Consider the following 60,948-nt stretch of genomic DNA (forward strand, 5'->3'; position numbering starts at 1 on the left):
ACACTTTTTGGGTGACTTGGTACACCCCAAATCTATACCAAGTGGCGACTCCGTTTTCATATTTAAAAAACCCTTTTTAAAATTTCATTTGGCCAAATCGTCGCTTTCCAAAGTCCCATGGCCTTTTACTTTTCATTTTGCACACGTTCACACTACACTTCACACACACATCACTCACACACCACACCACACACAACATCATCATTCAAAAAGTGGGGCGCGACAGTTGGCGACTCCACTGGGGACTTCCTAAGTGGGTCCAAGCATTTGACTTAGCCATTCGTTTCCTTTTTCTACCCTTTTTATGCATTGCATTTGGATATTAGGGTTGCATTTTCCATTTTTAGGGCCTTTTTGCCTCGCGCGCATATCCAACTATTCCCTCACTCACGTACGTGTGATTGGTTGATTGGATGTATGTTTATTTAGTTATCTCGCGCTTGCATTGCATTTGGGAGGGGGCGTGTCACCTTTAGAGTCTCACGTTGGTTCTCAACCCCTTCCCTCAAAATAGGGGAGCACTTCATACGTGCACGTTTACTTGCTTTTATCCCATTTTATTTTGTTTTTCGTGGGCGTTTCCCACACCGCCTTGTAGGATTAGGATCGATTGCCTTGGGTAGGCGGCTGGTGTGCTCTGCGCCCATAGCGCTACCTAAGGGATCACTCGAGCCACCGATCGAAGGCCCTGGGAGTGATGACCCTTCGCCTTTAGGTCTGAAGGCTTGGGAGCCGAAGCTTTATCGAGTCTAGGCATTAGTGAACCCCAACCTCATGCATCCATGTTAGAATTTTCCTAGGTTAGAGTCAGCCTCACCCTATTTTAAGCACATTAGGCACGAGGGAAGGGGTTCCACCCCTTTTACTTGTTTTTATTGTATTTCTTTTCTTAATTGCTCCCAATGTGCTATGTGTACTATCAACTGCACTAACCATTTCATTGTTTCTTGGCTTGCATTCATATGCCTTAGCGATAAGAGGCCCTTTTTGGCACTCTTTTAGTAACTCACCCACTAGATAGCTCACATGTCTAGATTTCAGTCTTTGCACTTACTTTTCAATAAGTACATTTCATTTTAGACCTTTTCCCCCCGTTGTATTATTTATGTCCTTTAGGCCATGTTTGTCACATGTTTATACCGCTTTAATAAAATGGCATCATGCATAAGCCATAGAAAGGGAATGCCACATAGGGAATCCCGTGTTTAGGAATAAGCCACCATGTCTCGGATATATAATCCAAATGAGACTTACACGTTTACCTTTCTCGTACCATCCGAAGGGGTAGTGCACAAGGTAAGGTAGGAGCCGATCATTTTCATGGAGTGATCTTTGGAATATGAGCATCTAATAATCACTTTTTGGCCATTTTATCAAAAATTGGTAAAAATCCCTTACGTAAAAGGACATTAATTCGAAGAAAATTCACAAATGATTTCTCATTGTTGAGACGATAAATATAGAGGCCAAATTTTGTTTTTAGAGGCTCATAGACCAAGGCTTTGTAATGATTTCTTGAAACCACCCAGTGGGCGAATAATTCAATCGATTTTTGAACAAATCATCCATCTTATCCAATCCATTTTTTTCAATTCATTCAATTTTAGTACAATCTAATCATTTTTGAATAAATTCATTTCATTTGGCCAATTTACCCTTTTTAGGGTCATTCGGTCGCTTTTGAATAAACTAACAATTCAATTGACCAAATTACCCTTTTTAGGGTCTTTTCACCAATTTACCCTTTTTAGGGTCATTCGGTCGCTTTTGAATAAATTAACAATTCAATTGACCAAATTACCCCTTTTAGAGTCTTTTAACCAATTTACCCTTTTTAGGGTCATTCGGCCGATCTTTGAATAAATCCCTAATTCAATTTCATTCATTTGGCCAATTTACCCATTTTTAGGGCAGCCGAGCCGATTTTGAATAAATCAAGTTTCGTTCAATCTGTTTGATCAATTTACCCTTTTTAGGGAAATCTGATTAATTTTGGATAAATTTCATTCAATTCATTTGACCTGTTTCCCTTTTAGGGTAATTCGGTCGATTTTAAATAAATTGTCAATTTCATTCAACCCACTTGCCCTATTAGGGTTTCATTGTCAAATTCCAAATTGGGAAATCTAGTCAATTTTGAAGAAAACCGTCCATTGCATCCAATCACTTGATCAATTAGGGTTTTGACCCGTAATTCACTGAGAAATTTTATCAACGAATTCCAATCTCTTTGATAGGAGTTCGTCAAGGTCAAACCCATGCGTTTGCAAGTCAAAGGTGATCAATCTATTCGGACGTTGTCCTCATTTTGACAAATCTCTCGTCACTCCAATGGCCAAATTTTTCAAATTATTTTTCACTCAATGAGTTGATCAGATCCGTCAGGTATAGTATAGTGCTTACCCTAGAGGATTGCATTTTCATGCTAGGCCTACCCTTGGCATAAAAAGGGTTCCCCCCATAGGACATGCATACCGATTTTGCAGTTTTGCCTACTAACTCGGGGTATTTTTCTTTTGTTTCCCCCTCCCCTGCATTCATTGTAGACACCAAATTTTTGGTGTAATTTCTTTTACTTTTTATTCTCATTTGTCGTGGTTGCTTTTAGTTTTTTTAGTTTCTAGTTTCTATTTTAATTTTTAAGTTTTAACGTAGAAAAATCATGGAAAAAGAGAAAAAAAGGAAAATTGTTCACAAAAATACGTTCAAATTTAATTTTTTGGCATTTTGGTTTATTTTTGTTAATTTATTTTGAAAAAAAAAAAAAGAAAAAAAAATGATGAGAAATGATGAAAAATGAAAGAAAAGATCGAAAATGGTAATTTTGTTATTTTTAGTTTGTTTATTTCGATGTGTTTGTAATTAAAATTGTTGTTTTTATTATTATTTAGTTTTACTATTATTTTTGTTAAATAATTAAGGTGAAAAAAAAATAAAATAAAATAAAACATCTCCATAACCACGGCACCACTTCATTCATTCCACTTCACATATCAAACCACAGCTGCACCTCACCTTCATTGTAGCGTCCGAGAGCAAGTGAGTGAGAGCTGCTCCTCGTGAGTATCGACCAAAGGAAGCCGCGCGAGCTGCAACCTTTATATTCTGTCCGAGCAAGTTAAGTGAGAGAGATAGAGAGAGAGAGAGAGAGAAAGCAAAAGGCAGTTGCGGGAGCTGCTGATCATCACCACCTTCATGAGCTCCAGCCATCAAAACCACAGCTGCAACCATCCGCAACCAGGACCAACACCTGCAGTCCTTGCGCGAGCCGAGAGGAGGAGAAGTTGACAGCTTTCTTGTCGCGTGTATAAGCTTCAATTTAAGGTAATTTCCGAGCTAAGATAACTTGATCAGAGGTAGATTAAATTGTTTATGGCCATGCATGTGAAGTTTAGGCGTTCGGATGATGAATTGAATAAGAGGGAAAATCTGATTTTGAAGGAAATGGGTTTGCTGAGAAGCTGAAATGGAACTGCCGCTTAATCTTGTTTCTCTGAAGTAATCTAAGCTCATAAATGTGATTAGTTAACTAAAAAACTAAATGATTAAGTCTTGCATGAGGTTAGTTAGCTCGGATTAAGCCAGAAAAATAAGAATGAAATGGATTCTGTTGCATGCAAGATTAGCCGAGAAGAGCTGGACAAATTTCTGGAATTTTGGATGAATGTGGCTGTTGTCCGAATCTGATTTTTGAACTAGAAACGTTAATTAATTAGTTAAGGAGTTGCATGCTGGATTTGAGTGCCAAATACAAGGCTTTGGCCGAAAAAAAAGCTGGATTATGACCAACTAAGTGCTGGAAAAATTTCTGTTGTGCCGAGGGAGTGAAGCTGGAATTGCAGCTTGTTTTTGGAAATTTTCTTTGGAAATGATGTTTAGAAATGCCTGAAATATGTGTGTCTTAAGTCTTGTAAGCTATATAGATGTGAAACTCTTGATATGCTGGGAGATTGAACTGGAAATAGTTAAATGAAACTGCTGGAATTTTTCCAGTATAGCCGAGTGAAGAAGAAAAGATTTTTCCAGTTTTCTTTAGGAATTTTGGGATTCCAAATTGTTCCATTTAAAGTTTGACAAGCTGTAAAATATTCCACACTTGTTGATTTCACTCTAGAATATTTTAAGAGGGTCATGCATGCGATTACTGTTAAGATGATATCCGGAAGTCTTGTCTGAAATAAGAAAAGCTGCGCTTCATTGCTCCTGTTTTGTTCATTGGCTTTGCTTGCGTCTATAAGAAATTTCATGTTTGGGGACATTCGATGGTAATGGAGGGCAAATTCCTTGCATTTGGTCTGTAAATGACATATTGGTAGAGCTTGTTGGAGTGTTTGCACGCAAATAAAAATTGCTGCATCTTTCTTCTTACTGTTTCTTTCCATGGTTGTTTTCTGAGCTTGCATGCTTAATTCTGTGTGGAAGGGAAGAAGTGGAAAGTTTAGTGTTGAGTTCATGTCTTTGGGTCAAAAAAGTATTTGAATCATGCCTAAGCACTTGCTGGAAAATGCATTTCAATTTGCCAAATCAGTTTTATATGTTCCAGATTTTTCAACTTGCTGAACGTATTTTATTTTTGTTTGCACTGGATTTTGCTCAGTTTTTTTTTTTTCTATTTGTTTGGATGATGGCTTGCTGCCTAGTTTAAAGCCTTGTGCTTGGGTTTGAAATCTGAACTGGAAAACAAGTTGTGTGTTGGGCTTTGTTTAGTTGCTGAAGGCTGAATAAGAAAATTGCAGAAACGTTTCTCACATCATTTTTGCTGCATTAGTTTAATGTTCCATTCGGCAACAGCTTACAAGTCGGTTTCATCACTTTGTTTGTACATTTAAATCTTGGGTTTGATTTAGTTGATAATTGATAGTTAAAATCTGGGTTTGGTGAACTCGTTTGCATGATGAAATCTCGACTGAAATGGTGTAGAAATCGCAAAGAGATTGCAGCAGCCTTTTGTTTTGTTTTGTTTTTTTTTTTTTTTTTCCCTTGACATGTTTTGCATGATTTTCCAGAGTTTGGCATGAAATATTTCTAAATTTTCTACCTGATTGGATGGTGGTGAGTATGAAGTTTGGGTCTAGATTAAAGTTGTGTGTTTGGGTTTGAAATCCGAGCTTGAACAATAAGCTGTGCGTTTGGTTTTGTCTTGGAAGCAAAAGAGAGCATGTTGCATTTTAGTTGCAGTAGTTTAAGTCTCACGTAGCTTGCATGAATTTGCATGGAAAAATTGTTTCAAAATTGCCTCTTAACCCCCTCAAGTTTCCCCTTATGCCAGTATGACCCAAAAAATTGGGAAAATCAATCAAATTGACCCCTCAAATTTCTTTAGTTTTTGCAATCAAGTCACTACTTGTTTTAAATTTTACATGGGCTGTTCACCTTCCTTTAAATGCCTTGGATTGATTCAATTTCATGTTTACTTTTATCTTTTGTGATTATTTCTTGATTAAAGTGATGCTTTGACTCTTTTATTATTTTTGAGGGTAAATAAGTGGTTCCATTCCATTTGGGCCCAACTCAAGGGAGGTACACCCTAATCCTTCATTTCTTACTTGATTTTGACTCTACGTGCTCCTATGTGTTATGTGTGAATATGCATGCTTTAATTCGCTTTTCATTTCATGTTTAATTGCCTATTTCGCTTTCTTTTTATTTCATTTTTCTTAATTTGCAAGTGATTTGAAGGCACTTGAATGCCAAGTTGTAATAGCTAGGTTATTATTTTTATTTTTATTCCGTTCCCCCTCCTAGATTGTATAGGCCTTCTTCCCCTAAAAATGTGATAGTTAGGGCCTTAGTTGCCTTATGTGTCTTGCATGTCTATGTGCTATATGTTTCATCGCCTTCTTAGGTTTTGGCATCTAGATATGCATGCTAAATGTTATGTGCTACGTGTTTATAAGTGTTTGGCATGTCTACTCGCTTTCCATGGTCATGAATGAATGTGATGGACGAATGTACGTTTCCACTAGTCCAACGCTAGTCGGAATTCATAGAATGGGCTAGTCCAACGCTAGACCCTTAGGGGTTTCCCCTCGTTAGTACATGTTTGTATGTTCATTACATGTCATGCATTCTTTTTAGTTTTGTCATTTTTTGCATGCCCCCGATTCCCTTTCCCTTCATTTTAGGCCTTTGCATTTCATGCTAGTTATAGGGTCCATTTGCCTGAGAAACCCCCTTGGGTAAGGGAAACGAGCGAGTGTGGCTTCAAAATAGCCTTAGCACGCTAGTTTTTCCTTCTAATCAAAGGGAAAATTAAAATCACAAAAACTAGAGGTCATTCCCGTACCCGACCTGATGCATTCCTCTAAGTTCATGCATTTTCATATCATTTTCTCACTATTTTCCTCACTAATTATATATTTTAAATCCACATGTCATATTCACACACTTATTCACTTTCTTTACTTTTCACTTCACACATTGCACCTATTTTACTTATATATTTACTATTTTCATTCACTTGCACACGAGCATTTATATTTCATTCATTTGCACACAAACACTTTCAAATTGCACACATGCACTTTTTTCTACACTTTGCACACTTACACTCTCATTTGAGTCCTCATTTGCATCATTCATGATTTTCTATGAGGACTTTCCTTATTGGCCGTCACGACTCGTGTGAATGGGACCAAAAGCCTCATAAGAAACATTTCTTAGACTTAGGATTGCATTTCTCATTCATTAGTCAAATCCAATTTGCAATACATACTTTGGGTAGAAAATATAGGAAAATAAGGGTTAAATCACGCAACTAGCCTTGGTTAGGTCGAAGGGGTGCCTTGGATTTTTATCCTTGCCTTCCCCTTCGTCAAATGTGACTCCCGAACCTTTTTCTTTGTTTTACGTGGACTAGGAGTCGTTTAAAAAGGGTTTTCTTACTTTTTTCTTTAAAAAATTCATTTTTTGGGTGACTTGGTACACCCTAACTCTATACCAAGTGGCGACTCCATTTTTCATATAAAAACCCTTTTTGAATTATTTTTCTTGGGTCAAATCGTCGCATTTTCAAAAGTCCCATTTAGACCCATTTTTGTTTTTATCAACAAAATTCATTTTTCCCAAATCAATAAAATTCAACAAAAAAACAATTATTTTATTTTTTCCAAAAAAAGTGGGGCGCGACAGTTGGCGACTCCACTGGGGACTTCCTAAGTGGGTCCAAGCATTTGACTTAGCCATTCGTTTCCTTTTTCTACCCTTTTTATGCATTGCATTTGGATATTAGGCTTGCATTTTCCATTTTTAGGGCCTTTTTGCCTCGCGCGCGTATCCAACTATTCCCTCACTCACGTATGTGTGATTGGTTGATTGGATGTGTGTTTACTTGTTATCTCGCGCTTGCATTGCATTTTGGGAGGTATGGGTCACCCTAGAGCCTCGCGCTGGTTCTTGACCCTTCCCCTCCAAACGAGCACTAGCATACGAGCATACGCTTTACTTCTTTTATCCCTTTTATTTTTCTTTAGTGGCTTGTCACGCCACTCCACCCTATTAGGATTAGGTGACTCACTTGGGCATGTGATCACGACACGATGTGTGTGTAGCATGTTCCAATGGGTCACTCAATCTTCCGCTTAAAGCTATTGGTTGATAGCCTTTAGCTTTTGGTCGAAGATTGAGGTTTTGATAGATTCACTCAAACACGTAGCCGTGACACGATGTGTGCGTAGCGGTGTTTGGGGAATCGCTCGAGCCACCGACAAAGAACCTTGGGATTGGTGACCCTTGGTTTCTAAGTCTGAAGGCTCGGGGACCTGAGCTCATCGAGTCTAGATGCATTAGTGAACCCCAACCTCATGCATCCATGATAGCTTGCCTAGGGTAGAGTCGGCCTTATCCTAAGCTAGGGACACTATTCACGAGGGGAGGGGTCCAACCTTTTTTTCCTTTTTATTGCTTTGATTGCTTTATCTTGTTGTTACAATGTGTTATGTGTACTATCAACTGCACTAACCATTTTTTTTGTTTTCTTGGCCTGCATTCATGTGCCATAGCAATAAGGGGCCTCTTTGGCACTCTTTTAGTGACTCATCCACTAGATAGCTCACATGTCTAAATTTCAGTCTTTGCACTTACCTTTCAGTAAATACATTTCATGTTTAGACCTTTTCCCCCGTTGCATTATTTATATCCTTTAGGCCATATTTGTCACATATTTATATCGCTTTAATAAACTGGCATCACGCATAAACCCTAGGAAGGGAATGCCATTTAGGGGATCCCGTGTTAGGAATAAACCACCCCATGTCTCGGATATATAATCCAAATGAGACTTGCACGTTTACCTTTCTCGTACCATCCGAAGGGGTAGTGCACAAGGTAAGGTAAGATCCGATCATTTTCATGAAGCAATTTTTGGAATATGAGCATCTAATAATCACTTTTTGGCCATTTTCTCAAAATTGGTAAAATTCCCTTGCGTAAAAGGACATTAATTCGAAGAAAATTCACAAATGATTCCTCATTGTTGAGACGATAAATATAGAGGCCAAATTTTGATTTTAGAGGCTCATAGACCAAGGCATTGTAATGATTTCTTGAAACCACCCAGTGGGCGAATAATTCAATCGATTTTTGAACAAATCATCCATCTTATCCAATCCATTTTTTTCAATTCATTCAATTTTAGTACAATCTAATCATTTTTGAATAAATTCATTTCATCCAATTCATTTGACCAATTTACCCTTTTTAGGGTCTTTTGACCAATTTACCCTTTTTTAGGGTCATTCGGTCGATTTTGAATAAATCGTCAATTCATTTGACCAAATTACCCTTTTTAGGGTCTTTTGACCAATTTACCCTTTTTAGGGTCATTCGGTCGCTTTTGAATAAATTATCAATTCATTTGACCAAATTACCCTTTTTAGGGTCTTTTGGCCAATTTACCCATTTTTAGGGCAACCGAGCCGATTTTTGAATAGATCAAGTTTCGTTCAATCTATTTGATCGATTTACCCTTGTTAGGGTGATTTGATTAATTTTGGATAAATTAAATTTCATTTAATTCATTTGACATGTTTCCCTTTTAGGGTAATCCAGTCAATTTTTAATAAATTGTCAATTGACCAATTAGGGTTTCGATATCAAATTCCAAATTGGGAAATCTAGTCAATTTTTGAGAAAACCATCCATTATATCCAACTATTTAATCAGTTGGGTTTTTGACTCATGCTTCACTGAGGAAATTTGTCGACAAATTCCAATCTCTTCGATAGGAGTTCGTCAAGGTCAAACCCATGCGTTTTGCAAATCAAAGGTGATCAATCTATTCAGACTTGTCCTCATTTTGACAAATCCCTCGTCACTCCAATGGTCAAATTTTTCAAATTATTTTTCACTCAATGAATTGATCAGATCCGTCAGGTATGGTATAGTGCTTACCCTAGAGGATTGCATTTTCATGCTAGGCCTACCCTTGGCATAAAAAGGGCTCCCCAATAGGACATGCATCCGAATTTTTTGGATAGTTACTAACTCTTGCCTTTTTCTTTTCCTTTTCTTTATTTTTATTGGAATAACTAAGCAAGGGTTGAATCTAAAGACAATTCCTTTCAAAATTCTCAGGTAATATTTAAATATAGCTTCTCGTCGAAGCCCCATCATAACGCGGTCCCGTAGTCAAGCCCAGAGGAGTCGTGTAAACATGAGTTCACAACCGGAACAGTCAGATAGGTCTGCTACTACCGCTCAACCCGAGACTGCAAGTTCGGGGATTCAGTTGACTGAGATGCTTACCAAGTTTGGAGAGATGGCGTCTGAGATGGCCGCCCAAAGGAAGTTGAATGATGAGCTAATTAGCAGCGGAGTTCAACCCGAACCTGTACCCGCCAGACAGCCTGAGCAAGAGCCGTTTGTCCTACCTTCGGCCCATGCCACTGTTACTCCATCATTTCCTATTGCACCCGAAGAAACTTTCACCTATCCCACCACAAATTTGCCATACACTTACCCTCCTCATCCTTCATTTTTTCTTACTCACACGCGAGGTCCACCACCCCAAATCACTTCAAATGTACCACCTGAGCCACATACCTTTTATTACCCTGTTGCTGAGCCATTCCTACCAGACCATATTGTTCAAACCAAGGCAGAAATGGGGGAATCTTCTGCTCCCGTTGATATAAAGCTGCTCAAACGCCTTGATCGTTTCGATGAGTTTATGAGGAAGAGTCAGGGGTTGAACAAGCAAGGAGTCCTGGATTACGATGAGCTTTGCCTTTTTCCCAATGTGAAATTGCCTGAAGGGTTCAAAACCCCTAAATTTAACAAGTATGATGGGACGGGTAATCCCAAGACACACCTCCGACTATTTGTTAACAAGTTGGGAAAGCCTGTAGACGACGAGAACCTGCCTCTAAGGTTGTTCCCGGAAAGTCTGGAGGGGGATGCCCTCGACTGGTACTCAAATTTGAAGTCCGAAGAAATAAAAACCTGGATTGACTTGTCCAATGCTTTTGTAAGGCAATATGAGTATAACTGCGAGCTGGCTCCGACACGAACCACGTTGGAAGGAACAAAAAGAAAACCCTCCGAGGATCACAAGACTTATGCCAAGAGGTGGAGGAAAATAGCTGCCAAAGTCGAGCCACCGATGACTGAGGACGAAATCATACACACTTTCATTAAAGCACATGATCCCCCGTATTTTGAAGAAATTTTCCGCATGACTGGATGCTCGTTCGCCGCCATTGTCAATAAACTTGAGGAGTACGATGACTTCGTGAAAGCTGGGAAGATTGTTAATGTCTCTGCCCTCAAATCCCAGTTGGATGCTTTGCAAGGACAGGGGACTAGTGAGAAGAACCCGCAATTTAAAAAGAAAGAGGGGGAAACTGCCTTCACCTGGAATCAAAACCCTGTCCCAAGATCCAGACCTCGACAATACCCTACCTACTCAAACCCTTACCCCTACTACTCAAATCCTCATCCTGTTTACCACACCAATATCACTCATCCTCGACCTCGCCCAAATTATGCCAACCCGCCTACAACCCCTTTCCAAATATCTCAACCAAGCTTTCAACAAGCTCGTCCTCGGCCTCCTTACCACCAAAGATTTCCCCCACCAAATAGACCCACCTACAACTATCCCCGACCCACTGAAACCTACAATCAAAGCCGTACTCGAACCTTCACCAACCTAGGCAGGCCTTTGGACCAATTGTATGAGCAATTGAAGGTTGCCAACAAAATAGGCGTGATTCCCCCTCCAACTTACCTTCATGGCATGCCTGCTGGGTACAATCCACATGCTATTTGTGCCTATCATTCGGGAGTACCTGGCCACTCAACCGCCGATTGCAGGGCACTTAAGCACAAAGTCCAAGACATGATCGAGGCAGGAGAAATAGTGCTAAGGAAAAGAGGTGAACAAGGGCCGATCATAAGTACAAATCCTTTTCCTGAACACCAGGACACCTTCGAGGCATCCACCTCCAACGACGAAATTTGAAAATCCTGAAGGAGCTTTGCACAATTTGGATGGCCGAGTATCTTCTCTCACGAAGGGAATTTCGGTAAATCTAGGGGTTGTTATTTACTAAAGTTCACAAAAACCATTTCTTGCATATGTGAATAGCTTCATGAAAACATCTTTCGCAATTAAGTTTTTGTCTTGTTTTCGCTTTGATTAGTTTTTCCATTAAATGCACAATTTGTTTATTTGATTATTGTCCTGAATTTTAATTCTTTTAAATGGCCAAAGATGAAATTATTTGACCCTTTGAATATCACTGTTCTGGATTCCGATAATACCATTCATCTAAAAATCCCTTCATTAAGAAATCCTTTCATTGAAAAATCCCTTCTTTGAGAAGGTCAGAAATCCCTTCGTTGAAAAATCCCTTCTTTGAGAAGGTCAGAAATCCCTTCGTTGAAAAATTCCTTCTTTGAGAAGGTCAGAAATCCCTTCGTTGAAAAATCCCTTCTTTGAGAAGGCCAAAAATCCCTTCATTAAAAATCCTTCATTGAAAAATCCCTTCATTAAGAAAGCTCTTCATTGAAAATCTTTTCGTTAAGAAAGCCTTTCATCAAGAAATCCCTCCTCTGCCAAGTTCTAAGCTGATTGGTTAAAGCAGCGTCACCGACGATTGATTTTGATGGATGAAAAGCAGTTGAATGTCGTATGGCCTGTATTCATAACAAAAAGGTCCGCCACCGGTCCTTTAGAGAAGAAGGACAATGAGTTAAAGCGAGATTTGCCAATGCAAGATGAAATCAAAGACGAATTTGGCCTAAACTGGTAAGGCCATTTGTCATTCAAAAAGGTGCTACCGAGTGAAGCACTTATCCTTGAAGAGATGGACGGACAAACAGTCTCTCAACCTATCAACTCAGACATGTGTAAGAAGTTTTATTTTTGATTATGCAAATTTCTTTTGGAAATCATGCAAGGGACGAGGCAAAGGTCAGGCCATCTTCCTTTCCAATCAAAACATTTCATCCCTAGTCATCCCTTTTGAGCTATCAGAACAATAATTTTCGTTTGGCAGCCCCTGAGAATTGCAAACCCCACACTGGGGCAAATTCATTTTGAAACGAGATTATCAGAGAGGGAAAAGGAAAAATCCCCATACTGGGGCAAATTCATTTTGAAAAAAAAGGAAAAAGGAAAAAGAGGAAAAGAGAAAAGAAAGAACCCCACACTGGGGCAAATTTAGCTTTGAAGAAAAATGCAAAAAGTGAGGAAAATGCAATGAAAATGCAAGGAGAGAGGATTCAATCGAACTAGGGCAAATTTCCCTCAGTTTCGTTCGAAATTGAAGATGATTTCAAATGATGCAATCTCAGGTTATTTCACCTCTCATAAGAGCAAATTGTTTTCAAGCCTTAACTTTTCTTGACATACCCCACCTGACCCCATTACAAAAGCCCAAAGTCCTGGCTTTCGTCACTTGCAGTATTTCTATTGGAAAGTTTGCTAATCAACTGACAAGTGATGTCCATAATGCCTTCGCCTAAACTTCTAAGGGAAGTGCATTTTACTGATGCCAGAAATCTTCAACTCATACTCCTGAGTCGATCATGGTTGAGCTCTTTCATTTGCGTCTTTAGGTGAAAACTCGAAAGGGCACCTCAAAAAAAAAAAAAAAAAAGAAAAAAAAAGAAAAAAAGAGAAAAGACAAAACGAAACAAAAAAGGGGGGGCAACCTTGGTAAAAACCCGAAAGGGCACCAAGGTAGGATTTTGCAGCGAGCGAGCACGAGGAAGAACAGCTTGTGATTTGGTTCATTTGGATTTCTCCTCATTTTGTCATACTTCTGTCAATTTTGAATTCCAGAACAAAGATATCCAGAGAATTGAATATGACATTTGTTGGCCAAAACTGTGTCATTTTGTAAAACATTCTTTTGCAAATACATTCTTAGGAAGCTCATTTTTCCAAATTACTTGAATTCATGGCATTTTTGTAGAATTTAAGCACAAATGGTTATGTGTGCATTCTTGTGCATATTTATTCTTTCATGACATGTGAATTTTCTTGCATACTTCATTCTTTATCTTTGAATTTTGGTGAATAACAATCCCCGTGGTTTATTCGAAGCATACTTGGGTTCAGTCATCTTTTGAAAAGGGTTAAGGTTCAACAAAGTCAGTTACGCAGACTTCACAATATGGCAAAGCACATACCTGATCAGTTTGTAAATCGAAAAAGCCTTAGGGTGAAAAATCCAACTCAATCGACTGCCGCAGCAAAAGTTGATAAAGGCGTTGAAAGACTCATGTTTACACGATTCTCAAAGGAAAACGGATCAAATGATGGTGGCAATTTCTTTGTTTTTTTCTCTTTTGCAGAAAAATTGCATACACAGATGAAAGTAAGCACACCTCGCACTGGAATAGGTGTCGGAAAGAGTCCTCCGGTGAACAAAGGCAGATTGAAAATGTCGCAAGCAAATTTCATCAAAAAATGCAACAGCATGGCGATACAGAATCAACTCTGGACTCACATTGCAAAAATTCATCATACTGAGGCAAATTAATTTTTTGGAAAGATTTTCAAAAGTCAAAAAAAAAAAAAAAAAAAAAAGGGAAAAATCATCAATCAAAAAATCAACACAGATTTTATCACGGCAGGCTCGGGTTTAATCCCACTGACCGATTGTCAAAAGCATTTTCGGGTCAGTCCCATGATCAAGAGCTTATTCGGGTCAGTCCCATGATCAAAAGGATTTTCGGGTCAGTCCCATGACCAAAAGCATTTTCGGGTCAGTCCCGCGATCAAAAGCATTTTCGGGTCAGTCCCATGATCAAGAGCATTTTCGGGTCAGTCCCATGATCAAAAGGATTTTCGGGTCAGTCCCATGACCAAAAGCATTTTCGGGTCAGTCCCGCGATCAAAAGCATTTTCGGGTCAGTCCCACGATCAAAAGCTTATTCGGGTCAGTCCCACGATCAAAAGGATTTTCGGGTCAGTCCCATGACCAAAAGCATTTTCGGGTCAGTCCCGCGATCAAAAGCATTTTCGGGTCAGTCCCATGATCAAAAGCATTTTCGGGTCAGTCCCACGATCAAAATGCTTTTGGTCAGTCCCGCGATCAAAAGCATTTTCGGGTCAGTCCCATGATCAAAAGCATTTTCGGGTCAGTCCCGCGATCAAAAGCATCGGGTCAGTCCCATGATCAAAAACATTTTCGGGTCAGTCCCACGATCAAAAGGATTTTCGGGTCAGTCCCACGATCAAAAGCTTATTCGGGTCAGTCCCACGATCAAAAGCTTATTCGGGTCAGTCCCACGATCAAAAGTTTATTCGGGTCAGTCCCACGATCAAAAGCATTTTCGGGTCAGTCCCACGATCAAAAGCTTATTCGGGTCAGTCCCATGATCAAAAGTTTATTCGGGTCAGTCCCACGATCAAAAGCATTTTCGGGTCAGTCCCACGATCAAAAGCTTATTCGGGTCAGTCCCACGATCAAAAGCATTTTCGGGTCAGTCCCATGATCAAAAGCATTTTCGGGTCAGTCCCGCGATTAAAGCTTGTTCGGGCCAGTCCCATGATTTGAATTTCCTTCTCTAGTCAGTCCCAATTTTTAAATTCCTGTTCGGGTCAGTCCCGCTTTAAGTTCCTGTTTGGGCCAGTCCCGTCTTTAAATTTCGTTCGGGTCAATCCCACTTTAAATCTCCTGTCTAAGTCAATTCCATTTTAAAAGTTTTGCCAAAAGGGGTCAGTCCTTATCTCTAAAACGTCCACCGTTCGTGACGTTTGCCACCGAATAAAGCAGGTAAGTATTTGGTGTCTACTTCTTTGTCTCAAGTTTTTCCAAAACTCAGACAAAGAGGGGCAAACTGTAGACACCAAATTTTTGGTGTAATTTCTTTTACTTTTTATTCTCATTTGTCGTGGTTGCTTTTAGTTTTTTTAGTTTCTAGTTTCTATTTTAATTTTTAAGTTTTAACGTAGAAAAATCATGGAAAAAGAGAAAAAAAGGAAAATTGTTCACAAAAATACGTTCAAATTTAATTTTTTGGCATTTTGGTTTATTTTTGTTAATTTATTTTGAAAAAAAAAAAAAGAAAAAAAAATGATGAGAAATGATGAAAAATGAAAGAAAAGATCGAAAATGGTAATTTTGTTATTTTTAGTTTGTTTATTTCGATGTGTTTGTAATTAAAATTGTTGTTTTTATTATTATTTAGTTTTACTATTATTTTTGTTAAATAATTAAGGTGAAAAAAAAATAAAATAAAATAAAACATCTCCATAACCACGGCACCACTTCATTCATTCCACTTCACATATCAAACCACAGCTGCACCTCACCTTCATTGTAGCGTCCGAGAGCAAGTGAGTGAGAGCTGCTCCTCGTGAGTATCGACCAAAGGAAGCCGCGCGAGCTGCAACCTTTATATTCTGTCCGAGCAAGTTAAGTGAGAGAGATAGAGAGAGAGAGAGAGAGAAAGCAAAAGGCAGTTGCGGGAGCTGCTGATCATCACCACCTTCATGAGCTCCAGCCATCAAAACCACAGCTGCAACCATCCGCAACCAGGACCAACACCTGCAGTCCTTGCGCGAGCCGAGAGGAGGAGAAGTTGACAGCTTTCTTGTCGCGTGTATAAGCTTCAATTTAAGGTAATTTCCGAGCTAAGATAACTTGATCAGAGGTAGATTAAATTGTTTATGGCCATGCATGTGAAGTTTAGGCGTTCGGATGATGAATTGAATAAGAGGGAAAATCTGATTTTGAAGGAAATGGGTTTGCTGAGAAGCTGAAATGGAACTGCCGCTTAATCTTGTTTCTCTGAAGTAATCTAAGCTCATAAATGTGATTAGTTAACTAAAAAACTAAATGATTAAGTCTTGCATGAGGTTAGTTAGCTCGGATTAAGCCAGAAAAATAAGAATGAAATGGATTCTGTTGCATGCAAGATTAGCCGAGAAGAGCTGGACAAATTTCTGGAATTTTGGATGAATGTGGCTGTTGTCCGAATCTGATTTTTGAACTAGAAACGTTAATTAATTAGTTAAGGAGTTGCATGCTGGATTTGAGTGCCAAATACAAGGCTTTGGCCGAAAAAAAAGCTGGATTATGACCAACTAAGTGCTGGAAAAATTTCTGTTGTGCCGAGGGAGTGAAGCTGGAATTGCAGCTTGTTTTTGGAAATTTTCTTTGGAAATGATGTTTAGAAATGCCTGAAATATGTGTGTCTTAAGTCTTGTAAGCTATATAGATGTGAAACTCTTGATATGCTGGGAGATTGAACTGGAAATAGTTAAATGAAACTGCTGGAATTTTTCCAGTATAGCCGAGTGAAGAAGAAAAGATTTTTCCAGTTTTCTTTAGGAATTTTGGGATTCCAAATTGTTCCATTTAAAGTTTGACAAGCTGTAAAATATTCCACACTTGTTGATTTCACTCTAGAATATTTTAAGAGGGTCATGCATGCGATTACTGTTAAGATGATATCCGGAAGTCTTGTCTGAAATAAGAAAAGCTGCGCTTCATTGCTCCTGTTTTGTTCATTGGCTTTGCTTGCGTCTATAAGAAATTTCATGTTTGGGGACATTCGATGGTAATGGAGGGCAAATTCCTTGCATTTGGTCTGTAAATGACATATTGGTAGAGCTTGTTGGAGTGTTTGCACGCAAATAAAAATTGCTGCATCTTTCTTCTTACTGTTTCTTTCCATGGTTGTTTTCTGAGCTTGCATGCTTAATTCTGTGTGGAAGGGAAGAAGTGGAAAGTTTAGTGTTGAGTTCATGTCTTTGGGTCAAAAAAGTATTTGAATCATGCCTAAGCACTTGCTGGAAAATGCATTTCAATTTGCCAAATCAGTTTTATATGTTCCAGATTTTTCAACTTGCTGAACGTATTTTATTTTTGTTTGCACTGGATTTTGCTCAGTTTTTTTTTTTCTATTTGTTTGGATGATGGCTTGCTGCCTAGTTTAAAGCCTTGTGCTTGGGTTTGAAATCTGAACTGGAAAACAAGTTGTGTGTTGGGCTTTGTTTAGTTGCTGAAGGCTGAATAAGAAAATTGCAGAAACGTTTCTCACATCATTTTTGCTGCATTAGTTTAATGTTCCATTCGGCAACAGCTTACAAGTCGGTTTCATCACTTTGTTTGTACATTTAAATCTTGGGTTTGATTTAGTTGATAATTGATAGTTAAAATCTGGGTTTGGTGAACTCGTTTGCATGATGAAATCTCGACTGAAATGGTGTAGAAATCGCAAAGAGATTGCAGCAGCCTTTTGTTTTGTTTTGTTTTTTTTTTTTTTTTTCCCTTGACATGTTTTGCATGATTTTCCAGAGTTTGGCATGAAATATTTCTAAATTTTCTACCTGATTGGATGGTGGTGAGTATGAAGTTTGGGTCTAGATTAAAGTTGTGTGTTTGGGTTTGAAATCCGAGCTTGAACAATAAGCTGTGCGTTTGGTTTTGTCTTGGAAGCAAAAGAGAGCATGTTGCATTTTAGTTGCAGTAGTTTAAGTCTCACGTAGCTTGCATGAATTTGCATGGAAAAATTGTTTCAAAATTGCCTCTTAACCCCCTCAAGTTTCCCCTTATGCCAGTATGACCCAAAAAATTGGGAAAATCAATCAAATTGACCCCTCAAATTTCTTTAGTTTTTGCAATCAAGTCACTACTTGTTTTAAATTTTACATGGGCTGTTCACCTTCCTTTAAATGCCTTGGATTGATTCAATTTCATGTTTACTTTTATCTTTTGTGATTATTTCTTGATTAAAGTGATGCTTTGACTCTTTTATTATTTTTGAGGGTAAATAAGTGGTTCCATTCCATTTGGGCCCAACTCAAGGGAGGTACACCCTAATCCTTCATTTCTTACTTGATTTTGACTCTACGTGCTCCTATGTGTTATGTGTGAATATGCATGCTTTAATTCGCTTTTCATTTCATGTTTAATTGCCTATTTCGCTTTCTTTTTATTTCATTTTTCTTAATTTGCAAGTGATTTGAAGGCACTTGAATGCCAAGTTGTAATAGCTAGGTTATTATTTTTATTTTTATTCCGTTCCCCCTCCTAGATTGTATAGGCCTTCTTCCCCTAAAAATGTGATAGTTAGGGCCTTAGTTGCCTTATGTGTCTTGCATGTCTATGTGCTATATGTTTCATCGCCTTCTTAGGTTTTGGCATCTAGATATGCATGCTAAATGTTATGTGCTACGTGTTTATAAGTGTTTGGCATGTCTACTCGCTTTCCATGGTCATGAATGAATGTGATGGACGAATGTACGTTTCCACTAGTCCAACGCTAGTCGGAATTCATAGAATGGGCTAGTCCAACGCTAGACCCTTAGGGGTTTCCCCTCGTTAGTACATGTTTGTATGTTCATTACATGTCATGCATTCTTTTTAGTTTTGTCATTTTTTGCATGCCCCCGATTCCCTTTCCCTTCATTTTAGGCCTTTGCATTTCATGCTAGTTATAGGGTCCATTTGCCTGAGAAACCCCCTTGGGTAAGGGAAACGAGCGAGTGTGGCTTCAAAATAGCCTTAGCACGCTAGTTTTTCCTTCTAATCAAAGGGAAAATTAAAATCACAAAAACTAGAGGTCATTCCCGTACCCGACCTGATGCATTCCTCTAAGTTCATGCATTTTCATATCATTTTCTCACTATTTTCCTCACTAATTATATATTTTAAATCCACATGTCATATTCACACACTTATTCACTTTCTTTACTTTTCACTTCACACATTGCACCTATTTTACTTATATATTTACTATTTTCATTCACTTGCACACGAGCATTTATATTTCATTCATTTGCACACAAACACTTTCAAATTGCACACATGCACTTTTTTCTACACTTTGCACACTTACACTCTCATTTGAGTCCTCATTTGCATCATTCATGATTTTCTATGAGGACTTTCCTTATTGGCCGTCACGACTCGTGTGAATGGGACCAAAAGCCTCATAAGAAACATTTCTTAGACTTAGGATTGCATTTCTCATTCATTAGTCAAATCCAATTTGCAATACATACTTTGGGTAGAAAATATAGGAAAATAAGGGTTAAATCACGCAACTAGCCTTGGTTAGGTCGAAGGGGTGCCTTGGATTTTTATCCTTGCCTTCCCCTTCGTCAAATGTGACTCCCGAACCTTTTTCTTTGTTTTACGTGGACTAGGAGTCGTTTAAAAAGGGTTTTCTTACTTTTTTCTTTAAAAAATTCATTTTTTGGGTGACTTGGTACACCCTAACTCTATACCAAGTGGCGACTCATTTTTCATATAAAAACCCTTTTTGAATTATTTTTCTTGGGTCAAATCGTCGCATTTTCAAAAGTCCCATTTAGACCCATTTTTGTTTTTATCAACAAAATTCATTTTTCCCAAATCAATAAAATTCAACAAAAAAACAATTATTTTATTTTTTCCAAAAAAAGTGGGGCGCGACACGTTGGGCCTGGATTTTGTGCCGCCAACTTCACAAAAGTCTTGCTGGGATTGGTTTTAATTCAACCACCGTTAGCATCGAGTCTATCTCACTAACGTGCGTGTTCTCATTTCTACCGCCGTTAGCATCGAGTCTATCTCACTAACGTGCGTGTTTTCATTTTACTGCCGTTAGCATCGAGTCTATCTCACTAACGTGCGTGTTTCATTCTACCGCCGTTAGCATCGAGTCTATCTCACTAACGTGCGTGTTTTCATCCTACCGCTGTTAGCATCGAGCCTATCTCACTAATGTGCGTGTTTTCATCCCACCAACACTCCATCTCACTTCAATTCATCTATTTTTACATTTCTGTCCGGGTCTATCCCGTGGGTCTATCCCAATTTTACATTTCTGTCCGGGTCTATCCCGTGGGTCTATCCCAAATTTAAATTTCTGTTCGGGTCTATCCCATTTTTACATTCATGTTCGGGTCAGTCCCGTTTTTAGAATTCTTGTTTGTTGAAATCTTTTGCAGCCGAATAACACAGGTAAGTATTTGGTGTCTACTTCTTTGTCTCAAGTTTTTTCAAAACTCAGACAAAGAGGGGCAAACTGTAGACACCAAATTTTTGGTGTTTTATTATTTATTTTTTTATTTACTATTCGTTTTATTTGTTCTATTTTTATTTGTCATATTTAGTTTTATTTACATTTAGTTTTAGTTATTTTAACCATCTTAGCTAGAAGTTCTCAAAGGGAAAAGAAAAGTGTTCCAAAAAATGTGTTTTATGTCTTTTAAAATCAATCTTTTAGCATCTTACTTATTTTTGTTAAGTTATTTTGAAAAAAAAGGAAAAGAAGGAAAACAATGAAAAATGGAAAATGGAAAAGGAAAAAAAATGAAAAATGGAAGATTGAAAGTGGCATTTTGTTATTTCTAGTTTTATTTTTGTTTATTCAATCCAATGTTAATTGAGTTATTTTTGTTTTTATTATTATTAGTATTATTGTTATCAATTTTGTTTGATTAAATCGGTTAGTTGTTAAGTTAAAAAAAAATATATATATATATATAGTAGCGGCCTGCAAGCTGCGTCAAGGATTTGCAAGGAAGGACTGGGGAGCCTGGGCTGCAAATAGGTAAGAAAGGACTGTAGGTTAGAGGAGGGGGGCTTCATATAAATAGAAAAGGAGGGAGCAGCCGCCAAGGGAAAAAGGATCGACGGCTGCAAAATCTGGAGGAAGAACGAAAGAAAACAAAAAACCAGGGAGCTTCATCGGGGGAGAGAAGAATCTGAACAAAAGAAAAACTGCAGGGAAAAAAGAACAGCCGCACCGAGAGCTAAGAGTGAGCAAGAAGGGTGACGGGAAGAGAGGTAAGGATTGACGGCTGCTAGAAGGGAAAACAAAAACACAGAAGGCTACGGGGGTTTCTAGAGAGCAAGAGAGTAGGCGGCGGCTGCATAAGGGATAGAGAGAAACTAGAAAAGTGACGGGAAATCTGCAAAAGAAAGGGAGGTTTCGGCAGTAGAGAAATCAGAAGCAAGAGCCTTCCGAACTTGAATCTCGCCCCTCGCCATCGTTGTCAACCTCCTCCTTCGCCGCAACAGCTGCATCGACTGCTAAGAAGAAGCTATCAACTGGCGCAACCACCAAAGCTGCTGTCTCTCGCTCCAAGTCAGTTACTGCAGCGGTTAAACAGACGCCGAAGCTAAAGCTGAAGACGATGTCCTCAACACCACAGCTCCTGCCCTCACCAAACCTGATGAGGACCACGACCATGACAGCGACATCCAGGAAGAGAGCTGGAAAAAGTTGAGGAGAAACCCACGAAGAGAGAGAGAGGGTCGGGGGAAGACAGAGAACAGCAAAGGAAAAAGGAAAAAACCTACGGGCTGAGGGCTTTTGAAAGAAAACAAAGAGAGGACTGGGCGGCTGAGAGTTTGAGAGCCTCGAGAGAGTTGAGGGCCGCGAGGTTGGAGAGCCAAAGGAGATCGAGGGACGGCTGCAAAAACAGAGACGGAGAGAAGTGGACGGCGGGTAGAACAAAACAAGAGAAAAAGGGAGTTGGGGGTGACGGCTAGAATCTGAGTTGGCAGCTTGGAAAAGAAAAACCTACGGGCAAGGGGAGGAAAAGCTATGCTAGAAATGGGCTGGTTGAGGAAGAAAAAGAAAACAGAAAGTAAGGGCAGTCTGTAAAGGTCGGCGACCAAAGGAAAAGAACGGAACCGAGAGCTGAGTTTTGGAGGAGAGAATCAGAGAATCTAAAGGCAAGAGGGTTGCGGCTAGGAAAAGAGGTCGTGAGAACGAGGGAGAGTCTTACGACGGCCATCACCCACACAGAGAACCCTCCCGCGACAAACATCACTGGAAGAACCTTGCAGCAACGAAGCTTTCTGGGCTTTTGTTCCAGAAAATCCATACGACTTCCTCAGAACACTTCACCTCCATTGGACTGCGCTGGATTCATCAGGTGACCTTAGCCTTTTTCCTGTTGATTTTGTACAACTCGTGTGAAGATTCAAGCTTAGTAAACGAAGGTTTTATGTCATTCACTGTTTTGTTTGTCAGTATGTGGTTTGAGATGCCCGTCCTGTTGCATGTGATTAAGATGATGTTTAAATGGCGAGTCTTGGTTAGATTTCAGGTTGCATAATTGGTTTTTGCTTGGTTTGAATCGTGGGTGTGTGTTGGCAGCGTTTTTTAATTGATGAAAACCCAGAAATTTGAAACAATGAATGAATCTGGGCTGCTTAATGGTTTCAGTTGCAGAATGCTTTCTTCACGGTTTTGCTGTTTTTATGTTCAGTTTCTGGAAGTAGATCTTTTGGGAATAAATGGTTGCTTTGACACTAACCACAAGAGTAGGAAGCTATAATATTGGGGCTCGGTGGATAAACCCATAAGTTTCATTCCCAGCACTGCGTATAATCATCTTTGGTTTGCATAAGAAAGCTACAGAAGTTTTTGTTCTTCAAAGCGAGCATGTTTGCAGATCATGTTTATTGCATACTTTAGTTCAAGGGCCTGTTTTATTCTCCTTTTGCCTTCGTTTGTAAGCCTTTGCATTGTGTGCTTGAGTATGTGAAGATGTGTTGGGTCTTTGGCATGAATGTTTGTCTCAGCCGAATGAGTTGAAGCTGCGGAATTGCAGCAGAAAAATGCAGCGTCTTGCACTTCTTGCTATTTCTTCCTTGTGACTGCAGTTTGTTACTTATCGAATGTCCAGTAATTGTGTATTAGTGGTTTGAGATGTTGAAATGTGAATTGCTTAAGATGATGAATTGGAAAGAAAACAGCTTTTTGAAGAGAATCTGCATTTTTGTATGATCTAAATTCAATTATCTTGTTGTAGAAAGCCATCAGCAGAAATGTTTGTTGTAGAATGTTTCTCACGCCACTTTTGCATGAATTTGCATGATCTCTCTCTCTAAGTTTTCCTGTCAGTTGGGATGTCGAAGTTATGGGTTGTATTGCTGACTTTAAAGCTGAGATGTTGAAGCCTTGGTTGAGTTTCTTTGATTGTCAATGAGCTGCAAAATTGCAAAAAGAAGAAATCAGCAGAAACAAAGAAAGTGCCGTTGCATGCATGAAATGTTCTTCTAAAATTGCACTTTGGCCCCCCAAGTTTCCCCTTGTCCTACTATGGCCCAACCAATTGAATAATGTCATCAATTTGGTCCTTCGTAGTTTTAATTTTTGCAATTTCATTGCTTGCTTTGCTTCAATTAACTACCATGTTTTGTCAATTGCACTTAAGTCATGACGTTAGGGGCTTTATGACCAAGTGAGCTTGGGTTTGCCTATTTCCTTTAATTTTCCCAAATAAATTGGTACCTTGACCATTTCTTTTATTTTGGAGGATAAATAAGTGATTTCACTTCATTGGGCCCCGATTGCAAGGGAGGTACACTCTATCCCTCACTCGCACTTTATTTTTCCTACGTGCTCCTATGTGTTATGTGAATATGCCTGTCTACTTCGCTTTCCTTACCTCCCTGCGTGCATTTACTTGCTTTTTACTTTTATTTAAGTTTTTATGGGGTATGTGTACACCTCTTGGCTTGTAATAGATAGCGCTCGGAGAGCATCTGGTCCATTCACCCTTTCCCTTTTATGCTTTTATGGGGTATGTGTACACCTCTTGGCTTGTAATAGATAGCGCTCGGAGAGCATCTGGTCCATTCACCCTTTCCCTTTTATGCTTTTATGGGGTATGTGTACACCTCTTGGCTTGTAATAGATAGCGCTCGGAGAGCATCTGGTCCATTTCCCCTTCCCCTTGGTTGCTTGTTTTTGTTGCTACATGTTTAATTGCTTTAGTAGGCTCTTGCATCTAGTCGAGCATGCTAAGTGCTACGTGCTACGTGTTTACGAGCGTTTTGGCATGTCTACTTGCTTTCATAACCATGAATGAATGGAATGGATGAATGTACGTCACCACACTAGTCCAATGCTAGTTGTGGCTCATTAGGCCATCCCTTTTTGTTAGTGCATATTTGCATGTTCACTACATGTCATGCATTTTTCTTAGTTTTATCATTTGGCATGCTCCTCGAGCCCCTTTTCCCTCATTTTAGGATTTTTTGCATTTCATGCTAGTTAGGGTACATTTGCCTGAAGAGTCCCCTTAAATATGGGATATAGACGAGTGTGGCTTTTTCTAAGCCTTAGCACGCTTGTATTCCCTCTATCAAAGGGCAAATTGAGTCACGATTTAGGTCTCCCCGTACCCATCTTGCTTGCATTCCCTAGGCTCATGCATTCTCAATCCACTCTATCATCGCACTTTCACTTTTGTCTCATTTGCACACATGCACCTTTTTATCACTCCACTTGCACACGAACACTCTTTTAACTCCACTTGCACACGAACACTTTTTTATCTTCACTTGCACACGAGCATTTTTATCTTCATTCGCACACGAGTACTTTCATCTACATTTGCACACCTTCACTCTTATCTTATTACTTTTATCATTTTTTCACTTCACATAAACTCACACTTTCACATGGCATGCATTCCACTCATTTTTCACGTCATTTAGGTTTAGGTGTGACCTCTCCAAAAGGGTCATTATTGGGCTTCACAATTAATGTGATTGGCACCACTCAACCTTTGAAGAGAAATTTCTCCCAATCCCCCTAGGTCTAGGTTTTTGCATTCATATAGACATATCCAATACGCGATACATACCTTGGGTAGAAAAATTAGGAAAAATTGGTTAAGTCGCGCAACTAGCCTTGGCTAGGTCAAAGGGGTGCCTTGGATTCTATCCTTGCCTTCCCCTTTGTCAAACGTGACCCCCGAACCTTTTTCTTTGGCTTACGTGGACTAGGAGTCGTTTTAAAAAGGGTTTTGCTACTTTGTCTTTAAAAACACTTTTTGGGTGACTTGGTACACCCCAAATCTATACCAAGTGGCGACTCCGTTTTCATATTTAAAAAACCCTTTTTAAAATTTCATTTGGCCAAATCGTCGCTTTCCAAAGTCCCATGGCCTTTTACTTTTCATTTTGCACACGTTCACACTACACTTCACACACACATCACTCACACACCACACCACACACAACATCATCATTCAAAAAGTGGGGCGCGACAACTCATATATCAATTTATAAAACAAAATATAAATTATAATTAATTCATTTTTCTCGATTTTAGAAAATTCTTTTTCTCCCATCTTGCACCCCTAAAATTGTTGAGTGCTTGTAGAATAGTATTCTTCATAAACTTTAACATACATTTAAAAAATCATTGTAAGATGTGTTTTTAGAATTTCCAGAAAACTTGAAAACTATTACCCTTTCCATCCCCTACTGTTGCCTTTTATGACCTTTGTACCTCCTACCACGATGTTATTTTTTTTGCCATATCCTCACAATTCCCATATCTCTATCCAACCTTTTTTCAACTTTTCTCGCCACTCCCCCCCCCCGGGGCATCTAGCTTCCTATCCCTAAAGTAATATCACAGTTTTCATTGGAGATATATTGTGCTATAAAAAAATGTATAGTTTTCTCTTACATATTTATAAGAATTGCATATATACATGTATATATGATATCTCACATGTGTATTGGAATTTTCTTTTTTAAATAGTAGTAATTGCGATTGGTATTTTCAATCTCTATTAGTCCAAGATTCCTAATTTCTCCATTATTTTTTCAAAATATCACTTAACATATTGTCAATGTTACACTATTATAAAGTAAATTTGGGTAGTAAATATGAAAATGAAAATTCAATACAAAGGTACAAAAACACCAAATTTAGTTATTTTTCTTATTAATTTTGAATTGAATGATTTCTAATTTTCAAAAGAGAAATATTATGGTTGAATCCATATTCAAGTTCCAAATTGAAAAGTTAAAATTTGAAGCAAAAAAATTCCGTAACTTACAATTTGGTTTTACATATTTAACGTATACTTATACTTGTAATTTTAAAATAAAATTGAAAAAATAAAATTTGAAGCAAAAGGAAAAAAAGAAAACTATAAACCTGCAATTTGGTTTGACATTTTACAATATAATTAACTTTAGCTCTCATAGTATGAAAACCATATAAAATTGAAAATTATCACAACAATTGCAAGTATTGGCATTTGAAAATGGTACTATTTTTAGTGATTTCATAATTTAGACTTCATGAATGGTACTATTTTTTATTTTTTTAAAAATCCATGACCAATGAGTATTATTTTCTTTTTGTTTTCTATATAATTTGCCCTTTTAGTTAGGATTACTAAGTTGAAGGATAAAATATTGTTATTTATTTATTTTACTTCTAGTAAGTTCGGTGATGTTTCCTATTTATTTACCTTCATATTAATAGATTTCAAATCAAAATCCTATATAAGTGGATCAACTTTTTACTTTTAAATTCAAAAGACATAAAAGGATATACATCACTTAAAAATATTCAAAATTATATAGAAAAGAGAATAAGAAGTTAGAAGCATTTTGATTTTATCATGTTAAAAACACATTCTGCAATTTATATAGATATAGATTATGGTGCCTACCTAATAGGTTCTCTTGATTCTGTTTGGTATTTTGGATTCAAGAACTATTGTTTATTTGGTGGGATAATTCCCCTAAAACATCACATTATCAAACCAAATGACCCAAATGGATTTAATATTTTGGGCTTGAAGGCAAGGCAGATCCACACAATTTATGTAGAGCAAGTTTTGGTAGAAAAAGATGGAAAATCATTAAGCTGGAATCAATACGGCCGTGGAGGAGGACCTGGAGGTGAAAAAAAAAAAGAAAAAAAAAAAGAGAACACACACAACTTTCTCGAAGGAGAAGAGCTGCACCACTTGTGACAGCAAGCTACTTTGCTGAAAAAAGTTATAGAATTTATGAGAAAGTATATGGAAGTTAGCAGTTGGCACGTGTCACACATTAAGTGGTCTCTGCTGATTGACTTGATACGAAGAAGAAAGGCGAGAATGGCGGAGAAGAAAGACAAATGATAAAGACCCGCAGGAAATTGGTGATTACGTCCTTTTTTCTGGCTATCGATTCACTCAGGTAAATTGTTTAGCAATCATTAGGTAATATTACGTTATCTTACTAATCAATTAGTAGGGAGTAATCCATGGTTGGGAGCTTTTTCTGTTCTTTTTCAAAACAAAAGGGTTTTATTACTAGAATAATTACTAACAAGTTTACTCACCAGGTGCTTTACACCAACTCGAAAGATATCACACATTAGTTTGTAATTTAAGCATGTACGACTAATTATCTATAAGATATTATGAGATTATAGCAGTTGTTGGTTCCAAAATGAACATAAGGCACACAAAGTCAAGATGCCAAAATCATTTTTTTGTAGTTGATCTTTTGAAAAATCATGTTTAAATATCATTTTTGTGATTAAGAAATTGGACTTGTCAATCATCCTTCCGTGTCATCAAGATTAACTTTGCTCTCTAAGTTTAATTTGGGATAATTTCAGAAACATCCCTTTGAGGTTTCTAACAATTTCGTCGACCTTACATGAGGTTTGAAAAATTACATTGATCTCCCTTGGCAGAATAAGGGGCTCATTTGCTAACATCGCCTAGCGTGAAATTACTCATGTACCCCAACACATTATTTGAGATTAGAAACTAAAATATGAGAATTAAGTAATTATAGCACAAATCAACTAATTAACAGAATTATCTATTAATAGCATAAAGAGTAATGTCGAAGATACAAAATGGAGCCAATTTGCTATATAAATTGGCGCCATTTTGTGATTGACATGACCACATTTCAATCGTATATAAAAGAGGCTCGAGTAGAACAAAGAAAGCACATAGGACAAATATATTTAAAAAAATCTGTTCTTGAAAATTTTTTTCCCCTTTGGTTTAGAAACTAAAGAGATGGCTTTTGTATTAGAATAATTTTGTGGAAGTGGCTGAAGAAAGAGATAGAAGAAAGGTAAAACTAGAAGTTTTTTTTGTGCAAAAACACAATAAACATACCCTAAATCAGGTACACAATCTTTACTATTCTGAGTTTAATATTTAAAAGTTATAATTTTAGTAGAAAATTATAAAAAATTTTCAAGACAATCATAACTACAATACACCTTAAGTAATAATTATTTGCAACTGATAATTATTTTTACTAATACACCTTGACTGAAATGCATAGGGGCATTTGTGGAAAAAAATTTTTATCTCTCTCCTGGTAGTAATTTTTTAATAGTACTTTTTAGTAGATGGATTGATTTTTTTATTAAATCATAAATATCAATAAAGGTTAGTATAATTTTTCAAAATCTAAGGGAGGTTAGTAAAATTATTAGAAACCTTAGGAGGGTTTCTGAAATTATCCCATATAATTTCTTACACGCATATCATTTGCCGTCTCATCCGTCATCCAAATCCCAATGCTAGATAGAAAGAGAATTGTATCTGTCAACCTAGTAAGGAACACCACCTGTCAGCCAAGGCTCTCCAAGATGCTTAGCTAAATACATTATTGCAATTCTTTTGGTACACGGTGAATAGACATATTGAGGCAAAAAACATGAGCTAGAAATTAATTAAAGTTTTGCTATGATGAAATATTCCATCCATGAAGTGAACCTCTAATTATTATGATTTGAAAAATAAGAGATTTTTGAATCCTCGTTGTGTGTAAATAGTGACAACTAAAGAGGTGAGAAAGTAAACATATTTATTTTGTGGATTTTTTGTAAATATGATTATGCATAACCATTAAAATTTTAATGTGTATTATGATGCCTTTCGAAGAATCCTAGCAGATTCTCTTGATTCTATTTGATATTTTGGATTCAAGAACGGTTGATTAGTTGGTGGGACAATTCCCCTAAAGTATCACGTTACCAAATCAAAGAACTCAAATGGATTTAATATTTAGGTCCTAAAAGCGGGGGTAGATCCATAAAATTTATATAGAGCGGGTTTTAGCGAAAAAGGTGAAAAATAATTAAACAAGAACCAAATTACGTATAAATGATCGATTTGGAGCTCGAATTTGAGCACTACTAAATTATGTTACTAGTGTTTGTTTGGATAGGGTATTATTTGAAATATTATTTGGAATAATTACTGTAGCACTTTTTGTGATGTGATGTATGTGAGATAAAAAAGTAATTGGAAAGATAAAAAGCTATATTGGAAATTGTAATAGTGATGTCAGCAAATATATTTGGCCAAATAATCTACTGTCCAAACAAAACTTTTAATCTGAAATGCACCCCTCCCTTTCAATTCCAAAAGTTAACCAAGCGTAATTTATTTGTGTGGGAGTGGAATAATGGAAATTTAGATCCCCCTGATGGCGTAGTGGCAGCCAAATTTACCAACCGAAAATGAAAGCTAATTAAGCATTAAAGTGGTGTGGACAGGTTGGTGGTTAACTTATGCTGCAAATGAATATATATAATTTTCACCCTCACCTTGCGAGAAATTACACAATAAGACAGCAGTCACAATGGGGCGGTTGCACCTGCAACCGTCCCTGCCCCGAGTCCGGGGCGAACCTGCACTCCATCTGCTGACTTCACTAGTCACATACCCAGTTGGCACAATAGTATTGGGCATAAGAAAACTTCTGGAGAACAGTTGCGTCATGTGTTCCGTCTTAATTATCTTAGTATCTAGAAACCACTGCGTTGTGGATATGATCAAAAACTTGTGGTCAACTAGACTCGGAATTTGGTCGAAATGCAACAAAACAATGATAGGAAATCATTTGAAATAATTTTTTTAGAGAAAAATACTATAGTACTTTTTGATGAGATGTATATAAGATAAAATGGTAGTTAAAAAATGTATTTATGATGTAAGTAAATATAATTATGCAAATATTAAACTATCCAAGCAAATAAAAATTCTGCAGTTAAATGATAGAATTTTCGAATTGTATGCAAGCAAAGTGTGTGTATATACATATACGTATACATACATACATATATATATGTATAGGACAAAATTAGAACAAATTTACATACGTTGAAACTCGAATTTTTATACATACATACATACATACATATATAGATACTTGTATATATATATATATATATATATATATATATATATATATATATATATATATATATATATATATATATATAAGGGTGAACACAAAGGGAACGAACCTCAAAAGTTTTCAAAATTTTAAAATCCTTTTTACAATTTTAGTTGTCAAATTAGAATTATATTACTTTTGCCCCTAAAAATAATTATCAGCAATTTTTTCATAACTCTGTTTAACTTTTTTTTTTTTGATAAAGTATCATATACCAAACAAACAATTACTTTCCTTATAAAAGTATACTATTAGCATTTGCTTTTCCAATTGATTAGTACTATTTTTAAATAATAATTACAAAAGCATTAATTTTCTTTTAACCAAATTTCTTATAACAAACCAACTATTAATTTTTTTAATTACTATAGCTTTAAAATAACAACTAAGGTAACACTATACATGTTATGTAGGAAATAAAAGATAAACGGAAAAAGTTTCGACTACGGTGGTAAATAAAACAGTAGAGAGTCTAATTTTCACATTTTTCTTTGTACTTTGTCTATTGAACTTTTATTTCATATTTAGTAAGATTTATTTGTTATAGAATATTTTTGCTATTATATCTTCAATAATTCGCACTCCTCCCAAACTAAAATCCCGCTCCGTTATATGTTTATCTATATATTATATCATGGGACTAGAGAACATTTCCAAACATCTGTACATATATTAAATTATATCATGGGACTAAAGAACATTTCCAAACAGGTTACTGTCAAGAAATCAAATTTATCAAGTCCCTTTCTGTCTGTTGTCTATACTGTCTTTTTGGTCAGGCTCGCATCTTGTCAATGCACCAATTAGTCATTAATTGATGAAGAACAAAAATATCACGGGGAAACCAAGCATTTAGAATTAGACTTTTAGGGTTGACACTTGAAACTTTTCCCCTTCACAACAATTTTATCTATATATTACACCACCTAATATAGCTGATTATAGTAGATAGGGCACATAATTTTGGAGTAGAGTTTTACAATGGGGAACAACCCTAAGCATTTAAGGGGGAAAAAAGTCTATGGCTATCCTAAGAATACAATGAGGATGCTCAAGGGTAGAATTATTTTAGTATTGAAAGCATGGTTATAGTAGTTTAGGCTACTTTTTGGGTCTTAAAAATTTTTGAAGCTTGTAATTTTACTTGTGAAAATATCCAATCTTCTTGCTTCTATGCAAAATCAAACTTTACTAATTACTATTTTTTAGGTAAAAAGACGGCGATGAATGAAAGTGAGAAAGAGGGCCAAAGTCAAATCTAAAAGCAAACTAAATAAATAATGCTCCATGTCCAACTTTTTTATTGAGCTTGCAAATATTAATTCGAAGAGCAATAGTAGCATCCCATAAACTCTGATATCAATAATACAAAAGTCTACGTTGTTAATCTTCGACCCTGTGATACTTTACAATATCCCTAAATCTTCTGACCTCCCGTAAAATAATTGTTGTACAAGTCCAACAAAAGAGAATGGACAAGTTGTCTAGTTATAATAATTGTTGTACAGTCCAAACTCGTTAGTGCACTTAAACAATAGGATTAATCTTTCCTACGTCAAGACAGTGTATAGATTTTGTCAGTTTTGGATGAATGATAATTATGTAAAATTTGAATTTCAAATTCAACTTTTGCACATGTATCATGAATCTAACCGTGATAGTGTATATACTGTCAGTGTATATAAAATTTACCCTAAATAATAACGTTTAACTTACAATGTTAATGGACACAATCATAATTAATTTCCCACCGTATTTAGAAACTCTACTAAATTAATTTTACTTTTATAAAAAACCAACACCTGGGGCCTTTTTAATATGGATATCCGTTAGTCAAATCCATAATAAACTCGTTAGTATACTGAAATTATGTTTATCTTAAAATGTTAATGGACACATTCAAATTTATTGCTAGCTACATTTAGAAATTCTCCTGATTAATTATATTTTTATAAACAATCAATATCTGAGGTCCTCTTTTTTTTTTTTTTTTTTTTTTAACGTGGGTGTTCGTTAGCAAAATCCATGATCAAATATAAATAATGGTTAAATATGGTATGCATCTTTCAATGTCAACGTCTTTACAATTTTGCAATTTTCCCACATTCAACATCCATTGCCTACGCTTAAGATTGTGATTTGCCAAAACAATACTTCTTGTGCACACAAGTTCCCACTTAATGCACAATTGCGATCAACATATGATATGGGGACCAACAAAATTTGCCCATGCTGTCAAGCTTCCAAGCTTCAAGATAAGTGATTGACTTGCTCAATGAGCAAGCATTAGCCTTTTTCTTTCGTTTCAAGTCTAAGCATTCATGAGATCATCTAATTTCTCCAATGTCCTTGCCCCCATTGCCCAAAAATTTTGTTATATGTCCTTGTCCCTTGCTTTTACTTTGTAAAATATCCTCTCTCTTCTTCAAACAGAGATTTGATTTCACAAAGCCTGTGTCTTCGTCTCGTCCAATCAAGGCTTTTTTTTTTTTCAATGAGAAAAAGATATTTTATTAATAAAATTGTTAGAAATCATCCGACAACAAATGATTGATAAAAGTTGGGGGAGAATTCCAAAAAGATTCAACATAATCAGATGATTAGGTATAAAGAGCCAATTCATGAGTTACTTTGTTCGCATTCTTAGGAACTCAATGGCGTTATGATTTGATAAAGCTATTCTAATACTCCATCCGTCCCACTTTGATAGTCCTGTTTCTTTTTTCACACAGTTTAAGAAAAAGTAGTTAACTTTGTTGGAAAAGTAAATTTAGATTGCTATTTTTCTAAAATATCCTCACATTAAATATGGTACAACTTTATGGGAACTTGAATTGATGGTAAAAAAAGAATCAACTCTCATTAAATGTGATAGGTTTATAGTAACAACTACTTACATTGAATAAGGGTATTTTAGGAAAATTAAAATACAACTACATTCTTTAATTGGAAAGTGGACTACAATTTGGGACAAATGAAAAAGAAATACATGACTATCAAAGTGGGACGGAGGGAGTATCATCGATCAAAGACTCTGCCGCTGAAAGGACATCATTAGTAGGGCGCAAACTTTGAATAATTACTAGTGCATCACTTTCAAAAATAAATTATGAGATGAACCAATTTTTGGCCATAAAGATAGTTTCCGCAATTACCCCACTCACTTCTGGAGTAATACTAATATCACGAAATTGCTCTGCTAAGCTAGCGATAAAAATACCTCTATGATCCCGCCATCCCAGATAACCTGGGAAATTGCAGCATCAAAATTAACTTTAAAGTGGTCTATTTATGAGGGACCATCGAGCAATTTCGCAATTTGCCATATGATTTGCGGAGGACTCACGTTAGCTTCTTTAAAAGCTGCATGGAGACGAGACTAATGCCAAAGGATTTTTTGCATTTCTAATTGTACAAATAAGAATTTTGAGCATTCCAAATCTCAAAGTATAGCATAGCAAAGTACTAATTATAGTTTAACTTTAGGTAGCATCAAATAATTGAGGTGATTTTCATATTTTTTTTTCTTTGTGCCTAGAAAAAGAATATTTCGATTAATTCAATTATGTGTGCTTTTTACTTCTGCATCGATTTTCTTTAAGATCAAAAGAAACCCCAATATTTTAAACTTGTTTGGAAAATGTAACTCGAAAAACTATATTGTTATTCCATTTTACTCCACCCTTACATTTTTTAGAAGTAAATAAAAGGTACGTTTGGTTGACACTACATTTTTTTTCCTAAACAAGCTTACTTCGTTGAATTTCAAACCAATATGCAAAGCAAGAGAAGTACATAAAATTCTACTGAATCACATCAGGGGTATTTTGTCTTTTATTTTACAAAACACAATAGATTTCTTTTGTAATTATAATTCCGTGGAATGTAATTATAATTGCATTAAAACACAATATGCCAAATTTCTTTTGTTAAACTTATTTAAATGGACAATCAAGATTAGTAATGTAATATATTTACAAAAGGCAAAATAAGAAACATTAAACTTATACCCAAAATTAAGTCCCTTATGTACAGTTCTTCAATAATAAAGTTGGCCCCCAGTTGCAAAATCTTGCCTTTTCCATTGTAAACTAGCTAGGGAAAACATTCCTAAAGACAATCAAACTTCTTACCTCTAATCCTAACAAAAAGTACCATGACTCTCTATTGCAAAATTTTAGGCTCCGTTTGATAAAACTGAATCTGAACTCTGAATTCTGAATTCTGAATACTGAAACAATTAATTTGCTGAATATTAAGCACTGAAAAGAGATATATGAATATCTGAATCTTAATGCTGAACATATTTATATTGTTTGATAAACATTTATAACTTAATGCTTAATAAACTAAATTGTACAATTTTGCCCTTCTATCTTTCAATCCAAAAAGGAAATAGAACATATGATTTAATTAGCTTAAAATTGTTAGGTATGAAAATGCCAATATTTATTTTTAAATCAAAGTAATATAAAAGAAGAAATATATTATGGAAAAGTCCAAATATCGGTGCAAATATATTTTTAAATCAGAGTTTGATAAGAAAAGTCTAAATATAAGCAAAAGGAAGCTGCAATAAATAAGTTTTAAATTCACACCAAATTATATAGAAATTTAATTACTTCAATGGAAAAATGTTGAAGCAAAACAACAAATAATCAATGTCACTTACTTTGGAAAAAATGAATTTGAGATCGGTGAGTACGGTAGCAATAAAAAAAATTGGGAGTAAAAAAATGACAAAATTATGAAAGAGTAGAAAGATGGAAAAAGATAAGGAGTAGACAAATGTAAGGAGTAGACAAATGTGAGGAGTATGGAGAAATTGTAAAAAAAAATCATTAAATAGGGAGAAAATAGAAGTAGAAAGTCATTAGACAGAGAATGTCAGGTTATTTAATTAGATAAGGATTTTGGATAGAAAATATTAAATTATTTAATTCAATAAGGATTTTGAATATAATTAACAAATAAGGATAGATTTGGTAGATAAGATAAAGTAGTTGAAGTAAATCTCTTGTTTCTTATCAAATTAAGCATTCAGTTACAATTCTTGTGCTGAAAAAAATACATACAAATTCAGCACCACTTAATAAGTTCAGCAGAAAAATTTTTATTTATCAAACACTCAAAACATCTGAATGTCTGAATGAATTCAGTTTCAACACTTTTTTATGTTATCAAACAGACACTTAGTTAAAATGGCAACTGCTTTCGAAATGGGATTTTTTTTAAAAAAATGTTTTGAATTATTGCAGGGTATATTGATGGGATTATTTTTTTCTACACTGAAGCGTATACACTAGCTTGTCGAGATGGATACTACATTATCTTAATTTGAATTTGAACCCCCGACAGGAGAAAAATTTACCCATGTTTATATTGTACAAATAACCAAAGTTATTATTTTTTTACCAATGAGGCTTTAATCTAATAGTTAAGATTAATGTATTAAAACTTAGGCCCCATTTCATAAAACTAAAATTTAAAATTTGAAAATTAACTTAGGCTCCGTTTTCATAAAACTAAAATTTAAAATTTGAATTCTAAAATTTGAAAATTCAGTGTTGAAAATATTAAGTTGCTGAATTGATAAAGTTATATGTGTTTGATAACTAAGGGAATTATAGCATTGAATTGAAATATTGCACAAATATTATACTTTTATCTTTTAAAAAAATTATCTTTATTTGGATATTTGGAGAGAAAGAAAAGAGTTTTGCGTGAGAGAAAGTAATTAAATAAGTTGAGGGATAATATTAAGTGTGTGTCTTTATATGCGTGCTTGCAAGTATACATACGAGGAAAGTGAGCGTAAATGTACTATTTGTGTGAGATCATGGATGAGAGTGTGTTACATGTGTGAGTGGTGTAATATATACATGATCAATTCAAAAAATAGGGGACAATTTTCACTTAAACTTTTCTAAACATATTAAGCACCACTAAACATATAAAGCTACCCTTGTTGGGAGACTCACCCACCACAGCCAGGTGTGCGACTCGGGTCGACCAACGGATTAGTTAGGGCAAAGCCCTGGATACCGTGGTAGGCAACCAAAAAAAAAATATTAAAGTGATTAGACATTTCAGTTATGAAACATGTTGAATTCAAAAAATTGTGAATGAATTAATTTTCAGTTGAAAGTTGAATTATCAAACAGCTCCTTGAAGGTTTTATGTTCAAATCCCTCTTCCTCCATGCTTCACTTCAGCTCTTTCTTCTCGTGTTAGGACAAAAATTGAAATAAAAAAACTTGTTTATTTTTGTCTTTACTTCCATTTGTGTTTTATATAATTTTTTAATGCGAGTAGGCGAGCCAAAATTAAACTGCACAAATCGTTTTTTTCTTCCCCTTTCGACATTTCGATTGATACAACCGAAGAAAGCTCCTATTTGTGTCCGTTTCTGTGCATTCTTTTGATTCAGAAGAATAATCAAAAATCAAACGGTAATCAGAATCTCACAGCACAGTGCCCGAGAGATTATCTTCACACATTCAGTCGGTCTCTTTCTCTCAAAAGTCTACATACGTGCTCCCCTTCTCTTTTATTCCTTTTCTGTCTTTATCTTCTTTCATTTCTTTACCCTTTGTTTGCTTTTACCATAAGAAAAGGTTAAAATCATTATGGCTTTTTGCTAATTCTGTAAAAGATTCAATCTTGATATAGATAGATTCGTTGGTTCTTCCCTCAACTGGGTCTCACTTAAAAGGGTTCAAGAATCCAAGTGGGAAATTGTGTTTCTTTTTGAGCCCTTTTAATGTTAACCTCTTGTATATATGTTGAGTTTTGGGTTTATTTGATCTTTTATCCATTTGAACTTGATTTTGATTTTAACAGTTTGGATGTGGATTTGGTATTAGTTGTATTTTGGCTTGTGGGTTTTCTTTGTCTCATCATTGGATTTTTTTTCTCTGTTGCTTTACTTCTTAACTTCCCCGCTCAGGAACATTTTTCTTGGAAATATCAATTTTTGATCTAGTATGTTTAATTGGTGATCAAGAATCGGGTGAGGGATTGCAATTAGTAATTAGAGGTTGAGAGCTAGAAAACAAGTTGATCAGGGATGATATACGCGTTTATATTGTCTACAAGTGTTGACTATTCATTTCTTTCTACTTATGTGAGGATCGTACTTCATAAATGTGATTTTTCATAGTAATTTCAATTGGTCAAAGAACTTTCTTCTTTTATTTGTTTTGAGGAGCTTCTGGAGAATTTTTTTAATACATAATTAAAGTTCAAGGAGTCCTGTTTCTTGGAAATTGGAGTCATTTTATAACTAAATGGGATTGGTATTTTGCTCTAACATTTTACGTAAATTGTTTTTGTTGGTTTTAATCATTTTATGTCTTGATCTTTGGGTTTGTCGGTTCGTGACTGGCAATTTTTCTGTTTCAGTTGTAAGAGATGGGTATATACCTTAGTACCCCAAAGACTGAAAAGTTATCTGAAGATGGGGAGAGTAAAAGACTTAGGTATGGTCTATCATCCATGCAAGGATGGCGTGCAACAATGGAAGATGCTGTGAGTGCTCAATCAGCTAACCTTTCTCTGCTGTCATGTGATTTAATTTTGAATTTCTGGAATGTTACTCTAGATAATTGCTCTGCTGTCTGTCTGTGACAGTGTGATGTTGATTGGGATATCTTTGGCCTAAATGTACTATTTAGATACTAAAGTTACTTTTCTGGTAGTCAGTGGCGGCAGTTAACTTTTCACAGCTTTTGATGGTTGCTGAAAAGGTATATTTAGCGTTGATTTGGTGTGTTTGTTTTCAAAATAATTTGTCCTTGAAGTGAATGTGATTTTGGTCTTGAACAGGTCAAAGGGCATTTTGTTGTAGGTGACAGTTCTAAAAATTTTGAATCTTTTGGGGTGGTGGAAAATCGGGTGGAAAAGTACAAAAGGTGCTGTGCATATGAGAGAAAATTTGAATCTTTCAGATTTGTTTTGCAGTATTTCTAAGGTTGAATGTTATGTGGCTCTGCTGATTGTATGTCCAATGATCTGCTGCAACTCTCTTCCTGTTAAAGTCTGCAATAAAGGGAAAAGAATTGGTGTCAAGGGCCTGTAACACCTTTATCAACTAATTGATTACTTCCTTACCACTAATCTATCATTCAAGAACTTAGAGCACTACCTGTAGATGTGCTCTGAAACTGGATATCGACATTTTTGTTCTATGTTCCATCTCATATGCGTTAATTTGTGCCTTTCACTTTATACTTGCCGTGTTAGAGAACATCCATTTCTGATACATTAGTGAAAGTCCGCATGAGCACATATTTTTGCTTAAAGCAAATTGGCACTGACTGTAATCTAACCATACTATCCTTCTTTCTTCAGCATGCAGCAATTACTGACCTTGACGCTAATACATCATTTTTTGGCGTATATGATGGTCATGGAGGTTAGTTTGACATCTGATTATGTGGTTAGCAGAGTGATTTTTTGAATGGAAAAGTACTTGTACAAATTATGTTTGATATGGGAAAGGCTATCTTCAATTTTCTGTATTGCTTCTAGATTAATGTCCGCACTTTTACATTCTTTTGTTTCTATTTTATTTTCTTTGCTCAAGCTTTACAATTCCAGGGAATTCTTTTGTTTCTAATTTGGTACCTTTTGATACGAAATTACATAAGCTTGTTGTAGTTACTAATTTTGGAAAATATGTATATATACAAGATGTACGATTTTTTAATCTATTTTTGGAGGACAGATGACATTCAAGTAAAGTGTAAGATTAAAATGGTTAGGAGAAATTGCTTCTTAAGACAAAAATTGAGACAGGCTGTTTTGAATGGGAATGAAGTTTTTGCTTTCTGATGACCAATATCTGTTAATGCCCAATAGCATGAGTTGAGTGATGCCAGACCAAGGAATGTCCTAAATGACTGGATTTCTTTCCAAAATAAACGTTATGGAATGCAGTTAAGACATTTGATACTCTTTTTTTATTTCTGTTGCATTTTATGGTATTCCGATTTGTACTGCTGCAGCAGATGATGCACCACCTTTTACCACTGCTGTAACTAAGATTTTAAGCACTGTGACATAAGAGTGGCCTAACTATGTCTGCCAATATTTCCTCATGAGATTAATTATTCAATCTATATTTGTTGGTTAATTCGATGAGCAGTTCATATCCTGATGAGTAGGAAAAGAACATAGTTTTTTGTTAATTTCCATGCATATTAATCCCATATCTTTTGATTTTCTTGCTACCACAACTTAACCCCAATGTGTTTGCGTTAGGAAGTACTCTGATTTCCTTTCTCTGCGTTGCTTTAGCTTTCAGCTTCCTAGGATTCTGAAATTGGTTTTTAGTCGAAAGCTTTGACATCTGATGCTACTAATTAAGTAGATGACACTATATGCTAGTGCCTGACTATATTAAGTAAACTGTAATTGAAGGGGGAAAAAGAGGGAATTAGATTTATGGAACTTCTAGTATGATTACCATATTTCAGGTAAAGTTGTTGCTAAGTTCTGTGCCAAGTATCTCCATCAACAAGTGTGTAAGCATGAAGCATATGCAGCTGGTGACATAGGAACTTCAGTCCAGAAAGCTTTCTTCAGGTTATCGGCTTAAACTTTGAATATCTTAGCCCATGTACTGTTTTCTCGGTAATTGCTGTGGCTATTACATGGAACTGTCAATGTCAAAGACTTGCATTGTGTGCTACTTTTATTGAGGCACAATTTTTCTAGTTTTTTACGAGGAGTTGAGTCGGTGAAAGAAGAACTGGATTATGCATCTTGGTGTTATAATTGTTTCTTCTGGTGATGTTTGTTTGTGATGTTCAAAGACTTGTGTTGCGTGTTACTTTTATTGAAGCACAATTTTTCTATTTTTTTACGAGGAGTTGAGTTGGTGAAAGAAGAACTGGATTATGCATCTTGGTGTTATAATTGTTTCTTCTGGTGATGTTTGTTTGTGATGTTCAAAGACTTGTGTTGTGTGTTACTTTTATTGAAGCACAATTTTTCTATTTTTTTACGAGGAGTTGAGTTGGTGAAAGAAGAACTGGATTATGCATCTTGTGTTATAATTGTTTCTTCTGGTGATGTTTGTTTGTGATGTTCAAAGACTTGTGTTGTGTGTTACTTTTATTGAAGCACAATTTTTCTATTTTTTTACGAGGAGTTGAGTTGGTGAAAGAAGAACTGGATTATGCATCTTGGTTTGTTTCTTCTGGTGATGTTTGTTTGTGATGTTCAAAGACTTGTGTTGTGTGTTACTTTTATTGAAGCACAATTTTTCTAGTTTTTCACGAGGAGTTGAGTCGGTGAAAGAAGAACTGGATTATGCATCTTGGTGTTGTAATTGTTTCTTCTTGTGATGTTTGTTTGTCATGTTCAAATTCTGAAAGGAAGTTTCTCGAGGATCTTGAAGTCATTGATGTTGTAACTTCTCCTAGAGGTCATTTTGGAGATGTAGAATGATGCCTATTTACTAACTGTGCAAATGTCAAGGCTAGAGGAAAAGGATGCCATTGCAATGCAGACTGCGCAGCATATACTTACCTTTTGGATGGATTTGGTCAATCTCCCCTGTAGTTTTTGGTGCATACTAGTGTTTCTCTGTATGTATAGAACTAGTTAATTTTTTTGAGGATCTCCATTACAAGGTAATTGCTTATATCACTATGAACAATTTCCCCTATTTATTAGTAATAGAATGATCTCATGAATCTAGAGTTGCTTTATCTCTCAATGTGGCCCAAACCGGCATTTGCTTGCTGTCAGAGGTCTGGATACGAGAGTTAATCAAGTTGGTGCAAAGGTGTATGTAAACAGGAGTCGTGGGGCTGAGTTGGCATACTTTCCAGGGGGAGCCAAAGGACTTTGTTTAGAACTGTTTTCCCAACTTTTATGCATGCATTTGAATGCCGTTCCATTTAATTTTGTGATTTCCAAACCTAGATCATTGGGACTATGATTCAGCTCAATGAAGTAAATACGTAACTTGTAGCAGCTCATTAGAGATCGACTAATCAGCAAAAAGACGGAGGCTAAACTCTCAGTTTGTCGACTAATCAGTTTGTCTACTCTTCACTTTTCTTCTACTTATAAAGTCTGGGAGAAAGTGTTCTGTGATGGGTCTCAGCCCCCCAAAGAACAGATCCTCACCCTCTGCCATATAAAAACATGTTGAAAATATACACACATGCATATAGCATTTTAAGCTAATATATAGGAATTTAAGGTATCAGAAAAAGATGCTCATATAAAGATATATGAAGGATTTCTACAAATTCCAGGACACCTTTAAAATATCAAGTATAATCTACATCCTTCCTTCCCTTCTGTTATTAGAGATTCTATGCCACCTTGATTGTACACGCCAAAAATGTGATCTAGGCTCCCATATCTCAATGTATACTATGTCATAAATGTGATCTAGGCTCCCATATCTTAAAGTATACTATGTCATATATGTATTTAAAGTTCACCTTTGCATTCACTTTGTTGCAGAGCCAAGAATAAATATCTTTTTCATCAAAGATATGACACTTTCTTTTATGCATTCTTTGACTTTTGAGAATCAACTGCTCTATGTTGCTCCTCTTGAGCTTATGTATTGAAACTTACCAGCATTGCACATTTTGTTAATTTCAAGATTGGCTCTGATAATCTCATTGACTTAATTGTAATTTAAACTCTTATGGAGATTCCTTTCAGAACTATATTCATTTGGCATTGGTCAATGTATAAGTCAAGTCACACCGTTGCCTTTCAGGGTAGAAAGCAATGTTTATGATTGAATTCATGAGTCGCCTATAGCCTGCTTTTTACTTACAAATCTGTGATTTGTGCGATTCATTGTTTTTTTAGTCATGGTTCATTGAGGATTGACTTCATCTCTTGTCATATATGCATGTGGAGACATTGCTGAAATAGAATGTACATATCATTGGCAGTGACAAAATCAGTTACTGACTGTTTGGGTATAAAATTTAGTTTTTAGATCTCTCTGTGTGGCTTAAACCTGCTGTTCAATTCCTGGTGCAGAATGGATGAAATGATGCGTGGTCAAAGGGGTTGGAGGGAGTTAGCTGTTCTCGGAGATAAAATAAACAAATTCACTGGTATGATAGAAGGTTTAATATGGTCTCCAAAAAGTAGTGATGGACATGACCAGGTTGATGATTGGGCTTTCGAAGAGGTATTTTTGCATTCCAGTTGTTAGATTTCTTGATATCTTTTGATAACGGGATATTGATTACGATATGCTTCTTCTGGTGGAAGCTGCTAATCTGAATGTGCATGGTCAAAATATGGTTCAATGAACCAATTGATGTCCATATGCTGTGGGTTAATACTTATAAGATCTCTTTTATTGCGCATTTAGGAGATAAATTAGTCAGAACCATTGTTGTTTAATAGTTCTTTCTGCTACTATTACACACCTTACTAATACAAAGTCACTGGTCTTGTTGAAGTTAATTAACCTTAATGAATATCTGGAACAAGTTAGCTGGACTGGTCTTGACAAACTTTTACATTGTTCTGCAATTTAGTTGCCATAGCTTTTTTCTTACTGTCTCTATCAAACTTGGTAAAACAAAGACGCCAAATACTAAGCCATGCTTGTAATTAAAGCTCTGTTTTTATTCTTTTTTTGTTCTGAGTATTGATCTGTTGGCCATAAACCGTGTACTGTTTCCTTATGCTTTTTTCATCACATCTTGACTTGGTTCTTTTTTATTTGTTCTTTTAGTGTATTAGGCAGTACTGGCACATTGTCATTGATTTTTTCTAATGATTTCCCCATTGCAATCAGGGACCGCATTCTGATTTTGCTGGTCCAACTTCTGGAAGCACTGCATGTGTTGCAATTATTAGGGATAATCAACTTCTTGTTGCAAATGCTGGTGATTCTCGCTGTGTTATATCTCGTAAGGGTCAGGTAATTACAACTTTTGATGTTGGATTTACAAGCTTTGCTTACAAATGATTTACAGGAAGAGAATATATATACTGCTAAACAGACCTTAAAACATGTCAGTCCCTCGTGTCTTCACTACTGGAGCAGTGACTTGGCACCTGATATTGCTCTTAATTTGCACATTGGATTTACTTATTCTTTGTGGATGCAATTTTTTGCATCTTTGTGCTTATGAAAGCAAATTTGTTGCTCTTCGATGCTTTACCTCCGTGCAGGCCTACAATCTTTCTAGGGACCATAAACCTGATCTTGAGATTGAGAGGGAGCGAATTCTAAAAGCAGGAGGTTTTATTCATGCAGGGCGTGTTAATGGTAGTCTGAATCTTGCAAGAGCCATAGGTATGATCCTGTTTACAACTATAGTTGATGTTCTTTTCCAATATTTTCTATCACAATACATAGAATATTGGCTGCCTTTCCAGTGCCTATGAGAAATGGAATTTTTATATCCAATTGATAGTACAAAACTGAATCTAGTATTTATGTTGGTTTTAAAAGTTTCATTACCAACCTGCAAAACCTGGATGAAACAATCACTTTTTAATTTTTTGCAGGCGATATGGAGTTCAAGCAGAACAAATTTTTGCCTGCTGAAAAGCAAATTGTAACTGCTAATCCAGATATAAATACTGTAAGAATCTTTAACTAGGAGTGCATTTTTTTGTTCTGCTCCACCATTTTAATGCATTTTTCTTATCGCTATGGTTCTGAAGACAAAGCTATTTATAAAACAATCTGCACAACTTTACTTATTATCCTCATGGCCATGGTTCTGGATAGCAGTACCGACTTCTCAACTAGAGTCAGATGCAAAGCTTTGCAGATTGAAAGTCTGTCTGTTTGAAATGTGATTGGTGGTTGGTGATATGCTTAATCTTGTTGGTTTATGTTTTATTCAAGTTGTAGTATGACTTTCTTGAAGTGTTCCCAATAAGATAGTGTGGTGTGGTGTAATAAAGATATCATGACCATGAAGAAAGTAAAATATGCAAGACTGTTGTTATCATTGTTGTTTTTGTTGTTTTATGTTATGATTGGTCCCCAGTTGATCAATAGCTGTGCCTTTTTTGTTCTTTTGGTTGAACTTCCAGGATTATAGGTGATTATACTGGGTGTTAGAGGTAGGGCAAAGAGGGGAGTCTGTTGTTTTCAAGGACCTGCAGTTTCAGTTTGTAATTTAGTGGTCACTTTTTGATTATTTTACCGCTCAATGTATCAAATCTTTTTGCCAAGATTATTATGATGAGTGTTGATAGTTTCCTGGTTCTCTGATCAGGTGGAGCTCTGCGAAGATGATGATTTTGTTGTGCTAGCATGTGATGGTGTTTGGTATGCCATATCAACCTTTTTGTTTTAGTTTAAGATTTTAGATTCCAATATGTTTACTTAATGAAAACTCAATAGCGATACTTCCCAGGTTGGTTTCTTGATTGGATGAGCTATTAGTGTCCCCCCCCCCTCTTTATTATCGTTTTAGCATAAAGTTTTATTAAGGAGTGAATGCTTCTAAGAAAAGAAAAAGTCTATTTACAGCCTGAATTTTTGTTCAGTCATCCTTGTGTGAGCTTATGGAACACATTTTTACTGATTTAATTTTATATTGCTCATGACCCTTGAATTAGTGAATAGCTAGTTCTAACAGTGAATTTAGAAGTATTTTAAATTGCTAATTAAGATTTATTAATCTATCTGAGAAGCTTGTAATACTTTGGTGCAAATAATAGATTTGCTCTACATGCTGATTTTCATTTCATACTATTTTATCTATTGGTATACGCCGTTTTCTCTCTTTGACCTTCCAAATACATGTGTTTGGATTCTTAGTCTCCCATTTTCTGGTTGTGCAAATGCGCACACACATGTTTATAAAAAGTGGTATGCATAAGTTTCCATTAGCAGAGTTTCATTTTGTTACAATTGCTTACAGTATATATGAAAGGTCATCTGTTGCCTGATTTTGTGTATTAATAGTATGGGAGAGCAAGAGTACTGGCTATTCTAGGATTTTTTTTTCTTTTGGGTGGGGGGGGGGGGGGAGGGGAATTTAGTGGTGAGAGACACCAGTTCTAGTTATTTGAGTTTCATATGTTTGGTCAGACATCTGGATTGTGACCTATGTTACTCGGACTTGGGTACAGATGTCGGATTTGGGTACGTGTCTAAGTGTCTAATTTGTCAACCATCTAAGGTCAGGATACAGGGACACTTCTGAAGACTCAGACATGGGTACGTGGGTACGCAAAAACTTCTAGACAATATAAGAATTATACAGTACAGCCAACATACAAGTCATAGCTCACAAAGGGATTGGTGAATTCTAAAGTAACCAACAAGTCATAGCTCAAAAGGATACTAGTGTAATAAGGACTCCAACGCAACGAGTCTTCTACATCTATGAGCTTTCTCACCCTAGTCTTCTCCTCTTGCTTTGACGTCAGACGTCACAAAAGTCAAAGTGTCCAAAAAATTTTCAAAGTGTTCCATACCAGCACCAGTGTCATGTCGTGTCAACATGGGTTCTTTGTCAAATGAAGAGTCCGAGTAACATAGGTTGTGACTATTTCTTGAACAATGAGATTATAGTATCACTTTCTTGTTAAATATAGTCACCAGTCTGGAATGTATTTTGACATTCTTGATGTGTTATTAAGAGGGGACAAAAAGAACAACTCAATAGAAGTTCTAATATCAACCATAAGTATCTCAATATGTCATGTTCTTTAGGTTCTCTGACAAAAGTTGACTTCATATGACAAATTTTTTTTTTTTATTTGCTCATCCTTTAATTTACGCTGACAAATCTGCGATCACTATGTATTCCCTGCTACAAGTGTATCAACTTTGTATGATAGTTCAAAGCCTTCTTTGAGACTGAGTACCCTACATTTTAGTTTTTCTCTCTGTGTTATTGCTGCTTATATAATTGCACGGGCTGCATATTGTTCTTGAGACAGCTATGTACAGCCTTTTTTCTTTTACTGCCACTTATTTGTCTTGAAATGATTGTAGTAAAATGCCTCCGAGGTTTATTTTACAGTAAGAAAGTTGACTTGCCAATTCTCGATTCCTACCTCAAATAGTGAAGTTTACTTCTTCTTGGACCCATCTATATAACGATTAGTCTTTCATTAATTAGTCCATTTTTGCTCTGTCTAATTTTGCATGTGAGATCTGGTGCAAGTTTACAAGATTAACTAACTCTCCAGAAACTCTGTAGAGAATGCAAAGTAATTTAGCAACTGGACAGAGATCTTAGATCGGGCCTTGAAGGAATGTCTTTGGAGTTCTGTATAAATGAATAGGTGAATTTTGCTAATGCATCCTTTGAAATAGCAGTATTGATGACATCAAAGATAAGAGGTACCTTAATGATAGTCAGAAGACTCTTTAACTATTCCTACCTGACCAACAAGACTTGGCATGTTATCACAAAAGAGACTTACACTGACTGATGAATGCACTCAATACAAATTTACAATTCAGTAATTTAAGCTCTCATTCTACTTTGACATGTTGTTTGTAAAAAAGCTAGTGTTTTGTTTCCCATATTTTCCTTCCGAATTTAAGGGAGAGATGATCAGATGGAAGAAGAGGAAGGGCAGAGGCAATTGAAGAGACATTAGTTAATCTATATTACTAACTTTTTGAGCAAGCAGTTGGCCATCTTGAATGTTTTTTCAGGTTGGACTTGAATTTTTTCTGCAGAGGGTTGGGAGAGGGAGGGAGATAGAGAGGCGAAACCTTTTTCCTTGTGCTGATATTTCCTACCTATTACTTTGCGATAAGCATTATTCATGCATGCAACAACTGCTTAGTGTTTACACGATCGGCATTTGTACAACATGTTGATCACCTTCTTCTTGTTTGATATTCCTCAGGGATTGCATGTCAAACCAGCAACTTGTAGATTACATACATGAACAGCTGAGTTCAGTGAGTACACTCTCAGCTTCTGGAAATGTGCGCATATTTGTGGTTTACATGTCTATCGAACTTCAGTTGAGCAACATCATTCACAATGGGTGGAATAATTTAATGGTGCTAGGACTAATTTAATGGGTGGAATACAGTAACCCACCCTTAATTAGAGGCCACTACCACAATGCCCCCTTGAACTTCTAATTCTGTTAATATGCCTTTTGAGTTATCAAATTGCTTCAAATTAGTCCTATCCAAGTTCTGTCAAGAGTGCCATACAACAGGACTGAAATTCAGCCTTAAGAAATCCAGAGAATTCTGGCTGGTTTTTTTTTTTTTTTACTATTGATGTTTTCCAGCAGTCTTTCGTGTCAATTTTCTTTTGATTTCTGTCTCTTTCATTCTGTTTTGGATTCTGTTTTGGATGCAAAGTTGTCAGCAAATCCAAATTTTAAAGCTACTTTCTTTTATTGCCCGCAATTCAGTTTCACCACATAACTTTTAGCCAAAGATACAATAAATTTGATGAAAATCAGTACTAGTATTGTTAGAATAACCAGCAATTGCTACAGATATACTTAGTGACTCTCAATTCAACAACAAAAAAGAATCCATAAAAATCCCTAAAATCACTATGATTGTTGCCAAAAAAAAAAAAAACTTCACCAATTCTAAGTACCAAGGAAATTACAGAAATAAGATTTCAATTTTTTACTTTCCAATTGAATTTTCTACAAGATAGGATGCAATAAATTAAACACCACCACTAGTTGACGATTTTTGAATTACTGGTTCAGTGAAACTCCCAGGCTTTAGTGGTATCTTTGTTAATGTCTCTACCAAGGTTTTTGGAAGAGAATGAGTGAGATGGCAGAGATGATGGCAATAACTTTATCAGATAGTTCTTGGCTTCGAAAATTTTTGTGCGTAAAACACATGCTGGTTCTGGTAAACATTCGATGCTTTTGAATAGCTAGACATTTGAAGACAAAATGATAACCTCAAAGAGTTAACTGACATGATTAGAAGTTTAATAAGGTTAGTGGACTATAGTCTATGGGGGTTTACTGTGTTTTACCCTTGATTTGGTGTTTATTCAAAAGGTGCTTTGAGTTGTTGACCAATATCTTTCCTGGTCTATATACTGTGACTTTTTAGTCTTAATGCTGGAGATAAATGTAGAGTAGGATTTTAGTTCTATTGGCGTTTGAACCAGTACCGCTGTTCATGCTTCTTAAAATTCATCAAAATCTTATCGCTGAGCATGATCTTGATTACAATTTGGACCGGAGTTTCAAGATGTCCTGTTTGACACTGCATGTAAATTATGCAGGAGACAAAGCTTTCCGTGGTATGTGAAAGGGTACTTGATAGGTGTCTTGCGCCATCTACAGCTGGAGGTGAAGGATGTGATAACATGACAATGATATTAGTGCAATTCAAGAAATCAGTCGAATCAGATGAACCAGCAGCTGAAAAGGCTCCTGAGGAAGTTAGCACTGAATCACAACCTTCATCTGAAAATTCCTTGGCTCCTGAGGAAGTTGGCACTGAATCACAACCAGCGCAGAGTGGATCGAGTTAATGGCTGCAATTCTGTTTTCGTTGGTTTGAAACCTCTGAATCATTCTTCAGAAACTTTAGTCTGTAACTTGTAAATGATTTTTGCCAGTGCTGAAAAGGGACATGCAGAATATGCTTTCTGTGCTCTTCTTTGTGCATTACCCAATTGAAACTTGATCGTTGAGAAGAAGAAAATGTATAGAGGATTGACACAAGTTTGAACACGAGTGATACAGTTCTGATATGATCTGTTTCTTTGCCTGGAATATAAGAGCTATCTGTCCTTTCCTGGCTTTACAAAATGGAATTCTCGATGAAGACCGGATTAAAGTTGGCAAGTCAACCTTGGAGATATGAGATTTTGATATTATGAGTTTATGGTGCTAGTATCTATTGTTGGAAGATACTACTTGGACACAGCTTGATAGATACTATGAAAGTAAAATGAGTACCATGCTGCACATATCCATTCAGCATTTTAGTTAAACACCTTGCAGGAAATTATATGGCTAAGGTCCGGGGGGATTTTTACATGCCCAGTGTATAGATGTTGTGCCTTGATGTCAAAAATCGGATTTGACCAGAAAAAGAAAATTAGGAAAAGGGTTTTTTTTTTTTCATTTTTTGGTGCACTGTTTTTTGTTTCTTTTTTGACTTTGTTTTAATGTTTTCCTTAAATTCTCTTGACTTGAGTTTGATACTCGAAACTTTTATAGTATTCCTTTTTAATTTTTGGATAATTTGGACAACTATAAATACTCTCGTGAAATTTTTTAATCTCAATTTTTTTTTATAAATTTCCATATTTTGTCAAATAAGTTTAATGAGTTTTTTATTCAAGGGAAACTCTAAATCTTATAAAGGAAAAAGCAAAAAGAAGAAAGGAGATGACTTAAAAGTGTCAAATCATTTACTGTGTGATCACTTGTCCTGTTTTTCTACTAAGTAGGGTTTTGGACATGACATAAATAATGAATTTAGTTATAAATTTGTTATTGTTTACTTAAAGTCTATAAACAACAAGATATATATTTAAAAATTATAAGTGGGTGGTTTTGAATGCTTTTCTATTTATATATGTATAAAAAAAGAGATATCTTCAGAGATATTTTTGAATGCTTTTTTATTTTATGTATGACTAAAATATTAAATACTATACCATGTCATCAAGTTCACTGAATTTTTACCAACTCATTGACCTTAACTACCGTATTCACCCCAGTGATTGTCCAATCCAAGTTTTAAAATATTGGTGATTAGTGTTTACGTCGGAAAGATAATCCAAGTCGTCCTTTACTTTTTTAGTACATAATTTTTGGCTCTCCATATTTAAAACAATGCAAAATCATCCTTTATATTTTGAAAAACATACCAATATGTTGTCCCAAACCCTAATGTTGATCAACTTTTTAGCTAATAGCTAACATACTTATTGTATTAGGGGTAAAAAGGAAAGATAAAATTATTCCAAAATTGACCAATTTTATCCCTCCCATTTTCAAAAAAAAAAAAAAAACTTTCATATCCTACATTTAAAAGGATGCATAAGTCCCTAAGATGTTGAAAATGCATTTTTGTCCCAAAACCAAATCTTAGTCAACTTTTGAACATGAGAATCCTACACCCTTGCCAGTTCTATGTCACATTAGAACTATTAGTCAACCAAATGATGCAAAAGTAAAGAACAAACTAAATCTTTTGCTTCACTAATTAATACATTTTTGACTAATATGAATAATTGTAATCATGTCCTCAAATCCAGATAAATTTGCCCTTAGATATGATATGAAATGACAAATACATGCTACATAAAAGGAGAAAAAAGATTTAGCTGAGATTGACATGCCATAGCTACGTCTACATTATTTTAATGGTTAATCACAATTAATCGCTTAATGTATACCCTATTTTTCACCTTACCCGCCACTTTTTTCTTGTCTCATTTTATCCCCTATTGGACAAAATTACCTCTCTTTATTCTAAATTCATTTTTTTTTGTTTTTTCTCTCTTTTGTATTTTTTTCTTTCCCCTTTCTCTCATTTATTTTCTGTGTCTCTTTGTTCTTTTTTTACTTCTTCCTCTTTCCTAAAAAAAACTTCATCTCAAATGGTCATTAAGTATGCAAGACCCTTCTCTAAAATAGTTTTTTTTTCTACTTTTCAAGTCTTTTGCTTTTTCCCCCCTTCATTAATGATTATTAATTGGAATCCGCAGCACATGGCATTGTACAAAAGATTGAAATTAACTTTTGATGCATTTTCCAAGCTTCACCCATAAACCCAATTATAAAATCCAAATAAAGTTTTCTATTGAGATGAAGTTTTCTATTAGGAAGGACGGAAGAGAGAAGAAAAATGAAAGAGAAAAAGAAATAAAGTAAGGAAAAAGAAATAAAGTAAGGAAAAAGAATAAATGAAAGGTAAAAAAGTCCCAATGGTCCTCCAACTTTATCTAAGTAAAGTTTTAGCCCTCCAACAACTAAAAGTTTTGACCCTCGATTTAACAAAAGAGCATATTCATGGCATTTTTGTCAAGCCAAGCAATTAAGATCAACAGAGAGAATCATCATTCGAGACGCACGGTCGAATATCAAGGGCATTATAGTCTGTGTAGGAGCATTTACTAAGTAAAAAGGCAGTTTCTTCCCTTACCTTCAATCCCTAGTTATATTAGAGTAAGAAAAATCTTCATTGCTGTTAAAACTAGAGTTAAAAATGTGAAGATTGAATAGTGTCCCTCTCCTCGTGTATAGATGTGACAAAGAGACCAGGGTGATAACTTCGTGGACCTCAAGGAATCCTGATTGCAAGTTTGCTGTGTGCATGGACTGTTGTTGCATATATTGGGCATGGATCGACGAGGAGATATGCTACCAATTGGCGGTGATTATACCTGATCTTCTTCGAAGGATTAATGCAGTTGAAAAGGACGGAGGTGCATATGAAGAAATAGCAAGAAGAAATGAAAGGAAAGTAGCAAAGTTGAGGGAGAAAGTGAAAGAATTGGAAAAAAATCTGCTGCAAGAAATCGGTCAACAAGTTGCTATTAAGATTGTTTTTTTTAACACGATGCTGACTTTTGGAGCCAAACAAGTGGAAACCTTGCTAGTTTTCAGCAAATAGAAGGTTGCTTGTGAAGAAGATGAACCAAGTTGAATTGAATTTCTATGTGAAGAAGATGAACCAAATTGGTCCTTGTTATGTAAATTTTTTTCCTTATAATTGTATGATGTATTCGCAAAGTTTGTAATGAAATGTGTGTTTTTGGTTGCCTGAATGAAATATCTTCCTGTCTTTTCTTCTTAATTGAAAATGTTGCAGTTTATTTACTCAACTCAATGAATTGATTTTTTATCGTAGCTAGAAAAATATCATAAAAATAGTGCAATAAGATGAAGTAGATAAAAACCGTTGTATCGTATTAACTAGACATGTCCATACATTTCTAAGTATCAAAAGTTGGTTACAATCCAAAACAAAATCAGTAAGTCACTAACAAGGAAATACTGGACACAAAAAGAAACTACTAGACATAAAAACATGTTCCCATATGGTCATGAATAGTCACCATAAGTTTACACAACATAAGACAAAAAGAGTCAGTCAAAAAGTGTCCATGAATACTGCTCTCTAGATGAAATATCTTGGCTGAGTTCCCCTCCCAATAGCTATTCCTCTTTCTATTCCTTTTCCAGCTTGTCTTCCTCTGGCCCTGCCTCTTCCACTCCATTTCTCCCTCCAGTTGCCAACTATGAATAGAGGTTCTTTACCCAAATAAGCATAGTTAGCATTGATGGTTTCCTTTTCTGCATCAGTAAGTGGCTTTCTAGTTGAGGTTTTCTAGATGGTTGCTGCTATGGATGAGATTGTTGTTGGCCTTATTGTGATTGTTGTTGCCCAGCTTCATCATGATCTTGTTGAGGTTCTTGCTGCAAAATTTAAGAGAACTGCTTTGTTTGTTGCAAAATTTGAGAAGACTACTCTATTTGTTGCAAAATTTGAGAAAAGTGGTTTGGTTGTTGGTTCCTACCAATTTGTAAATAGATATATGTAAGCCCATGACTAAGGATAATAGTGAAAAATCAACAGATATGATACACTCACTGTAGTCCTTTTTTTGGTTGGTTGCTGCTTTTACTGCTTGTCACCAATAAGCTCGGATGACCTGTTAGCACCTTCTTGACCTTCTTCATTGGGAGGCTTCTTGCACGTAGCTACATTATGTCAAACCTTACCACATTTTCTATAGCGAATGACAATGTTCCTCATCAATCTTCTACCATGATCTCTCCCCTCAGTTGCATCCCTTCTCCTGGTTTTTTTAGGCTTACCAGGTTGAGTTGGTGGATCCAATACAATCGTGATGGATGGGAGCCAATGATCCTCATCACTAATTGGATGCAACACGTTCTCATAAATCTTAAAGAAAAACCCCATGCTATAACAACCATCCAGGTACTTGTGAGGAACCTCTTCTCCCATAAGGTGGCAGCATGATAGCATGGAATTCCACTAACCTCCCATAACTTGTAAGTGCAATAGTTTTTTTGCATATCTACTACAAATTGGGCCCCTTTTGGACCCTTGACTTGGTAGTCATGTAGTGCATTCCAAATTGGCATCCACTGACTTGAATGTTTGACCCTATTCTCAACTATTTTAGAAATCAAAGGTCCAGTGGGCCCCTTATATTTTTCCATTGCAGCTCTTTTTCTCTATATCCTCTGCATAAGATACTCCCTTATCATTTCCAATATTGTGATGATAGATTGGTCTCTAGAATCAATAATATGAGCATTAAAGGACTCACATAAATTGTTCACTATCGTGTCACTCTTTGTGTGAGTTGGAAAGTATGCCTTGCACCAATATCAAGTATGAGGAGCTTTTTGACCCATTCATATGCCTCCTTATCAAAAGTTTGAAGTTCTTCCATAGTTTTGTTGTATAGCTCCATTGTTGTGCAACATACTATATTCCACAACCTCTTTTTGCCTGCCAAACCTGGATGTGTTTTCTTGAAATTGCGAAAATACGTTGGACATAATATCTATCCTCACAAAGTTCCACAAAGTTAAATAAAAAAATTTACAAAGTATAATAGAAAAATCTTGATAAAAATATATAAATTTGAAAGTTTAACAAAGTACTTGTGCTTACAGTTTGGACGAATTTTGTTAGTGCCCTGTCTAGCCCTTGCAATGGAATTTCAATAAATTGTTAGTTTTACAAATTTTTAAGGAAAAAGTTAAAAGCTTAAGCAATTGCTAATATCCATACCTTTTGCTGATTTGATATAAAGTTATAGTGGAACTTGGTTTTTGATTTTCAAGTCCTTACTTAAATATTTCAAAAACTAAGCCCAATGCTTAGTTGCTTCTCTCTCTACAATGCCCATGCAATGGGCCATCACCCATTATTCGAAATTGTAGCAATGACAGTTAATAACTACCCTCTATATATCCCTTTTAAATGGCAACCATTTAGGCCTATTATTGGCCTACAGCCATCCTTGAATCCTTTCTTCAATGGCCCTAACCAGTAGTACAACCTCATGAATTTTGAATTACCCCAAGTTCTCTAATTGGAGTAAACATTACTTCCATTGTACTTTCTTCATGAGTTTTCTTTATCTCAACACAATACTCCCAAATTTTCTTGTATTGTGTTTTAGTCGATCCTTGTGTCATTTTGGAAGCCATTTTTTTTGCAACCAATCCCTGTATCATTTTGGGAGCCATTTTTCTTGCATTAAAGCCACCGATTTAGAAATCTATGTATTGTACCCCTCACTTACACTTTGTCTAATCTCTCGGGTTGGCATACGAATATTTGATCTAATCCTCTCCATATACCTGTTTGACAACCAATTGGCTTTCAAATTTTCATTTTTCCAGCATGATTGCAGTTTTTAAGCTTGTCATACATGGTCTTCACTAGCAAATCTGCCGTGCCAAGTGCCTTTTCAACTAAGACAAACACATACCATGGCCATGGATCTTTACACCTGTCTCTCTCCCTCTTGGGTTCATTTTTCTTTGTATATACTGGCTTTCCTATCTTAATACCATATTTCTAGATAGTAGCCTTCCTCAAATTTCAACCCTAACTCGAACCTGGTACCAATTCTAAATTTTCCCATGAAACATCTTTATACCCCCCAGCAAATTGATCAACTTCTTGATCTTCTTCTGATGAATTATCATCACTACTTAGATGATCTGGGATTATATCTCCTCCCAATTAATGCATATGTTTCAAATCCTTCTTGGGTTTGCTATTGCTGTTGTGTATTTCTCCTTCTCCTTACTTGTTTCTTTGTGTTGTGTTTGATGCTGCTATGCATTGGGCTGATTCTGCTGTTGCGATGACTCTTGTGTTTGAACCTGTTCAGTGGTAGCCTATTGAGTTGAAGTTCTTCCTTGCTGTGAAGGTCTTTTAGTTTGCTCTTCTTCTAATGTGCTTGTACATTGGGTTAGCTCAAATGTCAAATCATCAAGCAGTGGTGCCTCATCTCCACAATAGTCTACATCACCATTAAATCTGTCACAGTTATTTTTTGATCCAGAATCTTCATCATCTCCATCTTGTCCTTCATTTTCAATAGCCTGCTGATTGCTCCTTCCTTCTTATTGTGTATCTGTCTTATTGTGGATCTGTCTCACCAACATGCTGCTGGTTGTTAGTTGCTTGTGCATCACCACTTTGTCCACCACTTGAGCCACCTATGTACTGTTGCTGGTTGTTAGATGCTTGTGCATCACTACTTTGTCCACCACCTAAGCCTCCTACATGCTGCTACTGGTTGTTAGATACGTGTGCATCACTCTTTTGACCACCACTTGAACCTCCTATGTGCTGCTGCTGGTTGTTAGCTGCTTGTGCATCACTACTTTGTCCACCACTTGAGCCTCCTACATGCTGCTGGTTCTTGGATACTCTTCTACCATTACTTTGTCCTCTACTTGAGTCCTTAATGAATAGCCTCCTTTTAGGAACTACATGAGAAGATGGTTCCCCTACTATACTTCCCTTTTCATCCAACCCTAAAATCAAAACACAACACTTCTTCTTCTGTGCTAGTTTCACCACTAAGGGAGACTTGTAACTATTAATTTCTTCAGCTGTTTGGTGGTTACAATAGACTTCCATGACCTTGTACTTATAAGCCCAGGCACAAAGTTTGTTAACATTATCAGTGGTGTACAACTCTCTTAAACCATTTGCTAGATCCTTGTTTGGTTCAAGGTAGTGGTACATTATGGCAACTCTACCATGTCCTAAATTCTTTACCATTTTGTTTAGTTCAACTGTTAACTTTCTTTCAGCATCACAAACATCTACATAGTCTACCTCTCTGTTAGCACACCATACATAGTGTTTCCACAGAATTCTACCCCCATGATGTATTTGACTAATAAACAATTCAGAATCTGGCTCTATAATGGCAATTGGGATAAAATGGTCAACAACACAGGGAAAAAAACACATAAAAACTCACGAATGAAATAGTCAATTAGTCAAATTCAGCCAAAATAAAGACCCTAAAGAAATAAAGTCGTCACTTTTCAGCCATTAAAATATATAACTTTCTATACAACCCCTTTTGTCTGACATGGTCAATTTCCAATAAACAAGGTAGGAATACAACTTTGAATGCTAATTTCTACTATGGAACCCCCAGATTGGACCACCTAGCTTCCCAATATCACCATACCCAAACATATAAACAAATCTTATTTCCCTTCAATTACACATGCATATAAACAAATCTTATACACAAATGGATTAGTAAACACGATTTTGAATTACCGTAAACGAGATATATATCAAAGTAGTCATATCTCCTCTGCATTTGCCACTCCATTTACATCTTCACAGCCACTCCGGCCATAATCACTTTTTTGCTGCACTTGGATCTTCTTGTTTGATTTTTCACATTAGGGTTTTGAAGCAAAAGGGGTGGGAATTGTGCGATTTTCCATGGTCAAAGTACTTTTACTGCCTTTTTACTCTGTAAACGCTCCTGCATAGACTATAATGTCCTTGATATTTGATCGTGTTTCTCACATAACAATGGTTTCCGTCAATCTTAACTACCCGACTTAATAAAAAGGCCACAAACATGCTTTTTTGTTAGATCGAAAACCAAAACTTTCCTTTTTATTGATAGAGGGCTAAAACTTTATTTGAATAAAAGTTGGAGGGTCATTGAGACTTTTTTTCCTAAATGAAAAGTCAAAATAATGGAAGACTTATTTTGTTCTACAGGGGGTTATGTGACAAAAATTAAAGATTAAGGAGTAAAGTGAGAAATAGGGTATACCTTAAGGGGATTAACTATAATTAACCCAAAATTTTATTACAATTACTTTAGAATGAAACTTGTACATTTTCAAGATATCAGAAGTGATGATGATACATCGTTTTAAATATAAAAGATAGAAAAAATTTTCAAAATTTTAAAGCACAAAATAGGTAATTTAAATTGTTACATTTTAAAGAATGTAAGGGGTAATTTTGCATTGATTTGAACGTGGAAAGGGAAATAAGTACTTGAAAAAGCGAGCGATGAATACATTCATTTTGCCTACTGTGATTGTTCCTCCCCCTATTGGTCGAGACAGGCTAATTTCTGACCACTAAACTGTGGTTGTCCAGCCCCCCTTATCTATTATACCCCTAACACGCTCCCGCCAAGGGCTCAGAGGGAGCGAAGGGGGAAGAGTCTTTCATGCACCAGCCAGTTCCAGGGAGCAACTTCCAGCTTCCCCTGGTGCTGCCACCCCCTCTCAAACTTGCATTTCTTGGTTAGTTTTTTTCTTGTCATTTTTTTTCCTGTTGCTTTTTTTTTTTTTAAACTTCTCTTTTGCGAGATTCTTGGCCAGATGATTTATAGTGTGTCAATGTTGTGTCTTTGCTAAGTTTCTATATGCTATGAAGATTTTGAATTTATTTTTTTACTTTTGTCATTTACTTGGCAAATGAATTCTTGATACTTGATAGGGAAAATGGGATTTTGGGTTCAGTTCTAATGTAGTGTTCATATATATATCTATCAAGTCGGTGCTGATGACTGATGGAGAGATGGGATGTTTTGACCTCTATCTTTTTTTTTAACTTTGAAAAGTAGCATTACCTAATAATGTATAGCTAATCATTTAGCATGTTTCTGACCAAAAAAAAAAGGGTGGAGGATTCAGTTTTTTCCTTGAGTGAACTGGAAATGGTATTGATATCAACCTTTATTCATTCTTGTTTCTTCTTGCAAACAAACTAGCCTGCTTAAGTGATTTTGTCTGTCTATTGAAGTTTTCTTGTTTGTTTGGTTTAAAGCTCCATCTCCTTCCTACTATGGTCACTTACTTTGTTTATAGAGTTGGAACAGTTTTTCAACTTTTCATTTAATAGATTCCACTTTTTTGGGAACAGTTTATTGAAGGATTTTTGTTTGTTTTGTACTTATGGCCTCCTAAAGTTTCAGATTTGTGACATTGGTGGAACCATGTCTTCACTTCTACTTATTCATCCTTTGTCCATGTACAGGATTGCTGCTGTTCATATCTTGTATGTTTGGCAAGGTTCATCTGAGATATGGGGCTTCAAGTGATTCACATTCTATCAAATGCTCAGAACTTGAGCACCGAATTATTCAATTTGCAGGTCAGCTCTATTTCAAATACACACAATCGGGGTGCCAGAATATGTCCTTAATAGTTTATGTACATATGTTTCACTATATTTCAGGTGGATCTTTATTGGTTGCATGACTGTTGTTTTGAGTTTCTTTTTGAAGGTTAGGTGAAGCATCTACTTTATTGTCCCAATTTTACTTGAGACCTCTTTAACCTTAACAAGTGTTCGGTGATCTGTTACTTGATATATCAAATACTGTACTTTATTGTTTGTTTCCTAGATGGTTTGCTTAGGTCACTCCTTTGGTTGTTGATTAGTGTTCTTTTTGATAGCATTGGTTTCAATTTGTGATGCTTTTTTTTTTTTTTGGGATTGCATATTATAGGCAATCGGTGGACCTCTTAGATCTATTGCTGCAGAGTTTCATCTTGATTTTCATTTGCTAAGTACAGTATTTGAGATATATTTGAACATGTATAAGGTTATTGAAGACAAGTTCAACTCTTGACTGAAGCGCTTGTTTGACAATCATTGCCAATTATAGGCCATTATCTCGTCCAAGTGCTTCTTTGTACTTTTATTGCTTCTTGGTAAATTTGTGTTCAAAGGTAATATTAATTTGCCATCTGGCTTAATTAACATAAAGACTTGAATTCTCAGTAAGTTGATTCTTAGGTATGTGAAATTGATCCTGTCTAATGAAAGAAGCCTCAGGTATGAATTTCTTAAATTGGTTCTATCTTAATCTAACTTTGTTCTAGCTGACCCATTTTGAGGGGTTAACTCTGCAGTAGAAAGTTTGCCTGTCTATGAAATTTGGGCATGCTACGTTTTTGTTGCATGTTCCAGGGAAAGAATTAAGACATTTTTGTAGTATGCCTTATCTGAATAAGTAGTTGTAAATTTGATGCATTAGCAATCGAAGATAGAGCTACTGTTGTTATGTGGCTTAACAATCTATAATTTGAAGGATTTGATGATATCCAGGGATATTTCTGGAGATTCTCAACTGCTCTTGAAAGTTAAAAATGATTATCTGTTCATCATTCTTTGTGCTGGTTCATGATCTCGTCTGATTAATTTGCTTGTTTTCTCATTAAGTCCTTTCTGGGACATTGTTGCATGTTGGCTCTTAACAAAGACAAGTTGCAGGCAAACTGTCCGAGTGCCTCAAGGAAGTTTAGGACATCAATGATGAGGTCTTCTTGTTTGACATCTACCTCTAGAATAGGCGGGCTACCAAGTCTAATGACGAAATTGGAACGAAGGTTCTTTCTTTCAGTTGCAAATGGTGATCGTGTCATGACAGACAATGGTAAAAATGAGTTTAATATTGCTAATACATCAGATTCAGATGAACAATCCTCTGCCACAGATCTCCCACTCGCGGATTCTTTGGAAGGGGGTGATGAAATTCAATCTAAAGCTGAAGGAGGTTCAGTACCCAAGCTCTCTGATGTTAATAATGGGTCGCTAGCTTCCATAAACTCTAAAGAAGAATCACCTTCATCTAATCAAACGCCAGCCATCAAACGATCTCCATTAACCGCAAGAGAGAGACTTAGGGCAGCTCGGGTCCTTAGGCGTTATACAGAGTCCAAGGCATCCAAGCCAGAGCTAGGAAGCAAACTGCTTGATGCTCTTAAAGAAAGTGACAAAGGAAAAAGATCTGGCCTTCCTGAAGCCCCTGCAAATTTATTTGATGACAGCAAAAGAGGGATGCCAAAACCAGGATGGACGTTTGAGTTTCCTGGGGGATTTGATGTGTTTCTAATTGTCTTTTCATTTGTGTTCATCAGCACGGTGATGTTTGCAACAACATATATTGTGTGGAAACTTGGTGGCATTCATTTTAATGAATACTAACAATGTTACGGGAATCTTTTGCTTGGCTTGGATATCCACATCCACACTTCCACACATCAATGCGAATGAAAGTCATCACAGTTTAGGCACTGCCATCGCTTCTTGCTCATGGCTCTAGATCTGTTTCTTGTAGCAATACATGACTATACAGAGTTCAGCTTGACCAGCCATAGTATGTAGTAATTTTTACCTAAATATTTTTCAGATGGTATACTTCTTAATGAGATGAAAAAGCTTATGCGAGCTACATTGTAATGCTTTCAAGTGCATTGATTCAATTGGCGCTATGTGTGTGTCTCTTTCCTCCTAGCAGATGTAAGATTTAATTCGATACCTGTAAGATGTTATGTGGAGAATCAAGAGATAGCTGCTAGGAGGGGATCTTTTGCAGGTTTTAATTTTTGAACTTCTTATTAACATCTCGGAAAGTCACTGCCATTTTTTGGAAGGAAAGATGGGAAACCCTCCCCCACCCCCCCCCCCCCCCCCCCCTCTCCCACACCAAAAGAATAAAAGCAATTTACAATGATAATACGTAGTTCTCCTCAACCCTTTTCTCCTTACCAGAATTAACTT

General features: G+C 36.0%; 2 protein-coding genes across 17 annotated transcripts; both read left to right on the plus strand.

Moving 5' to 3' along the window:
* The first annotated feature begins 36,453 nt into the window (after nucleotides 1–36,453).
* Nucleotides 36,454–49,172, plus strand: LOC140003713 (probable protein phosphatase 2C 60). Of its 13 annotated transcripts, none has more exons than XM_072061765.1 (11): nucleotides 36,454–36,477; nucleotides 37,833–37,958; nucleotides 38,781–38,844; nucleotides 39,908–40,016; nucleotides 42,453–42,606; nucleotides 43,225–43,350; nucleotides 43,605–43,728; nucleotides 43,944–44,020; nucleotides 44,666–44,718; nucleotides 47,268–47,349; nucleotides 48,641–49,172. In XM_072061765.1, exons 2-11 carry the CDS (start codon nucleotides 37,842–37,844, stop codon nucleotides 48,890–48,892), a joined length of 1,158 nt encoding a protein of 385 aa, XP_071917866.1. In that variant the 5' UTR covers nucleotides 36,454–36,477; nucleotides 37,833–37,841; the 3' UTR covers nucleotides 48,893–49,172. The 13 variants fall into 13 exon arrangements, with proteins under 13 accessions (XP_071917866.1, XP_071917858.1, XP_071917861.1 ...); XM_072061757.1 differs by lacking the exon at nucleotides 36,454–36,477 and adding an exon at nucleotides 36,754–37,045; XM_072061760.1 differs by lacking the exon at nucleotides 36,454–36,477 and adding an exon at nucleotides 36,754–36,962.
* An 8,280-nt stretch (nucleotides 49,173–57,452) lies between these two features.
* On the plus strand, nucleotides 57,453–60,619 carry LOC140012987 (uncharacterized). Of its 4 annotated transcripts, XM_072061818.1 has the most exons (4): nucleotides 57,495–57,680; nucleotides 58,417–58,533; nucleotides 58,618–58,666; nucleotides 59,659–60,619. In XM_072061818.1, exons 3-4 carry the CDS (start codon nucleotides 58,637–58,639, stop codon nucleotides 60,370–60,372), a joined length of 744 nt encoding a protein of 247 aa, XP_071917919.1. In that variant the 5' UTR covers nucleotides 57,495–57,680; nucleotides 58,417–58,533; nucleotides 58,618–58,636; the 3' UTR covers nucleotides 60,373–60,619. The 4 variants fall into 4 exon arrangements, with proteins under 4 accessions (XP_071917918.1, XP_071917917.1, XP_071917916.1 ...); XM_072061817.1 differs by lacking the exon at nucleotides 58,618–58,666 and having other exon boundaries at nucleotides 57,453–57,680; XM_072061816.1 differs by lacking the exon at nucleotides 58,618–58,666 and having other exon boundaries at nucleotides 57,493–57,680; nucleotides 59,608–60,619.
* Nucleotides 60,620–60,948: the final 329 nt, after the last annotated feature.

Source organism: Coffea arabica, chromosome 8e (genome assembly GCF_036785885.1).
Source record: "Coffea arabica cultivar ET-39 chromosome 8e, Coffea Arabica ET-39 HiFi, whole genome shotgun sequence".
NCBI classification, from domain to species: domain Eukaryota; kingdom Viridiplantae; phylum Streptophyta; class Magnoliopsida; order Gentianales; family Rubiaceae; genus Coffea; species Coffea arabica.

What these genes read in the sequence shown, in the direction of transcription:
- LOC140012987 (XM_072061815.1), top strand. Translation starts at nt 57,605, where the DNA reads ATGCACCAGCCAGTTCCAGGGAGCAACTTCCAGCTTCCCCTGGTGCTG. An exon ending in TCTCAAACTTGCATTTCTTG is followed by an intron (nt 57,681 to 58,416) that starts GTTAGTTTTTTT and finishes GTCCATGTACAG; the next exon opens with GATTGCTGCTGTTCATATCT. An exon ending in CCGAATTATTCAATTTGCAG is followed by an intron (nt 58,534 to 59,647) that starts GTCAGCTCTATT and finishes CTCTTAACAAAG; the next exon opens with ACAAGTTGCAGGCAAACTGT.
- LOC140003713 (XM_072061765.1), top strand. Translation starts at nt 37,842, where the DNA reads ATGGGTATATACCTTAGTACCCCAAAGACTGAAAAGTTATCTGAAGAT. An exon ending in TTATATCTCGTAAGGGTCAG is followed by an intron (nt 43,351 to 43,604) that starts GTAATTACAACT and finishes ACCTCCGTGCAG; the next exon opens with GCCTACAATCTTTCTAGGGA. An exon ending in CTAATCCAGATATAAATACT is followed by an intron (nt 44,021 to 44,665) that starts GTAAGAATCTTT and finishes TTCTCTGATCAG; the next exon opens with GTGGAGCTCTGCGAAGATGA.